This window comes from Mus caroli, unplaced genomic scaffold (assembly GCF_978045245.1).
Source record: "Mus caroli unplaced genomic scaffold, Mus_caroli_1 scaffold_6, whole genome shotgun sequence".
NCBI classification, from domain to species: domain Eukaryota; kingdom Metazoa; phylum Chordata; class Mammalia; order Rodentia; family Muridae; genus Mus; species Mus caroli.
Window position 1 is genome coordinate 76,177,593 of NW_028227261.1, and position 72,089 is coordinate 76,249,681.

Below are 72,089 nucleotides of genomic sequence, written 5' to 3' on the forward strand. Positions count from 1 at the left end.
TTGTGATTGGGTTATCTCACTCAGGATGATATCCTCTAGATACATCCATCTGACTAAGAATTTCATAAATCCATTGTCAGTACAAATATAATATAAATATACAGAAAATCGAGAAACATGTCCAAGAATTATAAAGGAAATTAAAATAAGATATTGTATAAATAATTCTAGTGACCACTTATTATAATCATATCATAATTTATTAAAATATTACTACCCACTATATACTATAATATTATATTATACAATAAAGTAAAATTTAATAATAGAAAACAGTAAAGTTTATTAATATCAAAGGTTCCTTGCTGGAGGCAGGTAAAGGATACCATATTGTATGACACAGGTCTAGGCCAAAGAATTAAAATACTTAGAAAAGTGATGTTTGGTAATAAAAATTGCCAAAAAAAGCAAAATAGGAAAGTAACTAATAGCTCAAACTATTATATTTTTATATAAATTTTATGAAGGTAACAAGAAGATGGTCTAGTAACCAAAAAAAAAAAAGTCATGCTTGAGAGAAGGTCAGAGCATCTGCAGCACCAGAGTTTGACAACAAGCCTATCACATATACCACTGATAATGTCAGTTTCTGAGTTTTATTCAGCCAACATGCACCTAAACATAATTTTTAAAATAAATTTTACATTAATCATGCAAATCACATTTTAGCATATTTGGTGAATATGGGCTGTTTCGATTACATATCCTTTCACAATAGAGATGCAGCACAGGTGTGAAAACGACTCAGAGTGTGCCACTTTGAAATCATATGTTAGATTTGTCACTATTTCATGATTTTTTCAATATTTCGGCCACAAAATAATTCAGGACAAAATTCCACTGTTCAGTTCAGCACTTTCTTTTCACTGATTAGATCAAACAAGTCATATTTTTTACTGTTAAAAATAATTTGATTTAAATGTTCATTTTTGTTTAAATATGTCTTTTCTCACTTTCCAAGGTTAAAAATAATTTAACACTCCCTTAGCAGGTGTTTAATAAAGTTAATATTTTACCTTGAATAGGTATGGTCTTTAAAATGAATTTTGTTTTAATTGATTGGTTGCAATTTCCTTTTTCATTTTATATAAAATAGAGTCATGTAACATGGAAAGATGCTTTCTAAGTTTTATTATCTGTCACCCATCATACTTTCAATTTTTCATCTAAACATCCTTTCACTACTTGATGTGCACATTTTTCTTTGATGATACATGATATTAAACAAGTATTTCTTCAAATTTTAGTTTATAGTATTGGAAATAATACATACATCACCTTTGCACTGCTTGAGTTCCTGAAAAAATGTGTAAGTATTTCTAATGCTAATCTCCATATACAATACCATTGTTCTGTTTCAGCAAATACTAATACATATTTTATCAGGATTGTTTAATCAAGTACAAATAAAAGAAGGTTTAATCAGACCACAATTACATATGCATTATAAAATTTTGCAACTATTATAGAGCTATTGATTTTCAAGTAAGTTTTATGAAAAAATGTGTCCCATTAGAACAATGTTTGATATATTTATCATATTTTCTTCCTTCTTGGTTAAATAAATAATACTTGATTTTTTTAATCTTATTGGCTAGAATTTTCTAGAGAGGGCAGACTTGTCAGAAATTAAATTTCATGTGATTTCTAATTATTTGGGTTTCAATGCTTACCCTGGAATACAATAATTTACCAGATGGTTACAAACTAGTAAACAGGAATAAGACTAGTTTTATTGCAGTGAAAGTTAAAGCATGAAGGTCAACAAAACATGCTACATTGGGAGAAATCCATGAAATTAGGTGTACACGTATGAGTTATGTACCCCTGCTTCTAAAGTTATCCACTCTCATTGGAAAGCAGTGATACATGGGACATCTCTGAAGAACTTGAGTAAATGAAGACGTTACAAAACCAATTGGTTATGTTATGTTGATAAGACACATTGTTGTTACATGATGAGCAGTAGTATACAAAGCAGAAGTCTCTATGATACAACAATATGATGAGAAAAATGGTAACAGTAATATAGCATTTCCTTCCTAGAGCTATGATATCAAAGCAATATTAACCAGCAATTTAAGAGACATCCTGATAATGTGTTTCAAATGTGATTTTATGGCACTAGTAGACTATGTAACCATATTATTGCCATAATTTTTTATATGCTCACTAATATATAATCTAAATTCCACCCCCAAATCATGATTAATTTGTGTCCAGTAACAAGTATACATTTTCTAGACAATTTCTAGCCTTGAAATATTACTATATTCAACTTTCTTGAGAAGTAGAGAATTTATAATATAATTACCACACCTTAAGTTTCAGGGCAATATTGGAGCAGTCATAGGTAGATATATACGAGTGTTCCTTGCATATTCCTCTAATATATTCTAATGATAGCCACATGTCCCTTAATCTTGTCCATCTTTCCCAATCTTTCCTAATATTATCATTGGAACAAGAGAGATATGAAATATATTTGTACCTCTCCTATAATATTTTGGATATATATAGGGGGCTCTCTGCATGGCAGAGTACATTATAATCTTCAAATTTTAAAACACATTTTGCTATATCTCTCATGAAATAAGTGTGTTTAACATGAACTAGTATATTTTTAACTTGTTATTGGGTATATTGTTTGTCTTTAATTGGATATTTTATTTATTTATATTTCAAATGTTATCCTTCTTCCCAATTCCCCCAGCCCAGTACCCACCCTATTGCATCCACCCTCCCCCTGCTTCTATGAGGGTGTAACTCTACCCACCCACAAACTCCCACCTCCCTGCCATCGCATTCCCCTACATTGGAGCATCAAGTCTTCTCAGGACCAAGGTCCTTTTCTCCCATTGCTTTCCAACAAGGCCAGCCTCTGCTATATATATGGCTAGAGTCATGGGTCCCTCCATGTCTTTAAAGTAGTTAAACCTTAGAAACTCTGGAAATTAAAGTTTATTCTGTAGCTTCTACAGTTAATCAAGTTTGAATTTTAGAGTACTTAATACTCCTTATAGGGCTGGTGGCTAGTTTCTCTGATTTTTCTGAAAGCAGCCCAGATTATCTAAAAGTGTAGATAGGGTGGTAGGGAGTCGTACAGTTGGTAGACACAGGGGGAGGGGAATGAAATCTGGAGTGAAAATAAGTAAATAAATAAAAGACAAAAAAGAAAAAGAAAAAAAGAAAATTAACAGTCAGGTTAGAATGAGATCCAAGGCTCAATATAATTTAATCTTTCACATCACTTATGTTCATATAACAGATCGTCCGAAGTCAATTTTCTTAAGTGGAAATCTGGCTTAAAAGTCAAAGAAAAACTTACCACAAAATAAACTTAAAAGAAAGTAATAATAAATTTAATTGATGAACAAGAACAATAAGACAGCGTGAACATCCAAGGAAATTTAATTGAGAGAGAGAGAGAAAGAGAGAGAGAGAGAGAGAGAGAGAGAGAGAGAGAGAGAGAGAGAGAGAGAGAGAGAGAGAGAGAGAGACTCGTTTATAGTTTTTAGGTTTCCCTTGAAGACTGAAATTTGTGGTTTGGTTCGAAAACATTTCATTAGTAATGCGGAAAACAGTGACTAGAGATAAAGATGTTGAACAAATTATTACTCCTTTAAAACAGGTCAATAACTCTCTTTTGTGTGAGTTTGTTATTCTGGTCAAAATCTATATTTCTCAACTTATATTTGAGTATATATAAAATCTATCTTTGAATGGAAGTGCGAAATTATGTTTTAAGAACATTAAATATTACAACCTGAAAGAGAAAGTAATAACTAATAAATAATAAGATGCATACTTGAATTTACTCTGCAATGGTAGAAAAAGCTATATCATTTATTTTACCAATAGCTAATATTTGTTAAAGTAAGTTTTAAAAAGTGCTAATTGGAGATGGATGAAGTCAACATAATGCTCAATGACCAAAAGCAACACAAGGGCCACATTCCCTCGTCCTTAGTTTTCATTTAACTACCAAGCTTTGGCAGTAATGCCTATGATTTTATAGCTTTGGGACATAGTGTTTTGGAGCACTTCTGTCTTCTCTCCACTCACACCTACAAACTGGTGACAAAATAATTTTTATTTCTTTAGCAGATTCCATCAACTTTCCATCTGAATTCTTAAATACATTTTCAAACTTAATATCTAAAATTTTATTATAAAATTTATCAAATTTTATTACACAAATTTCATTATAAAATTTCTAACTTGATTTTTTCTTTTGCTATGAATCAGAAGATTTTGAATAAATTCTCAAGATAAAACTAAAAAGTTTCTTCCTATGCAAAATTTACTTATCCATATACTGAAAATTTTATGACTATTTTTCTTCTTCATGCAGAGGTTTTGTCTGCCTTCAACTTGTACAGATCTTTTGTACGCTCTCACAATACATGTGAGTTCATATGTGTAACTAAGCTGTCTGGAAAACAATGTTGCTTTGTACCTGTTTATTTTCTCTGGCTCTTACAAACTTTCAACTATTAATCTGATATAGTCCCCGTTTTTTGGATTGAGAGGTTGGAAAATTAATGTTTCAGTTGAGTTTGAACATGATGTGATCTGTTCATTATTTGCTACAACCATGTGAGTCTTTGTGTTATTAATTATCTACTGCAATAAAGAAGCTTCTATAAAGTTCATTAGGTTTGATCATATAAGTCTGATGCTATATTCATTTATCAGAATGGTAGCAGTGAATTCTCCCCATGACCTGTGGCATGTTTAGGCATAGGAGTTTGCCTTTGATGATGTAGCCAAGTAAGAGTTTCAACAGGTAGAACAGGTCTCAAAAACAACCAGAATGTGACTGGTTACTCCTATTGCATCAGATGTACTATTGCAACAGTGAGTATATCTTTCTATTTACATTATTATTGTAGCTTGCAAAAATGGCTACTGGTTTTGATTCGTGATTACTTTTCTCCATTAATATCATGTGCAGCAACTCACAAAAAATTTGAAAGCAAGTTAATAGTGGTGAGTAGGTAGTTGATTTTTGCTTGTTCTATGACTCAAGACTGTGGTGTCTTCAACAGTGGATACTTACTGTCAAATTATGGTATCCAAGAACTTTATTAATATCCATTAAAGGCTGAAAGCCTGTAGTCCTTTCCTGTATAGCAACACAAAATGAAATAGTCTCCTTATGGTTATTTCAAATGATAATTATATATCTGAAGATTCAAAAGTAACATCCACAAATGAATAAAATATTTGACATTTTTATATCTGTGTTTGGTTACTTCATTTAGAATGATTGCTCCCAGGTCTTCACTTTTACCCATAAATTTCCTGATTCTATTTTGTTAAACAGCTGAATAATGTTACTCCATGTAAACACACAATTTTTATTATACTTTTGTCAGTAATTAGATATCTACACTATTCTTATTGCTTGGCCACTGGGACTGGGGTAAAAATAAACACTTTTGATCAGATATATCTGTAGTAGAGTTCTCTACATTAGAGTTCTTTGGGTAGTTTCCCAAGAGTGGTACATCTAGTTCCTGCTTGTCATAATTTGAGTTTTTATTGCTGTGAAATGGCAAGATTACCACATGACTATGGCAATACACACACACACACACACACACACACACACACATACACACACTCAAACATTTAATTGCAGCTGGCATAAACTTCAGAAGTTTAGTCCATTATCATCATGGCAGGAAACACGGTGGTTTTCAGGCAGACATGGTGCTGGTGAAGGAACTGAGGGTTATATGTCTTGATCAGCAGGTAGTGAATGTCACACTAGTCCTGGTTTGAGCATTTGAGACTGCAGATCCCATTCAATAGTGACATACTTCCTCCAATAAAATAAGATCTATTCCAAATGGCCATACCTCCTGATAGTGCCACTCCCTATGGCCAAGAATTCAAAGACATGAGTTTATGAGGTATATTCCTATTCAAACTACCACATTCTACTTCCTGGCTTCCATAGGCTTCTTGTAAAGGTAACTTCGATTCACCTGATTTGTCATCTGGGAGGCTTACTGCTGAACAAACTCAACCCTTTTAGCTCTTTCTGAACTCTGGCTGTCTCGTTCACTTAAGCTCTTCTGGCCCAAATTCCTCACAAACTGACAGGTTCACTAATGAAGAGGAACCATGACTCCACAATCATGACAATTCTTATAAAAATAATTGGGTCTGGATTAGAGTTCAGAGGTTTAGCACATTATCATCATAGCAGGAAGTATAGTGGCATGAAGGAAAACATGGTGCTGGAACCTGAGAGTTCGACACCTTGACCTGCAGATAGCAGGAAGTAAATGCCACACTAGATCTGTCTTAAGCATTTGAGATCTCAAAGCACAGCATCTTGAAATACTTCCTCCAATAAAGCCACCACACCTACTACTACAAGGTCATACCTCCTAATAGGACCACTTCCTGTGGTAAAAAATTGAAACACGTGAGTCTATAGGTTCCATTACTATTCAAACAACCACAATGTTGTACATGTATTTATAGTTTTTGAGGTCTATAATACTGAATTCCATTGTATCTACTCTGTTTTGGACTTGCAGTGGCAATAAATGAAATATATGTTCTCATTGCTACACATTTATTTATCTTGAACATCCTGGAAAATCTTGCAATACAGGGGACATATCTCAACATAATAATGGCACTATACAACACTACCACAGGTAGTTTCTTGTACAACAAAGAAAAATTAAATATTTCCAATAAAATAAGAAACAAAATACAAGGTTCCCTTCTCTTTTCTAATTTAATAGTTTTTGAGGACTTAGTGAAACATTGATTTTTATATTTTGAAGCTATCTTTTGTGAGGCTGTTCCAATGCCTGGCAAATACAGAAGTGGATGCTCACAGTCATCCATTGGCCAGAGCACAGGGCCCCCAATGGAGGAGCTAGACAAAGTACCCAAGGATCTAAAGGGTCTGCAACCCTATAGGAGGAACAACAATATGAACTAACAAGTACCCCCTAGAGCTATGTCTCTAGTTGCATATGTAGCAGAGGATGGCCTAGTCAGCCATCAATGGGAGGAGAGGTCCTTGGTCTTGTAAAGATCATATGCCCCAGTATAGAGGAATGCCAAGGCCAGGAAGCAGGAATGGGTGGATTGAGGATCAGGGCAGGGGGAGGGTGTAGGGGACTTTCTGGATAGCATTTGAAATGTTAATGAAGAAACTATCTAATAATAATAATAATAACAATAATAATAATAATAATAATAATAATAAAAGAATTTGGCTTCAAGCCTAATATCATTATTCCAACAAAAATTATTCAATTATTACACCAGCTTAACTTAGATCCAGATACGTCATCATTGAAGGTTACAGGGTTTGTAGCTCCGTTGCTGTTTACCTGTATCTTCTGATAGTGTTCACGGTAGTTTCCATTACAGTGGATCCTATTCAGTATATGTGAAGTTCTAGTTAGGCAACAGCTCAGGCAGGAATGTAAGTCTCAACAAAAAAGCATTATCATCAGTTTCTTGAGATCATCCAATACGTTTAGCAATAGCCTGAAATGTTTCAGTATTCTTGGTGTCCTTTTGGTCAACAAGTCAATTAGACAAAACCTCTTCTTACTATTTCATTTTACTTGGTGGCAAAAGATGTATACTTGGGGTTTTATTCTTCCATTATTTGTTTAGTCCATTTAGATTCCCTTCATACATGTATATATAGTTGATCAGCTTCTATTTTAGTAGGTTTTCTTATGCTACCATAAGTTGTAACCTTAGTTGTAGTAAGAGGAGCTGATACTGAAATCTGTTTCCTTAACTGTTTCTTGATTATGTCAATAATGACAGCCAAACCTAATTGATGGGTGTATTAGTCAGGGTTCTCTAGAGTCACAGAACTTCTGGATAGTCTCTACATAGTAAAGGAATTTATTGATGATTTACAGTCTGCAGCCTGATACCCAACAATGGTTCAGTAGTAGCTGTGAATGGAAGTCCAAGGATCTAGCAGTTACTCAGTCTCACATAGCAAGCAGGCAAAGGAGCAAGAGCAAGAGCAAGACTCCCTTCTTCCAATGTCCTTATATTGTCTACAGCAGAAGGTGTAGCCCAGATTAAAGGTGTGTTCCACCACACCCTTAATCCCAGATGAAAGGTGTAGCCCAGATTAAAGGTGTGTTCCACCACGTCTTTAATTCCGAATGACCTTGAACTCGGAGATTTAATCTTCTGGAATCCATAGCCACTATGCCTCAAGATCTCCATACCAAGATTCAGATCAGAAACTTCTATCTCCAAGCCTCCAGATAAGGGTCACTGGTGAGCCTTCCAATTCTGGATTGTAGTTCATTCCAAATATAGTCAAGTTGACAACCAGGAATGGCCACTACAATGGGCAAAGGTAATGAGGTGATATTTCTATGCCTTATAGGAAGAAAAGGGATGCAGAGAGGATTGGGGATTCAGGTGGCTCCAGAAACTAAGGAGGATGGAGCAAGAAATTCTTCCCTCAGCAGTTGTATGATCTGGCTGATTTTAAAATATTAAGGCTGTTTGGTGTTTTCCATCAGAGATAACTCATGTGGGCAGGAGAAATGACACAGCTGTGAGGTTGTTGTAAGATGTTTGGCAGAGCAAGCCTTTGGAGCTGGGTAAGACCACCATTGCTGGCACTGAACAAGGAACAAGTATGTATTTTAAAATTATGCACAACACTTAGTTGTCTCTCTCCTAATGTATTTTGTATTTACCCACACTTGGAAGATCTTTTACAGTCCTGTACCATATATCAGGGGTTATAGGGATTAGAGCATGTCTATGAAGGTTTAGAAGCATCCCTATTAAAGAAAATCCATATAATACTTGTCTTTTTGCATCTAAGTTACTTCAGTCAGAATTATTTTTTTCCAGATGCATCCATTTTTCTGGCAATGCCATGTTTCTTTAATAGCAGAATAATATTCTATTCTGCAAATGTATCATAAATTTGTACTACTTGTCTGTTGAAGGACATCTAAAAGGCTTCCAACACATATACAACAGAGGATTGTCAGGTCTGGATTCACCTGATACCTTACTATTGAGAAAATTGGGGCACCAAGGAATGGGCAGGTCTAGTGAGGCTGGGGGTGGGGACATCCTCTTGGAGATAGGGGGTGGGTGGGTGGGTGATGGATGGGGTATGGAACAGTTTGGCAGTGGTCTGGGAGGGGGATAAAGTCTGTACTAAAGAATAAATACATAAATAATAAAAATAAATAAAATAGCTATGAACAGAATAGCAATGTACATGGATAAGCAAGTGTTACTGTACTTCGATGTAGAGTCATGGGAGTATATAAACAAGTATAGTATGGTTGGGTACTGAGGTAGGTCCATCTCTAACTTTATAAGTAATTTAGTTTTGCCACTACTCCCAGCAGTCATTAGTTGGCTTTAGGTCCTTGTCTATGTGTATGAACTAGTGACATTTCCCCCCTTCAAAGTTCAGATCTATCTTTCTTCCTTTCTTTCTTTCTTTCTTTCTTTCTTTCTTTCTTTCTTTCTTTCTTTCTTTCTTTCTTTCTTTCTTTCTTTCTTTCTTTCTTTCTTTCTTCCTTCCTTCCTTCCTTCCTTCCTTCCTTCCTTCCTTCCTTCCTTCCTTCCTCCCTCCCTCCCTCCCTCCCTCCCTCCCTCCCTCCCTCCCTCCCTCTCTCTGTCTCTCTCTTTCTTCCTTCCTTCCTTTCTTTCTGTAGGTAGGTACCTTTCCAGTCATTTGTATAACAGACTCCTTAATGGCAGGCTTATAATCTCTTTGCCCCCTCTTTTGAAAATGTTCCCAGGAGCTTTCATATAAATATGACCTTTGGAGCTCAGGATGTCTACATTGTATCTAATTTTTTTTCTTTTTTCCCAGTGGCTTCTATTTTTATGTAATGATAGCTACATTTATCTGTGAATATAAGGGTTATATTTAGGACACCCTTAGGATGTATACTAGTCTAGCAAATTAATGGTAGGATTTTTTTTTCTCTAAAAATTGGATTCACTACTACTATAATTTGTCTAGGTGTCTAGTACCAGCTAGGTCTCCCAACTATTGAGTGTGCTTTAGTTCAATTAGAAAGTTGTTACTAAGCCGGGCATGGTGGCGCACGCCTTTAATCCCAGAACTCGGGAGGCAGAGGCAGGCGGATTTGTGAGTTCGAGGCCAGCCTGGTCTACAAAGTGAGCTCCAGGACAGCCAGAGCTATAAAGAGAAACCTTGTCTCGAAAAACCAAAAAAAAAAAAAAAAAAAAAAAAAAGTCGTTACTTACCACTGATATGTGAGTGGCACTTCCTGGATCTTTACGGGTATTTTACAGTGCTTTTCATTGTTGTGATTTGTAGAGGTCACAGCTGAATAAGACTATTGATTCCTTCCCTTTTTGGCAGCTTTCATAATGGTTTCTGTTACCATAGAAGCTAGACTGAAGGAGAGAGGCTTTATAGTATTTTTATCTTAAATAATCTATGTCCTGTGTCTTTAGTATGGAGCTTCTTCAGCAATAGTGACACTGGGTATGCCTTAGGGTTTTGAAACTTTAAAGCTCACCCCTCCAGTGATACACTTCTTCTAACAATTCACACCTTTTAATTCTTTTCAAATAGTGGCACTCCCTGAAGACTGAGCTTTCTAATGTAAGAGCCTATGGGAAATATTTTATTCAAACCACTATACTATCCTTAACAACTACTCTGAAGGAGAGGTGTCATGTATGATGCTAGGATTTTGTTTGTCTATGATTGTTTGTGGAACATTGTTAGTACTAGTAGACATGTTGCAAACATACAGAAACACGCATGTGTGTATGAAGGTGCATGTATATATTTGCATGCATTATTCATGATTTTAGTTATAAATAAAATAATAAACTTCATTGAATCTTTATCAAATAACTGTTACATTATTTCCCCTTCCTCCTTCTGTATTATTACCCTCTCATGTTCCAATGTGGAGGTCCTTTCCTTGTTTTGTTGTTCCCTCCTTCATGTCACAGGTATTAGTTTCCTCTTCAGTCTAGGCTCTTATTTCCCCTTTATACTCTCAAGACTTGGAGGAAAACTCCATGTTGAATACTCACATCTGAATACTAGAACTAAAAAAAGCAGAAAAGAGAACATGCATAATTTGCCTAAGGTAAATTACAGACTAATAAAAAGAGTAATTAGTTGTTTCTGTCTGTATATTGGGGTGGTCTGTGAATAAGAGTACCAATGCCTGTGGAGGCCAGAGGTTACAGGACTCTTGGAGATAGAATTACAAATGTTAGAAGACACTTCATTTTATTCTAGCACCTAACTGTAGGTTCCCTGCAAGAGCATCTGATGATCTTAATTCCTAAAACATAGGTCTATCCCCAATGTATTTTACTTAAATACTTATTTTAATATGTGATTTGCCTAGAAGATAGATAAGGAGTCAATTTTTTTACCCTTTTATTTCTATTTTACAAGGTTTACATTTTCTATACTATACAATATCTGACTTGGGTTTCTGAACACTAAGGAAGTTATTCATTTGATTGAACAGAATCTTAGTAATGTTTTTGTCTTGCTCTCACCTATTAAATTAGAGTGTGAGATGAAGTGAGAAATGGATATGTTGTGACCTGCATATATACATAGGCAGCTTGCACTAAAACAGTGCTCCATTTCTAAGAAATTTGCTAGGAAGCATAAGCACTTTTAGATTAATTTTCAACTTCAATCATGGGCTAAGTGGGGATATGTGCTTTCCAGTGCCCTCATCCATTTCCCATCTGTGGACTGAATGACCTCAGTACATTTTGTTTACCCAAATGTGGAGTATGATAGGTGTTTAGTTCTTTAGTCCCCAAACAGAAGAAAAATAACTAAAATGCTTCATGAATACAGTGGGAAAGAAATTCAGTATGAGTTGGACATTGTTCATGATAACAATCTGTTTAGAGATTTAAAAAAATCAAAAGGATTATCTTTAGGCCAGTATTCCTAGAAAACTATTGCTTTTAAAAAAGTTTTTAAAAGAAGTTTCCATTTATTTTTTGACATGTGCATTAGAGAAACAAGACACAAGAAGACAAGAACAAATTCAGCTAGTCACAAGCAGCTCGGCTTGATGTGTCATTCTAGATCCTGCAAGCGTACATTTAGATGGTATTCTAGAAAACACTCAAACCAAGTAAGTGGAAGAAAAATCCACCTACAGTGATTTTGAAATTAAATACTTGACTTCTGGGCTTGTGTGTCTAATGGAATAATTAGGGAAGCAAAACTTTTAGTAATCTCCTTTGGTTTCTATTAATTACATTTTGTAATATGCAACTGAGCTCTTATGTGCTCCCAAAGGAAATTACTAGCTCGGCAAACAGAAATGAAGCAGAGAAATAGGGTTCTGGAGTTACTGTGTTCAGATGCTGAATGAAGCACATATTTCTAGCTCCTTCGCAGAGATAGGATTAAAAAAAATCCTTTAGCTAGAGTTATTGAGTTTTTTTTCTGTTTATGTTGATTCACCATTTTGAGACATAACTGGTCAAATATGTAGATTCTCAGCACATTATTTTACCTGTAGCCAATAAATGGTGTTTTGTCTAGCCATTAAATATAGAGAGATACAAGTCAAAGAGTATGCTAAAACTTTCTCCTAATGTTCTTTAGATGAAATTGATGTCATAAGGATGTAAACTCATGATGACAGACCTTTTCCAGGTGACTTGTTTTTCCATAAAGCTTCATTCCCTTTAGGTAAGGTAACAGGAATCCATTCTTTCTTCATGAAAAGGTCCCTGACTACTCTCTTCATATATTAGAAAATGATTTTTCTTTAGCATAAGTTTCCATAGAGCACAGTGATAACTGAGCTTTACTATAAGTTTTGATATTGGAGATATACAGTTTTCTCTTTTCAATTCACTTTCATACAATGAAGAGATACGGCCAAATCTGATAAATTTTACACGTTACATAGGACAGTATCTTCTAACTCTATGTTATATATCTGTTTTCAGTCTATCTCCTATTATCCTAAATATTTTTCTAGAAAGGAAACTTTTGTCAGATGTAATTATCATATCAGAAGCTTACTGTTTAATAAATTTACCAATTTACCCTTTGCAGCTCTTGCCAACCTCTGCCTGGGTGGTTCAACTCACCTGTTGTGTCCCAAATCAGTCTAAAATGAGTAGTTCAAACTGACTTTTCTTGGATGCTTTATTGATTTCTCTGCATGGCCTCAAACTAACTCTGGCAATCTGTTTTAATCTTCTGAGTCCTTATCTTCTGGCTCATTCTATCCTTGTCTGCAACCTGTCTCTGTAAAACTGTCCCAGTAAAATTGCCTTACTCCTCTTGGTCTTGCATAGCCTCTCTATCCTGGCTGTTTTCATGAGAATTGGGCAAATACTATCTCTGACACATTCTGTTAAATCTTTCTCTGTTTCACCACTTTGTCTACCTTTCATTTAGATGTACAAAAAAAAAACAAAAACAAAAAATCTCTTGTGTATTGTAAGGAAGCATCCATTTCAATCAAAAGCTGACTGACCAATGAACTGAGGAGGAAATATGAGGTGGGAGTTCTGGTAAGGAAAGAGGAACTCTGGGATCTATGGAACTATGGAAAAAGATTCTCCCCAACTCTGAGGAGACAGACACATAAAACTGAGATGATGTAACCAGTCATGCTCTACCCACAGGATAGGAAATAAATGGATTAATTAAGTTATGAGCTAATTGGAGAACAAGTCCAAGATTGTGGTGTAGGCATTTATTCACATATAATTAGGCCAGAGCAGCCATGCTGCTGGATTAAAATTAATCTACACTTTTCCCCTTTCAGTTTAAGATGAAATTTGTACACAACTTTACTATTGCAAATTTAACAGTTTGAATGTCCCTATTAGGGTTTGTTGATGAGATGATCCTTCATAACTACAGTCCTGTTCATCTGTTCTTCAGCAACTGTTCATTTCAGTATCAGGATTTACCAGTCTGCCACTCTGATGAGTGATCTGCTCTATTTCAGCTAGTTTGTTGAGGTGTCCCCATGCAGGGGATATGGGGCCTGCTTCCTTTATCATCTGTATTACTGTCTCTCTGCATCTCTTCTTTCCTTGAGTCATGCCTTTCACATGAAGTATTCTCCCATTCAGATTGTACTTTTATCAGTTTTGATGGAACACACTGTCTTTCATCACCCATGGAAATATAGAACAAAATCTCTTCCCCATCACAACACTATCCTTTATTTCTGTTTTGATGCTAAAACATCTTTAAATCATACAGGCCTTTCAGCAGTTTTTGTACAGTTGAGTATCTTTCACCAAATCTTAATTTTGCCTACCAATATGTCTGATTACTAATGGGTGTATATCAAATTCAGAATTATACCTTTGTCAGTTTTTAAATGTCAACAAAGATAAAAATATACAGTTTACATATTTTAAAAATACAAATATATATTGTAAATTTCTTTTATACATGAACAAAGGACTTAAGAATTAGGATATAAATTGTAAAATATATATCTTTTGTAAAATATCCTTTCTTTTAGGTACTGTGTCCCTGTCCTGTGCTTTTGCCTGAATAAGTAATTCCTTGACCTTTTCCATTTCTTTTTCATTATCTTGTGAAATATCAGAAAGAAGTGTGGAACTATATTAACTCTCTGTTTCTTCATTTTTCATACACACATATATTGGGTGATTAACTTAGATTCCTCATAACTTTCAGGTCATACCTTTTAAAAAACATTTATTTTTCAAAACTACCTGCTGTGGTTATAGGAACCATGTAGAGTGCCTGAACTCAGATGCTAATTGCATACTGTAAACATATGTTTACTAAGTTAAGCATTTCTTAATCAGTTTTACAATGCTCACAGTCAGCTATTGGATGGATCACAGGGCCTCCAATGGAGGAGCTAGAGAAAGTATCCAAGGAGCTAAAGAGATCTGCAACCCTGTAGGTGCAACAACATTATGAACTAACCAGTACCCCGGAGCTCTTGACTCTAGCTGCATATGTATCAAAAGATGGCCTAGTCGGCCATCACTAGAAAGAGAGGCCCATTGGACATGCAAACTTTATATGCCCCAGTACAGAGGCATACCAGGGCCAAAAAATGGGAGTGGGTGGGTAGGGGAGTGGGGCGGAGGGTATGGGGGACTTTTGGGATAGCATTGGAAATGTAATTGAGAAAAATAAGTAATAAAAAATGCTTGTTATTATAATTAAAGGTTGTATATTTTCTATAGCACCAAGTGGTTTTTTTTTCTTTTTTTTCAGTAGGTATGGAAAAATCTAGTTTCATTACATTTTCTGATAGTAATTTCCTTGATTTTTATATAGGAGAAGAAATATGCTCAGAATGTCATTTGAAAATTGTACATTAACAATAAAAGAGAAGAGAAATCAAAATTAAAAGTAATATCTAAACAATATTTGGAAAACAAAACAAATGTTTCAATTTAAAAACAAAACACCACTGGAATAAATATATGAATTGGATTTATTTCAAATTCAACAGAACATATATCTACTTTCATATACATATTGACAATATTAAAAAAAAACAGGTAAATGAGGTTTTTTTTAGTATTAAGAGGTTATGTTCAGAGGTAGAGGTTACAAAATCAAATTTATTATTCTCTGGATGTTGACAGCTGATGATAATTTTATATTTTATATCAATTTACATTGGTAATATATATGCTAGACAAATTTCTTCATATTTACATATCTATCTGCATATATGTGGAATATTTATGATAATTATTCATACATAATTATCATGTCTGAAAATAATTCTATAATATACATTACAAAATTTTCTGAATTGAAATAATAACAACTCACTATTTAATGGAAGTTTAAGGAAAGTCTGGGAAAAGTAGCTTTACACTCTGATGTTTTAGTTACTTAAGTGAAAGGGTCCTTTTAAAATATTAGTGTATATATTCTCATATTCATTGGAGAAAAATCGTACAAGATTGATGAAAAATACAGTGATAATACCATCCTTACTCAAAAGCTCTAAAGATGAATACTTCCTTTAATAGTCTTTTTCATAGAATAAGTATAACTTGAAACTAAAGATCCTTACAAAACCTTTAAACTGAAATGATAAAAAGAGTTATCATAATTTGTAATTATGCAAAAATTAAAATAACCCAGCAGGAGAAGTTTAAAAGATTTCAGAATAAATCATATTATAGAGAGAAGTTTTGGTCATCCTAAAATAAATTACTCTGCCCCTCAGTACACAGACAATTTAACAAAATGAACATATGCAAATGAGAGGCCATATATTTATCTGGAAGAAGGTAAAGTTTTAAAATATAATCAAGCTGAAATATTATGAAATGAGTTCTGCAACAATATTTTAGGGTAATAGCATAGATGTCAGTTAAGCAATTTGCAAATCATATATTTCCCTGCTGTGTTTGCAAGATTACCTTGTGAATCACCAGGATCCATAATTCTAAAGGCTTTTGATTTACATTTGCCTGAAAAGCAAGGCCAAAAAGGACATTGCAGATAAGACAAACAACAGGATGATCTAGTAGCTACAAAACCAATAAAAAACAATTGAATAGCGCTCTTCCTCCAAAAGGATGGAGTTGACACTTAGACTTTCATTTTAGAGTCAATAATGTTCTCTAAATATGTGGAGTTTTATACAGATTACATTGGAGTAGGATTTTTACTGAGTTTTGTCCGTTTTTTCTATTTACAAGTGTTTTCTGACACTCAAGTTAAAAGAGAGTGTCTCTTTATCTGTGATATTGCTACAGTCCTCATAATTTTCCTCTCCTATATTTTATTTTATTCTTCTTTTTGCTCATGCTTCATAGTGCTTTTATTTTTCTTGCTCAAACTCATTTTAACTGCCACACCTTTATTATTTTGTTATAATTTCTTGTTCCTTTTGCTACATATTGAAAAACTCTCTATGAAGAGAAACAACAAATATTTAGGTACTGACTTCCTGTGTGCCTAAAATGTTTATAAGTATTTTTACATAAATCTATTTATTAAGCCTCATATGATTGGATTTTATTCAAAACGTGAAGACACTTAGTCAATAAATGCCTTCACTTTCTGAAAGTCGATTATTTTTAATTAATTATTCCAGAAATAAAATATAGTAAATTGTAATGTGAACCAATTTTGGGAGACTTTCTTTTATCCAGAATGTTTATAATTTTGTCTCTATGTATTGTGATTACACTTTATAATTCTAACCTCTATGGTTAAAGATGAAGATCTCTCTCTCTCTCTCTCTCTCTCTCTCTCTCTCTCTCTCTGTGTGTGTGTGTGTGTGTGTGTGTGTGTGTGTGTGTGTGTATAGTCAGGGTGTTTTGTTTATTTGGGAAGTATTCACCATGTTGATTCAAAACTACAATAGAGAATGGGTTTATATGGATGAAGGCCTATCCATGGGAGAAATAGGAATAATTGAAGACACAATGTTCACATCTTCCCCAATGGAAAGAGTATACTTTCCCATCCTGGTCAATGTCCCACTCCTAGTCATCCCTTCCCATAATACTTCCTTCTGTTCCCACTTTCCTTCTCACCTGACCTAGTCTCTAAACCTGGACATCCCCTATCATGGCACATCAAGTCTCTGCAGGGCTAGATGCATCCTCTCTCTCCCACTGAGGCCAGATAAGACAGCACAGCCTGAAGAAATTGTTCTGGACTCCCATGAATACAAAGGTACATGTCTGCTACATATGTGCAGGGAAGCCTAGGTCCAGGCCATGTATGTTCTTTAGTTGGTGGTTCAGTCTCTCAGAGCCTCAAGAATCCAGGTTAGTTGACTCTGTCTTCTTGTGGAGTTCGTATCCCCTTCAGGGCCCCCTCATTCATTAAACTTTTGTAAGAGTTAGCAAGCTCCATCCACTGTTTGGTTATGAGTGTTCGCATCTAAGTCAGTTGCTGGGTGGAGCCTCTCAGGGGACAGAGATGCTAGTCACTTCTCTGCATATACCAGTGTATCATTAATACTGTCAGGGATGGATTTGCTTGTGGATTGGCTCTCAAGTGTGGCTAGTTATTAGCTGGTCATTCCCTCAGAAAGTCAATTATTTCATATGATGTTTTGCTGAAACATAAAAGTGAATGGATGTTTTGTTATAGCAGACTTGTGAAACAATGTTTTCCTGAAGCAGATACAGATGATGAGGAGGTGTGGGATGTGTCACAGTTGGAGAGTAGATCAGGAGGGGGATAAAGTCTGTACTGTAAAAAAAAGGATTAAAAATAAATTTAGAACAAACAAATAAAAAACAAACAAAAACAAACAGAAACAAAAGAAACAGCTAACAAAAAAACAAAAAACTAGTTTTGTTTTCAGGGAATTATTTGCTGTGATGATGTAAGTAAAATGAATTTACAGGAATGATATTTGTATGTATCTATTTGTTCAGATAAATATAATGTCCAATTCTAAATGTCATCTAACAGAATTCTCATCATAGAACACCTCCTTTCAAATGTATCTAATATTAGGTTTCAAAATTTAAAATTTATGTTTGTGTAAACTATATTAACTAAATTTTGATGTTACTCTTAATTCATAAATGTTATCACATTTCTTCATAAATTATAATTCTATGAAAGATCATTGTAAGTCACAAATCAATTTCTATATAGCATATTTAACACATACTTTGAGTGCTGGTAGTTATGGTACATTCAATGCTTGGTCAGTTTTGGAAATTTGGATGTGTGTTAGCTTATGCATTTCCAAATGGCTCAGTTTCTTCAAGCAGATTAAAATATATGAGCTACATCATATTAAAAGCTAATATTAAATACTCTAAAATAGAAAATATAAAATAGTTACTTATGCCTATCAGATTAAGCACTTTAACTAATGGAGCTATAGAATCATTTAATAGTGACACTTAAATGCATTCTTTTGAAAGTTAGATGATATCCAAATTTATCCTCAATAACACTCCAGACTTTTTAATTCCATGAATGTTTGCTAGCTTCATTGTTTATAAATTGCTTTCATATGATAAGTTCTCTGGAATAAATCTTGTATACCCTCTGAATCCCCAAATGCTGTTGTTTAATATTAAAATGAGAATTATTAACATTGTAATCTTGAAAATTAAGATAATTTCAAACTATTTTATACTACAGATCCTGTGACCTACTCTTGTATGAGTTTATGTATGGACATGTGGGCAAAGCTTGCAGAACCAGATTTCTGATGTGTATTGTCTTAGTGTTGTTATTGCTTTGATGAGAAAACATAACCAATGCAACTTGGAGAGGACTGAGTATGGTAGGCTTTAGCTAACACATCTCTGTTCATCATTAAACGAAATTCAAGCAGAAACTCAAACTAGACAAGCTCCTGGAGTAGGAGTGATGTTTACTTGTGTACTTGATATGCATAACGTTGCTCAACCTGAATTCCTTAGAACCCAAGTCAGGGGTTACCCAGCTACAATAGACTGGGGTTTCACCCATCTACCATCAATCATTAAATAAAAAAAAGGCCCCACAGGCTTGCCTGCTCTCCAATCCTATAAAAGCCTTTCTTTTTTCTCCTAGTTGAGTATCTTTCTCTAAGGTGACATCAGCTTGTGCCAGGTTGACATAACATTTGTCAGCATTGTGCATCATCGTCAGTTACTTCCTACATTAGTTATTTTGTCAGGTTTGAGTTGAACACATAATTTACCTACTACTTTTGACATTTTTTTCATGGAGAAATGTAAACAAAAATCTACTCATCCAAGATAAGGAACTGATGAAAGATTTTAGTAAGGAAATGTTACCATGGTGCACCAGTGAGTTTGAGAAACTTACAGTTGTAGGAGTGGAAGGTTACATATAGGCATATAACTCAAAACAGCTGTTACTGAAAGTACACCCCTGCATTTGTAGCAGCAGCACAGTAAAGCTTGTATCTTGAAGGTCTCTGAACAGTTTGTAGACAGAGAAGTAAGAAATTCTCTTTTGCAATTATGACTTTTATATTTCAGAGATTTTTTTGAAACTTTTGAGGTGTTTTAAACAGACTACTTTTAGAACACATTGGGTAAAGAAACTCCCTTTTGAAATTTGTAAGTTATAAATTGCTTCTTTAGATTATAAAATGATTCAACTCAAATCAGCTGAAATGTTTATATAATTGACTCAATTATATGAGTTCCTCATGCTCCTAGAATCCTGTGGTCTCTAAATCCTCAGTGACTGGACTTTAGGTGCATGCTGATGCACCTGGGATTTATTTGTGTGCATGGCAAGAACATTTCCAACTGTACCATGTCTCCATCCAATTGTATATCTTTTGCTCTGACGTATAATCTTAAAATTTAGTTGACTCTTACTTCCCATAATGAAGAAATCTAATCTAAAGAATCCATTGCTATTAATGCAGAACACATACCTGACATGTCTTGAGGACTTAAAATGGCAAAAGGTGTGATTACAAATAAGTCATAAAAGAATTTTACCATAAAAACCCTTATTTTTTTTTCATTCCCACTTTTCAGATAAATGAACTATGATGTCAAGAGATGAGATAGCTTTCTCTAAGACTTACTGTTAGAAGGAGTTACTGTCAGCCATGCCATTGTGGCATAGCTATGTGTGAATGAATGATGTAGAGGTAGCCCATGCAGATAATCTTCCTTTAGATTGTAATTTATTTAGATGATTAGATTTGTTATAAATAAGATAAAGTCCAAAATCCAATTTTAAAATTTTCATAGAAACCCAAACAGGATGGGAGAGAAGGGAGACAGAGAGAAAAGGAGATTCATTTTAAGGGCTTCTCCTATATGTCTGAGAAGACTGATGAGTCTTCATGGAAAACTGGGCCAAAGATACATACAGCCTTTGAATGTTACATTACATCCAAAGGAAAATTTCATCAATGAATACAATATATTTTTATCATATTAATTTCCAAACACTGATTCAACTCCTCCCAGATCAACCCTCAAAACATCACATCTCTCTTTTTTATCTCCTCTTTCATTTTTTTAAGCTCACTGAGTTCAATTAATACTGTCAATGTGCACATGGACATAGGGCCATCCATTCTAGCATGGACAAACTACTGGGGCCATGTCCTTGGAGAAAAAAATATGGAGTGCTCACAAAAAGGAACCTTTTATGAACGTACTTCAGAAGACCTAACAAGCAGCTGAACGCATCAGATACAGATATTTCCACCCAACCAATGGACAGAAGCTACTGACTCTTGTGGTTGAATTAGGGAAAGGCTGGAAGAAGATGAGAAGGAGGGCAACCCTGTAGGAGGACAAAGAGTCTCATTTAACCTGTACCCCAGAGATCTCTCAAACACTGGACCACCAACCAGGCAGATAAACTAGCTGATATGAAGCTTCCAACACATATACAGCAGAGGACTGCTGGGTCTGGGTTCAGTCAGAGAAGATGCACCTAACCCTCAAAAGACTGGATTAGAGGTCTGTTTAGGTGGGTGGTGGGTCATGGGGACATCCTCATGGAGAAGGGGGTGGGGATGATGTATGGGATGTGGAACAGTCAGAGTGTGGAGGGTGTGTGGAGGGATAAAATCTGGAGTGTAAAAAAAAAATAAATAAAAGACAAAAAATAAAATTAAAAAATAAAAAATATTAAAAATATTAAAATTTAGTAAGAAATATATTAGCTTTTAATACAATCTCTTCCATTATTAAAAATCAATGAGTTTTCTAAATGAAAATGTTTGTCAAAACCTACTACAAAATTTTATGTATGCAACAAGTTGGATATTATTTAACTATTCTAGTTGGTACATTTATCAAAACCTGTATACAATGATATATTAACTAAACTTGGACTCAATGAGATTATTACACAGATTAGCACAGTCAAAATACTTGTGACCAAATTTGTAACACCATCTCATTACATGAGAAACTAAAGGGACATTGAAAAACATATACTTGTTTCAGTTTGCCTTCTAATATATATAATTTTAATATCTTTCTTATTATTTTAACAATATTCTAAAAACTGTCAATATATTTACTAGACCAAAGATAGACATAAAGATTCATTTCATTAAATAATCATGGCGTTGAGTAGCACTGTTCATGGGGAGATGTGAATAAAGTTATTCTTAGAGCAAGAAGTGATGAAAGACAGGTGCTTCAGCAAAACCCATCTCAGCATGTGTGACAGCTCACAAAGGCTACAAACCTGTAGCACTTTTTATAGCTTGAAGGCCACTGAAGAGCTTGGAGCGTGTTCTTTCCAAGTGACTCATTTTTTTTTCTGAGACTTATTAAAGGCATCTCAGCTGATCTCTTTTTCATATGGGATATTCAGTTGATTACTGATTTTTCAGGTCCTTGGTTTGGTTTCTGCTTCTTCCAGGTTCATTGGCTTTCCTAAGAGTCTTCCATCATCAGTATTTACTAAGTATGCACCCCTTGGGATGGGAAGGCTTGCTTAATCTGTCCAGTTACAGGTACTTTTTGAAGCTATTGTGAGTTATTTACTTTCTGTTTTATGGGACTGCCCTTCAGTATGGAGTGTTTCATCTAGCTGTAAACATCATGTATTGAAATATTCAGTTGTTCCAACTTTCCATTTATATTACACGTGAAAAGAGTTCCTGTCTATGATGGAAGATTTTAACCTTGGCAGGAACTGCTCTAAAATCCATAGAGACAGCAATAAGGTTCATATACCTCAGAATTGTACCAAAACATCCATCATTGCTATTTTTGTATAAGTAGAACATATGGACATAGTTTATTATGTATAATTAAATAAATACAAAATAAAATCTCATACTTGAATATGCTTTATATTAAAGTATGTATCATTTAACATAAACATATAGATATCTTGAATGAATATATGTATATGCAGTGATTAAGACAAATAAAATAACTTAAAAAAAATGCAACGAACTGCAAAAAAGTCTGAAAATCTGTTTCTTGAATGAGGATGCAACATACAGATTATGGCAGGATGTATCATAAGAATATCTAGATATTGATCTCTGCCCTTTCAATTATTTTTTTCAGTTAAAACAGGATATTATGATTATAACCTAGCAATTTATATAAAAAAAAACTACTAAAATTTTAATATAAATTTTAAGGCTAAAACTTATTTTCCCTATTTTCTCTCTTAATTTTCATGTATTTTTCCATTAATAGATTATTCTTATCCTATCTTTCTTTTTCATTCTGTGATTTAGTGTTATTTAAAAAAAATTTGTGAAATTTAAAAGGTCTTGTGCTCATTGTGCACTTCTCTGAGTTTCTAAACCCTTGTCTGTGTAATCTAATCTATATAAATACATCTTAGATCTGCCATATTATTTATTTCCATCTTTCCTTGACTTTTCTTTCTTTAAGCATGACAAGTGTTCAACAAATATTTGGTACTGGCCTTCATACTATGTCTTCACTTCCTCTCTGTTGTGATAAAATGCTATGTCCAAAGGTAGCTTGTAGAGGAAAGGGTTTGTTTCATTTTATATCTTGTACTCCAAAAATAGGGGAAGCCAGAGCAGATCTCAAGGAGGGAACTGAAACAGAGACACAAAGACATGCTGTTTCCTTCCTTGCTTCCTCTGGCTTATTCAAATATTTTTCCCCTACATTCCAGGGCTACCTGCTTAATGATGGCATGAGTCATGTACTCCCTCTCCATCCATTAATTAAGAACATGCTTTACAGACAGGACCCCAGGACAATGTGATGGAAGCAAGTGTTCAATGTAGGTTCACTCCTTGTAGATGTGTAAAGGTGACAAATAATACAAATTACAAATTTCAGAAAATTCTCTGCACTCTTCTTTCTGCATTTAATTTTACAATTGGCTTGATTTCGATATTGTAACTTTCCAAATTCTGCTTTGAATTTGAATATTATCACTCAAATATCATTCTCCAAAGAAATGACCCTGCTCATTTATATACTGCCTCTAAGCAAACTTCTATCTTATTCTTCCTAAAACACATACATTGATCTGTGATTTGCTTTTCTAATATTGGTCCTAGAATGAAATGCATGTTTTATGATCTCAGTGACTAAGCTTCTCAGTCATTTTTGTTTAAAACTATACACTATGTGGTTAAAGCAGTGCTTAACACATGGTAAATGATCTTTACTGATTCTCTTTAGAATAGCATATTATATAGTTAGCCGAACATACTATGTCTCATTCTGTTTCTCATTATCTACTAGTTGATCATATTTAATCAAGTTAACTAAGTTTACATATTAGTCTGTGGAACTATATAATAAATACACTCTTGCATCCTTTTATAGATTATGACAAAAGGAAATATATTATCATGCTTATTTTGTCCACTATTAATTTACATGTGAAAAAACTCAAAGCAGAATTTCCAGCATAGTTTCAAAAATTAGTGAGCATATTGAATTTGTAAATCATAAAGTTCTTAATCTGTTAGCATGTGATGAAATCTTGGAAACAATTTTATGTGATTTAACAGGGTCAAATATTTATTATACATGGGTCAAAGTCAGTTTAACATGATAAGAGAAATTATTAAGCCACCCATCAGACTGAGTTCAGGAAACCTGGTGAGAGAGTTGGTAGCAGGACTGGAGGAATGAAGATGGATTACAACAACATTGGAAAAACAATATAGGCTGGTCTGATCACCCAGTTGTCCCAGAGTCTAGACCACAAACCAGAGCATGTACCTGGAGATATCCTTGGCTCCAGATACATATGTGAGAGAGGATACACTTGGCCAAGAGCAATGAGAAGAGAGGCCCTTGGTTCCTGGGGAAGTCTGATGCCACAGCATAAAGGAAGGCTGGAGCAGTGGGGCGGGACAGTGTGGGTGGGTGGGAAGCCACATTTGGAAGTATTGGGACACCAACCCAGTCACAATGCCTTCTACATAGTTTGTCCTGCCTGCAGAGTGTTCTGGGACTGGAGTATAGTATAATTATCATCTGAGAGATGAGAGTGTACATCTAGCAAATGATGAGAGCAGATGTACAGTTTCACAGTCAAACAATAGAAGAAGCTCAGGGAGTCCTTCAGAGGACAGAAAGGAAGGATTGGAGAAACCAGAGAAGTCAGGAACACCACCACAGAACAAGTTCCACAGAATCAACTAACTGTGATTCATGAAGGCTCACTGTACTCAAGGAGCCTGCAGAAATCTCACCTAAGTCTTTTGCCTATATGTAATGGCTGAATAGCATGGAGTTCTTGTGAGGGTGGGGTGGAGGTGAGGCTTGGAGGATGACTCTATTTCACCTGCTTGTTGGACCCTTTTACTCCTACCTTGTGAAGCTTTGACCTGATGATTTTATGTATCTGGTCTTATGGTAGCTTTTTATATAGCTTTTATGTTGTATTTCATTGATTTCCTTGGGAAGGAAGACAGAGATGGTTTGATTTGGAGGGCTGATGATGTGGGTGGGAGGAAAATGGATGGTGAGAGAGAATACTGCAATGGAAATATATGAGAGAAAAATAAAAATTATATGTGTGTGTGTAAAATTTTAAAAATATGTTTTAAAATATATATAAATATATTTTTATTTATAAAATGATTTATATTCATTTACATACACACCCAGGGGAATATGTCTTTGAAAACAATATTCTGGAATTGCAAATGTTTATGTTTCAAGAATAACAAGTACAGCAACTTAGCCCTGGACGAAGCCTGAGCTCAGACCTCCTCCCACACTCACAGATAGTTTGACTCCCAGGAGATCCGATAAAACCAGGCTCAAATGTGAGACACCACCACCACCACCACCACAATAAAACCTAGCTTACCTAATGGGACCTCCACTGGACCCATCTGACACAGGCCCTGTCTGTTCCCCCCCCCCCCAGAGACACATCTTTCCAGTGGCCCACAACTCAGCCCAAGGCAGAACCAGCACACCAGACCCCCTCCTATCCCCAGAGATATCTTGCCATCCAGGAGGTCAATCACAACCAGGATCACAGGGTCACAGGAGGAACAGCTAGGCCATTTAACACCTAAGATTACCAGATGGCCAGAGGCAAGGACAGGATATATGCAACAGAAACCAATGCCACTTGACACCATCATAACCTAGTTCTCCAACCACACCAAGCACTGCCTATACCAACACATGTGAAAAGCAAGGCTCTGATTTAAAAATCACATTTCATGATGATGATAGAAGGCTTTAAGAACAACATAAAAGGACATAAATAACTCCCTTAAAGAAATACAAGAAGAACATGGGTAAACAGCAGCCCTTAAAGAGGAAACACAAAATTCTCTTAAAGAATTACAAGAAAATGCAATCAAACAAGAGATAGAATTGAACAAAGCCATCCAGGATCTAAAAATGGAAATAGAAACAATAAAGAAATCAAATAAGTAGGAAACACTGGAGATGGAAAACCTAGAAAAGAAATCAGGAGTTACAGATTCAAGCATTGCCAGCAGAATACAAGAGATAAAAGAGAAATTCCTGGGCATAGAAGATACTATAGAAGATATTGGTGCAACAGTCAAATTCAATACAAAGTGAATAAAGTTCCTAATTCAAAACATACAGGATATTAGGAACACAATGAAAAGACAAAGTCTGTGAATATTAGGAATAGAAGAGAATGAAGGTTCCCATTACAAAGGACCAGAAAACATCTTCAACACAATCATACAAAACACTTCCCTAACCTAAGGAAAGAGATGCCCATAAACAAACAAACATAAACATCTCCATAAAGAAGCCTGGAGAACACCAAATAGATTCTAAAAGAAAAGTAATTCCTCCCATTACATGATAATCAAAGCACTAAATACACAGAAGAAAGAAAGAATATTAAAAGTGGTAAGCGAAAATGGCCAAGAAAAATATAAAGGGAGACCTATCAGAATTATACCAGACTTTACAAAAGTGACTAGATAAGCCAGAAGATCTTGGGCAGATGTCATCCAGACCCTTAGAAAACACAAATGTTACTCCAGGATACTATACCCAGCAAAATTCCCAATCAGTACTGATGGAGAAATGAAGATATTCCATGACAAAATGAAATTTAAACAACATCTTTCCACTAAAAAACTCTTACAGAGGGTGATGAAAGGAAACCGTAAACACAAAGGGAAACTACACCCACTAAAACCCAAGATATTAATCATCTCAAAGGACCACACAAACATAATAGCACCACTATCAAAAATAACAGGAACCAACGATCATTGGTCTTTAATATCTCTCAATTTTTATGGACTCAATTCCCCAATAAAAACACATAGGCTACTGGACTGGATATATAAATAGGACCCAGCATTCTGTTGCATAGAAGAAACACACATCAGTGACAAAACCAGATACTACCTTAGACTAAAACGCTGGAAAAAACTTTCCATGCAAATAGTCCCAAGAAAGAAGCTAGAAAAGCCATTTTAATATCTAATAAAATAGACCTTCAAGAAAAAGTTATCAAAAGAGATGGGGAAGGACATGTCATACTCATTAAAGAAAAAAATCCACCAAGATGAACTCTTAATTCTAAACATCTATGCCCTAAATGCAAGGACACTCATTTGTAAAATGTCACTGAAGATCAAAACACACATCCATCTTCACACAATAATAGTGGGAGACTTCAACACCCCACTATCCAATTGGCATATAATGGGAACAGAAACTAAAGAAAGATGCAGTGACACTAACAGAAGTTATAATACAAATGGATTGAAAAGCTATCTATAGAACATTTCACCCTAAAACAAAAGAATATAGCTTCTATTCAGCACCTCATGGAATCATTTATGAAAATGATCATATACTTGGACCCAAAACAAAGCTTAACAGATACAAGAAGTTTGAAATAATCACTGAGGCTGGTTGGTGTTCAGTAACAACAAAAAGAAGAAAAAGAAGATAGACTCATGGAAACTAAATAACTCTCTATTAAATGATAACTTGGTTGGGGAAGAAATAAAGGAATAAAAGACTAGAATTTAATGAAAATGAGCAGGCAGCATGCACCTGCAGATATAAGGACCCAAACACATATAGGATAGAGGACCATTGGGTCTAGGTTCAGTCGGAGAAGGTGCATTTAACCCTCAAGAGACTGGAGTCCCAAGGGAGTTTATCGGTCTTTTGTGTTGGGGTGTGGGAGGGATGTCCTCATGGAGACAGGTGGGTGGAGAGGAGGTATGGGATGTGTAACAGTTGGAGGGTGAACAAGGAGGAGAATGAAAACTGGATTGTTAAAAAAAAAGTAAATAAATAAAAAATAAAAAATAAAAAAAAAGAGAACTTTTCCTAATTTGTTGGTTGCCATTTTGTCCTATTGAGAGTGTCCTTTGCCAGACAGAAGAATTGCAATTTTATGAGGTCTCATTTCTCAATTCCTGATCTTAGAGAATAAGCCAATAGTGGTTTGTTCAGGAAATTTTCCCCTGTGCCCATATCTTTAAGGCTCTTCCCCACTTTCTCTTGTATTAAATTCAGTGGTTCTGATTTTATGTGGAGTTAGTTGATCTACTGTGACTTGAGCTTTGTACAGGGAGATAAGAATGGACCACTTTCCATTCTTCTACATGTTGATCTCCAATTGAACCGGCACCATTTGTTGAAAATGCTTCCCCCTGCCCCCGTCCCCTTGTTGGATGGTTTTAGGTCCTTTTTCAAAGATCAAGTGACCATATGTGTGTGGGTTCATTTCTGGGTCTTCAATTCTATTTCATTGATCTATTTGCCTGTCTCTGTACCAATACCATGCAGGTTTTTGTTTGTTTGTTTGTTTGTTTGGTTTTTGGGTTTTTTTTGTTGTTGTTGTTTATAATTTTTATTAGATATTTTCTTCAATTACATTTCAAATGATACCCCAAAAGTCCCCTAAACCCACCTCCCATCCTGTTCCCCTACACTTTCTCTCCCATTTCGTGGCCCTGGTATTCCCCTGTACTGGGATCACTGCTAAACCCAGGGACCTCTCTTCCCAATGATAGCCGAGTAGGCCATCTTCTGCTACATATGCAGATAGAGACATGAGCTCTGGGGTTACTGATTAGTTCTTATAATTGTTCCACCTATATGGTTGCAGACCCCTTCAGCTCTTGGGTACTTTCTCTAGCTCCTACATTGGGGGCCCTGTGTTCCATCCAATAGCTGACTGTGAGCATCCACTTCTTATTTGCTAGGCACTGGCAAAGCCTCATAAGAGACAGCTGTATCAGGGTCCTTTCAGCAAAATCTTGCTGGCATATGCCATAGTGTCTGCGTTTGGTGGCTGATTTTGGGATGGACCCCCGGGTAGGGCAGTCTCTGGATGATCCATCCTTTCATCTTAGCTCCAAACTTTGTCTCTGCAACAAATAGGGATATTTTATTCCCTATTCTAGGGAGAAATGAAGTATCCATGCATTGGTCTTCATTCTTGATTTCCCTGTACTTTGGAAGTTTTATCTTGGGTATTCTAGGTTTTTGGGCTAATATTCACTTAATCAATGAGTGCACATCAAGTGACTTCCTTTATGATTTGGTTACCTCTCTCAGGAAGGTATTCTCCAGATACATCCATTTGACTAGGAATTTCATAAATTCATTGTTTTAATAGCTGAGTAGTACTCAATTGTGTAAATGTACCACATTTTCTGTATCCATTCTTTGTTGAGAGATATCTGGGTTCTTTTCATCTGGCTATTATAAATAAGGCTGCTAAGAACATAGTGGAGCATGTGTCCTTATTACCAGTTGGAAAATCTTCTGGGTATATGCTCAGGAGAGGTATTGCTAGATCTACTAGTAGTACTATGTCTTGTTTTCTGAGGAAACACCACACTGATTTCCAGAGTGTTTGTACCAGCGTGCAATCCCACCAGCAATGGAGGAGTATTCCTCTTTCTCCACATCCTCGCCAGCATCTTCTATCACCTGAATTTTTGATCCTAGCCATTCTGAGATTTTTTTTTAGCTCTGTATCCCATTTTTATTTTAATTTCTGGAGTTCAGCTTCTTGAGCTCTTTTCATATATTGAATATTAGTCCCCTAACAGATTTAGGATTCGTAAAAATTCTTTCCCAAACTGTTGGTGGCATTTTTGTGCTACTGACAGTATCTATTGCCCTACAGAAGCTTTGCAATTTCATGAGGTCCCACTTGTCAATTCTTGATCTTAGAGCACAGGCCATCTCTGTTCTGTTTAGGAATGAATCCTGTGTGCTCATAACTTCGAGGGTGTTCCCCACTTTCTCCTGTATAAATTTCAGTGTCTCTGCTTTTATGTGGAGTTTGTTGATCCACTTAGACTTAGGCTTTGTACAAGGAGATAAGAATGGATCAATCTGCATTCTTCTACATGATAATTGCCAGTTGTGCCAGCACCATTTGTTGAAAATTCTGTCTTTATTCCACTGGATGGTTTTAGCTCCCTTGTCAAAGATCAAGTGACCATAGATGTGTGGGTTCAATTCTGGGTCTTCAATTCTCTTCCCTTGATCTACCTGTCTGTTACTGTACCAGTACCATGCATTTTTTTTTTTAATCACAATTGCTCTGTAGTACAAATTGAGGTCAGGCATGGTGATTCCACCAGAGGTTCTATTATTATTGAGAATAGTTTATGCTATCCTTGTTTTTTTGTTATTCCAGATGAATTTGAAAATTGCCCTTTCTAATTCATTGAAGAATTGAGTTGGAATTTTGATGGGGATTGCATTGAATCTGTAGATTGCTTTTTGCAAGACAGCTATTTTTACTATATTGATCCTGCCAATCCATGAGCATGGGAGATCTTTCCATCTTCTGAGATCTTCTTTGATTTCTTTCTTCAGAGACTTGAAGTTCTTATCATACAGATCTTTCACTTCTTTAGTTAGAGTCACACTAAGGTATTTTATATTATTTGTGACTATTGTGAAGGGTGTTGTTTCCCTAATTTCTTTCTCAGTCTGTTTATCCTTCATGTAGAATAAGGCAACTGATTTGTTTGTGTCAATTTTATGATAAGGTACTGCGCTGAAGCTGTTTATCAGGTTTAGGAGTTCTCTGGTGGAATTTTTAGGTTCACTTATATAAACTATCATATCATCTGCAAAAAGTGATATTTTGACTTCTTTTCCAATATGTATCCCCTTGATCTCCCTTTTTTTGTTGAATTGCTCTGGCTAGGATTTAAAGTACTATATTGAATAGGTAGGGAGATAGTGGGTGGCCTTGTCTAGTCCCTGATTTTAGTGTGATTGCTTCCAGCTTCTCTCCATTTACTTTGATGTTGGCTACTGGTTTGCTGTATATTGCTTTTATTATATTTAGGTATGAGCCTTGAATTCCTGACCTTTCTATGACTTTTATCATGAAGGGGTGTTGGATTTTGTCAAATACTATCTCAGCATCTGAGATGATAATGTGATTTTTGTCTTTGAGTTTGTTTATATACTGGATTACATTGATGGATTTCTGTATATTAAACCATCCCTGCATCTCTGGGATGAAGCCTACTTGGTCATGGTAGATGATCATTTTGATATGTTCTTGGATTGGGTTTGTGAGGATTTTATTGAGTATTTTTGCATCGACATTCATAAGGGAAATTGGTCTGAAGTTTTCTTTCTTTGTTGGATCTTTGTTTGGTTTTGGTATCAGAAGAATTGTGGCATCATAGAATGAATTGGGTAGAGTACCTTCTGTTTCTGTTTTCTGGAATAGTTTTAGGAAAGTTAGAAATATACCTTCTTTGAAGGTCTGATAGAACTCTGCACTAAACCCATCTGGTCCTGGCCTTTTTTTGGTTTGGAGATTATTAATGGTTGCTTCTATTTCTTTAGGGGAAATGGGACTGTTAAGATCATTAATCTGATCCTGATTTAACTTTGGTATGTGGTATCTGTCTAGGAAGTTGTCCATTTCATCCAGGTTTTCCAGTTTTGTTGAGTATAGTCTTTTTCAGTAGGATTGGATGATGTTTTGAATTTCCTGAGGATCTGTTGTTATGTCTCCTTTTTCATTTCTGATTTTGTTAATTAGGATATTGTCCCTGTGCCCTCTAGTTAGTCTGGGCAAGAGTTTATCTATCTTGTTGATTTTCTCAAAGAACCAGCTCCTCCTTTGGTTAATTCTTTGAATAGTTCTTTTGTTTCCACTTGGTTGATTTCAGCCCTAAGTTTTATTATTTCTTGTAGTCTCCTCCTCTTGGGTGAATTTGCTTTCTTTCATTCTAGAGCTTCTAGGTGTGCTGTCAGACTGCTAGTGTATGCTCTCTCTAGTTTCTTTTGGAGGCACTTAGGGCTATGAGTTTTCCTCTTAAGAAGGCTTTCATTGTGTCCCATACGTTTTTGTATTTTGTGGCATCATTTTCACTAAACTCTAAAAAGCCTTTAATTTCTTTATTTCTTTTTTCCTTGATCAAGGTATCAATGAGTAGAGTGTTGTTCAGTTTCCACATGAATGTTGGCCTTCTATTATTTATGCTGTTTTTGAAGATGAGCATTAATCCACGGTGATCTGATAGGATGCATGAGATAATTTCAATAATTTTGTATCTGTTGAGACCTGTTTGTGACCAACTATATGGTCAAATTTGGAGGAGGTATCATGAGGTGCTAAGAAGAAGATAAATCCTTTTGTTTTAGGATAAAATGTTCTGTAGATATCTGTTAAATCCATTTCTTTCATAACTTCTGTTAGTGTACATGTGTCTCTGTTTAGTTTCTGTTTCCAGTATCTGTCCATTGGTGAGAGTGGGGTGTTGAAGTCTCCCACTATTATTGTGTGAGGTACAGTGTGTGCTTTGAGTTTCACTAAAATTTCTTTAATGAATGTGGCTGCCCGTGCATTTGGAGCATAGATATTTAGAATTCAGAGTTCATCTTGGTAGATTTTTACCTTTGATGTGTATGAAGTGCCCCTCCTTGTTTTTTTGATAAGTTTGGGTTGGGAGTCAATTTTTTTTTATATTAAAATGGCTACTCCAGCCTATTTCTTCAGGCCATTTGCTTGGAAAATTGTTTTCCAGCCTTTTACTCTGAAGCATTGTCTGTCTTTATCCCTGAGGTGGGTTTCCTGTAAGCAGCAAAATGTTGGGTCCTGTTTGTGTAGCCAATCTGTTGGTCTATGACTTTTTATTGGGGAATTGAGTCCTTTGATGTTAAGAGAAATCAAAGAAAAGTAATTGTTGCTTCTTGTCATTTTTGTTGTTAAAGTTGGGAATCTGTTCTTTTGGCTGTCTTCTTTTAATTTTTTTAAAGGTTTACTTTTTTGCTTTTTCTAGGGAGTAGTTTCCATCTTTGTGTTAGTGTTTTCCCTTTATTATTCTTTGAAGGGCTGGATTCATGGAAAGATATTGTGTGAATTTGGTTTTGTCATAGAATACTTAGGTTTCTCCATATATGGTAATTGAGAGTTTTGCTGGGTATAGTAGCCTGAGCTGGCATTTTTGTTCTCTAAGTGTCTGTATAACATCTGTACTGGATCTTCTGGCTTTCATAGTGTCTGGTGAGATGTCTGGAGTAATTCTAATAGGCCTACCTTTATTTGTTACTTGACCTTTTCCCCTTACTGCTTTTAATATTCTTTCTTTATTTAGCGCATTTGTTGTTCTGATTATTATTTGTCGGGAGGAATTTCTTTTCTGGTCCAGTCTCTTTTGAGTTCTGAAGGCTTCTTGTATGTTCATGAGCATATCTTTCTTTAGGTATGGGAAGTTTTCTTCTATAATTTTGTTGAAGATATTTGTTGGCCCTTTAAGTTGAAGGTTTGTTCTTGTCATTTTGTCCTGAGTTTTCTGGAAGTTTTGAGTTAGGATCTTTTTGCAATTTGTATTTTCTTTGATTGTTGTGTCCACGTTCCCTATGGAATCTTCTGCACCTGAGGTTCTCTCTTCCATCTCTTGTATTCTGTTGCTGATGCTCACATCTATTATTCCTGATTTCTTTCCTAGGGTTTCTATCTCCAGAGTTGTCTCCCTTTGGGTTTTCTTCATTGTTTCTACTTCCATTTTTAGATCTTGAATGATTTTGTTCAATTCCGTCACCTGTTTGTTTGTGTTTTCCTGATATTTTAAGGGATTTTTGGGTTTCTTCTACCTGTTTAGCAGTGTTTGCCTATAGTTCTTTAAGGACATCTACCTGTTTAGCAGTGTTCTCCTGTAATTCCTTGAGAGATTTTTGTGTTTCCTCTTTTAGGGCTTCTACTTGTTTAGCAGTACCGATGATACTAAAAAATACTTAAGTGATTACCCACAGCATGGAGGAGCTGGAAAAGGGACTGAAGGACCAGAGAGGGTTTGCAGCCCTATGGAGGATAAGTGGATATTAGCCAAAAAGTTCAGAATACCCAAGATTCAATTCAAAGACCATATGAAGCCCAAGAAGAAGAGAAAACAAAATACTCACAGGAGGAAATATGGAGACAAATTATGGAATCCAGCTCCACCTGAGGATCCATACTGTATACAGTCAACAAACTAGGATACAATTGTGGATGCTGGGAAGTGCTTGCTGACAGGAGCCTGATATGGGTATCTCCGGAGAAGCTCTGCCAGAGCCTGACAAATACAGAGACAGATGCTTGCAGCCAACCATTGTACTGAGTACAGGGTCCTGGATGGAGGAGTTGGAAAAGGGACTGAAGGACCTGAGAGGGTTTGCAGCCCTATGGAGGGAGCAACAGTGTCAACTGGCCAGACTCTCCAGACTTCCCTGGGACTTGATCACCAATCGAAGAGCGCAATGGAGGGACTCATAGCTCCAGCTGCATATGTGCAGAGGATGGCATTGTTGGACATTACTATGAAGAGAGAAGCCCTTGGGAAACCATGGGAATTCAAAAAAATCATTAGATCCTGCTACAGAACCCTATACTCAACAAAAGTGGAAAATCTAGATGAAATGTAACCAAATAAAATGATTAATTAAAAAAACAAACCAAAAAATAATAAAGTGTTCATAGACTAACCCTATTGCTCAGCAGACTTGCATGACTATTATTTTCAATGTTTTGTCATAATTTGAAGTCCAAATGGTAAGAAAAAAAAAGAAAACATTTTAACTAGTATAGTCAAGAAACAAAGTATTTTTTATTTAAATAATTTTCTAAATTTCAGTTTATCTAAAATGTATCCTAGTGAAGCCTTATGTTACACAGAATTTTTAGCACACTACTGTAATTCTACATCTCAAGGCACTGAAGCAGGAAGATCACAAGTTTGAGTTTAGCTGGTCTAAATATTGTGATTTGATCTCAAACCTTCCAAAATCAATCATGTAAAACTAAAATCAAGAATTTAAAATGTAAATAAACACATAAAATTGCATAATTTAAAAATATTTCCAGGATTAGAAATCACTATATTAATATTTCAAATTCATACTTACACTTATCAACTATTATATTAAAAAACAGATTTTACTTTAAGATAAAATGATTTGAACTTTGTGTGCTACTATTAATTCTTGGAAACTTTATCTTGGAAATATATATATAAAATATTTAACACAAGGTTTCCATTTGTAGCCATCATTCTCCTTGAATTTGGTTTGTAGGCCAGACTGGCTTCTAAATCAGAGAATAGATTTCCTTTGCTTCTGTAGTTCTGGAACTAAAGGCATGTGATAATACTGCCTGGTAAAAAAATAATTTAACATCATCATTATTCATTAGATTACATTTATTAACTAACAAAAATTTTTATTTATATGTTAAGTAATGTACATATTTCCTTCATCCAGTCTCTTTCTAATCCTCCTCAACATATCCACTTCCCATTTCTTTTTTTTTTTAATTTTTAATGTTTTTTTTATTACGTATTTTCCTCAATTACATTTCCAATGTTATCCCAAAAGTCCCCCATACCCCCCCGCCCACTTCCCTACCCACCCATTCCCATTCTTTTGGCCCTGGCATTCCCCTGTATTGCAGCATATAAAGTTTGCAAGCCCAATGGTCCTCTCATTCCAGTGATGGCCGAATAGGCCATCTTTTTATACATATGCAGCTAGAGACAAGAGCTCCGGGGTACTGGATAGTTCATCATGTTGTTCCCCCTATAGGGTTGCAGATCCCTTTAACTCCTTGGGTACTTTCTCTAGCTTCTCCATTGGGAGCCCTGTGATACATCCAATAGCTGACTGTGAGCATCCATTTCTCTGTTTGCTAGGCCCGGGCATTGTCTTACAAGAGACAGCTATACCTGGGTCCTTTCAGAAAAATCTTGCTAGTGTATGCAATGCAATGGTGTAAGCATTTGGAAGCAGATTATGGGATGGATCCCTGGATATGGCAGTCTCTAGATGGTCCATCCTTTCATCACAGCTCCAAACTTTGTCTCTGTAACTCCTTCCATGGGTGTTTTGTTCCCAATTCTAAGAAGTGGCATAGTGTCCACACTTTGGTCTTCATTCTTCTTGAGATTCATGCGTTTAGCAAATAGTACCTTATATCTTGGGTATCCTAAGTTTTGGGCTAATATCCACTTATCAGTGAATACATATTGAGTGAGTTCCTTTGTGATTGTGTTACCTCACTCAAGATGATGCCCTCCAGGTCCATCCATTTGGCTAGGAATTTCATAAATTCATTCTTTTTAATAGCTGAGTAGTACTCCATTGTGTAAATGTACCATAATTTCTGTATCCATTCCTCTGTTGAGGGGCATCTGGGTTCTTTTCAGCTTCTAGCTATTATAAATAAGGCTGCTATGAACATAGTGGAGCATGTGTCCTTCTTACCGGTTGGGACATCTTCTGGATATATGCCCAGGAGAGGTATTGCTGGATCCTCTTGTAGTACTATGTTCAATTTTCTGAGGAACCGCCAGACTGATTTCCAGAGTGGTTGTACAAGCTTGCAATCCCACCAACAATGGAGGAGTGTTCCTCTTTCTCCACATCCTCACCAGCATCTGCTGTCACCTGAATTTTTGATCTTAGCCATTCTGACTGGTGTGAGGTGGAATCTCAGGGTTGTTTTGATTTGCATTTCCCTGATGATTAAGGATGTTGAACATTTTTTCAGGTGCTTCTCAACCATTCGGTATTCCTCAGGTGAGAATTCTTTGTTCAGTTCTGAGCCCCATTTTTAATGGGGTTATTTGATTTTCTGGAATCCACCTTCTTGAGTTCTTTATATATATTGGATATTAGTCCCTAATCTGATTTAGGATAGGTAAAGATCCTTTCCCAATCTGTTGGTGGTTTTTTTTTTTTTTTTTTTTTTTTTTTTTTTTTTTTTTTTTTTTTGTCTTCTTGATGGTGTCTTTTGCCTTGCAGAAGCTTTGCAGTTTCATGAGGTCCCACTTGTCAATTCTCGATCTTACAGCACAAGCCATTGCTGTTCTATTCAAGAATTTTTCCCCTGTGCCATTTATCTTCAAGGCTTTTCCACACTTACTCCTCTATAAGTTTCAGTGTCTCTGGTTTTATGTGAAGTTCCTTGATCCACTTAGACTTGACCTTAGTACAAGGAGATAGGAATGGATCGATTAGCATTCTTCTACATGATAACAACCAGTTGTGCCAGCACCATTTGTTAAAAAGGCTGTCTTTCTTCCACTGGATGTTTTTAGCTCCCTTGTCAAAGATCAAGTGACCATAGATGTGTGGGTTCATTTCTGGGTCTTCAATTCTATTCCATTGGTCTACTTATCTGTCACTATACCAGTACCACGCAGTTTTTATCACAATTGCTCTGTAGTAAAGCTTTAGGTCCGGCATGGTGATTCCACCAGAGGTTCTTTTATCCTTGAGAAGAGTTGTTGCTATCCTAGGATTTTTGTTGCTCCAGATGAATTTGCAGATTGCACCTTCTAATTTATTGAAGAATTGAGTTGGAATTTTGATGGGGATTGCATTGAATCTGTAGATTGCTTTTGGCAAGATAGCCATTTTTACAATGTTGATCCTGCCAATCCCTGAGCATGGGAGATCTTTCCATCTTCTGAGGTCTTCTATACTTTCTTTCTTCAGGGACTTGAAGTTTTTATTATACAGATCTTTCACTTACTTAGTTAGATTCACGCGAAGAGATTTTATATTATTTGTGACTATTGAGAAGTGTGTTGTTTCCCTAATTTCTTTCTCAGCCTGTTTATTCTTTGTGTAGAGGAAGGCCATTGATTTCTTTGAGTTAATTGTATATCCAGGTACTTCACTGAAGCTGTTTATCAGGTTTATGAGTTCTGTGGTGGAATTTTTAGGGTTACTTATATATACTATCATATCATATGCAAAAAGTGATATTTTGACTTCATCTTTTCCAATTTGTATCCACTTGATCTCCTTTTGTTGTCGAATTGCTCTGGCTAGGACTTCAAGTACAATGTTCAATAGGTATGGAGAAAGTGGACAGCCTTGTCTAGTACCTGATTTTAGAGGGATTGCTTCAAGCTTCTCACCATTTACTTTGATGTTGGCTACTGGTTTGCTGTAGATTGCTTTTATCATGTTTAGGTTTGGGCCTTGAATTCCTGATCTTTCCAAGACTTTTATCATGAATGGGTGTTGGATCTTGTCAAATGCTTTTTCCACATCTAATGAGAAGATCATGTGGTTTTTGTCATTGAGTTTGTTTATATACTCGATTATGTTGATGGATTTCCATATATTGTACCATCCCTGCATCCCTGGGACGAAACCTACTTTGTCAGGATGGATGATTGTTTTGATGTGTTCTTGGTTTCAGTTAGCAAGAACTTTATTGAGAATTTTTGCATCAATATTCATAAGGGATATTGGTCTGAAGTATTCTATCTTTGTTGGGTCTTTTTGTGGTTCAGGTATCAGAGTAATTGTGGCTTCATAGAATGAGTTGGGTAGATTACCTTCTGTTTCTATTTTGTGGAATAGTTTGTGAAGAACTGGGATTAGATCTTCTTTGAAGGTCTGATAGAACTCTGCACTAAACCCATCTGGTCCTGGGCTTTTTTTGGTTGGGAAACTATTAATGACTACTTCTAATTCTTTGGGGGATATAGGGCTGTTTAGATCATTAACCTGATATTGATTCAACTTTGGTACCTGGTATCTGTCTAGAAACTTCTCCATTTCATCCAGGTTCTCCAGTTTTGTAGAGTATAGCTTTTTGTAGAAGGATCTGATGGTGATTTGGAAGACTTCAGGATCTGTTGTTATGTCTCCTTTTTCATTTCTGATTTTGTTAATTAGAATGCTTTCCCTGAGCCCTGTAGTGAGTCTGGCTAAGGGTTTATCTATCTTGTTGATTTTCTCAAAGAACCAGCTCCTTGATTGGTTGATTCTTTGAATAGTTCTTCTTGTTTCCACTTGGTTGATTTCGCCCCTGAGTTTGATTATTTCCTGTCGTCTACTCCTCTTGGGTGAATTTCCTTCCTTTTGTTCTAGTGCTTTTAGGTGTGTTGTCAAGCTGCTAATGTGTGCTCTCTCTAGTTTCTTTTTGGAGGCACTCAGAGCTATGAATTTTCCTCTTAGAAATGCTTTCATTGCGTCCCATAATATTGGGTATGTTGTGGCTTCATTTTCATTGAACTCTAAAAGGTCCTCAATTTTTTCTTTATTCCTTCCTCGACCAAGGTATCATTGAGAAGAGTGTTGTTCAGTTTCCACGTGAATGTTGGCTTTCTATTATTTATGTTGTTATTGAAGATCAGCCTTAGTCCATGGTGGTCCGATAGGATGCATGGGACAATTTCAATATTTTTGTATCTGTTGAGGCCTGTTTTGTGACTAATTATGTGGTCAATTTTGGAGAAGGTCCCCTGAGGTTCTGAAAAGAAGGTATACCCTTTTGTTTTAGGATAGAATGTTCTGTAGATATCTGCCAGATCCATTTGATTCATAACTTCTGTTAGTTTCACTGTGTCCCTGTTTAGTTTCTGTTTCCATGATCTGTCCATTGGTGAAAGTGGTGTGTTGAAGTCTCCCACTATTATTGTGTGAGGTGCAATGTGTCCTTTGAGCTTTACTAAAGTTTCTTTAATGAATGTGGCTGCCCTTGTATTTGGAGCATAGATATTCAGAATTTATAGTTCCTCTTGGAGGATTTTACCTTTGATGAGTATGAAGTGCCCCTCCCTGTCTTTTTTGATGACTTTGGGTTCGAAGTCAATCTTATCAGATATTAGAATCGCTACTCCAGCTTGTTTCTTCATACCATTTGCTTGGAAAATTGTTTTCCAGCCTTTCATTCTGAGGTAGTGTCTATCTTTTTCTCTGAGATGCATTTCCTGTAAGCAGCAAAATGTTGGGTCTTATTTATGTAGCCAGTTTGTGAGTCTATGTCTTTTTATTAGGGAGTTGAGTCCATTGATATTAAGAGATATTAAGGAAAAGTAATTGTTGCTTCCTGTTATTTTTGTTGTTAAAGTTGGAATTCTGTTCTTGTGGCTGTCTTCTTTTAGGTTTGTTGAGGGATTACCTTCTTGTTTTTTCTAGGGCGTGGTTCCCGTCCTTGTATTGGTTTTTTTCTGTTATTATCTTTTGAAGGGTTGGATTCGTGGAAAGATAATGTGTGAATTTGGTTTTGTCGTGGAATACTGTGGTTTCTCCATCTATGTTAATTGAGAGTTTGGCTGGGTATAGTAGCCTGGGCTGGAATTTGTGTACTTTTAGTGTCTGTATAACATCTCTCCAGGCTCGTCTGGCTTTCATAGTCTCTGGTGAAAAGTCTGGTGTAATTCTGATAGGCTTGCCTTTATATGTTACTTGGCCTTTTTCTCTTACTGCTTTTAGTATTCTATCTTTATTTAGTGCATTTGTTGTTCTGATTATTATGTGTTGGGAGGTATTTCTTTTCTGGTCCAGTCTATTTGGAGTTCTGAAGGCTTCTTGTATTGAAAGACTCCAAAACTCCCAAAGGGAGGCACTTACTCAAGCCTCGGGTCAGCCGCGCACCCAAGAAGACACTGAGACCGGTACTTAAGATGTATAGGGAGTAAGATTTAATACAGCAACGACAAGAAAGCAAACAAAACAAACAAAAAGCACATATACCAGATATCTGGGGTCGGACCTCATGCAGCCTGCAAGGTGCAGAGGAGATCCGGCAATTAGCCCAAACTTTTCACAAGCTTTTATAGGTAGGAGGCAAGGGGGGGAGCAGGGCAGGGAAAATACAGTTTTTACGTCACTAAGTGATTCAACCAAGGGTTTTTCCAAAGTGCTTTTGCAACCGCGTCCCACACTTTGGCCATGTACTTGATTCATTGGAACTGAGGTTTTTACTCACACCCTTATCTCAAAAATGTCCCTGGCACAGTCCTTAGTTGGGAGGGGTAGGACTGGGTTCGTTCCAGGAAACCCTTATCTCAGAAATGTCCCCGGAACAGTTTTCATTTGAGAGGGGGTCTGACTCTGGTGTGAGAGTTCAGAATGTACTCTGGGGTGAGAGTTCTGGTGGTCAGTAATTTTCCTCTTTCAGTATGTTCATGGGCATCTCTTTCTTTAGATTTGGGAAGTTTTCCTCTATAATTTTGTTGAAGATGTTTGCTGGTCCTTTGAGTTGAAAATCTTCATTCTCATCCACTCCTATTATCTGTAGGTTTGGTCTTCTCATTTTTTCCTGGATTTCCTGGATGTTTTGAGTTAGGATCTTTTTGCATTTTACATTTTCTTTGATTGTTGTGCCGATGTTTTCTATGGAGTCTTTTGCACCTGAGATTCTCTCTTCTATCTCTCTTTTTTTAAATTTTTAATATTTTTATTACATATTTTCCTCAATTACATTTCCAATGCTATCCCAAAAGTCCCCCATAGCGCCCCCCATTTCCCTACCCACCCATTCCCATTCTTTTGGCCCTGGCATTCCCCTATATTGGGGCATATAAAGTTTGCAAGTCCAATGGGCCTCTCTTTCCTTTGATGGCCGACTAGGTCATCTTTCGATACATATGCAGCTAGAGACAAGAGCTCTGGGGTTCTGGTTAGTACATCATGTTGTTCCATCATGTTGGGAAGTTTTCTTCTATAATTTTGTTGAAGATGTTTGCTGGTCCTTTGAGTTGAAAATCTTCATTCTCATCCACTCCTATTATCCGTAGGTTTGGTCTTCTCATTGTGTCCTGTATTTCTTGGATGTTTTGAGTTAGGATCTTTTTGCGTTTTACATTTTCCTTGATTGTTTTGCCGATGTTCTCTATGGAATCTTCTGCACCTGAGATTCTCTCTTCCATCTCTTGTATTCTGTTGCTGATGCTCATATCTATGGTTCCAGATTTCTTTCCTAGGGTTTCTATCTCCAGTGTTGCCTCATTTTGTGTTTTCTTTATTGTGTCTACTTCCCTTTTTAGGTCTAATATGGTTTTGTTCATTTCCATCACCTGTTTGGTTGTCTTTTCCTGTTTTTCTTTAAGGACTTCTACCTGTTTGATTGTCTTATCCTGTTTTTCTTTAAGGACTTGTGACTCTTTAGCAATGTTCTCCTATAATTCTTTAAGTGAGTAATTAAAGTCCTTCTTGATGTCCTCTACCATCATCATGAGATATGCTTTTAAATTCAGGTCTAGCTTTTCGGGTGTGTTGGGGTGCCCTGGACTGGCCAAAGTGGGAGTGCTGGGTTCTGATGATGGTGAGTGGTCTTGGTTTCTGTTAGTAAGATTCTTACATTTACCTTTCACCATCTGGTAATCTCTGGAGTTAGTTGTTATAGTTGTCTCTGTTTAGAGATTGTTCTTCTGGTGATTTTGATTAACGTCTATCAGCAGACCTGGTAGACAGGCTCTCTCCTCTGAGTTTCAGTGGTTAGAGCACTCTCTGCTGACAAGCTCTCCTCTTACAGGGAAGGTGCACTGATATCTGGTGTTTGGACCTCCTCCTGGCCGAAGAAGAAGGCCCAAAACAGGACCTTTCCCAGATGCTGTGTTGCTTTGGCAGGTCACAGCAGCTGTTAGCTTCTGTGGTGCACACTCTCACCTGTGCAGACTAAGTTCCTAAGTTCGGAGGAGTCCCGGATCTAAGATGGTGCTCCCTCCTCCTGAGGCAGAGGGCTCCCGTGTAGGGCAGACCACTGTCCTCCGGCTGGGAGGGTGCCGGATGTCTGCGGCCCCAAAAGGGTGCTGCCTCAGTGGCTCTGTGGCTCCCGCCTGTCCCAGAAACTCTCTGCCTCTGTGGTGCACACTCTCACCTGTCCAACTTCCCATTTCTTTTCTTGATTTTTTTACAACTTTTTATTCTCACTTATACACTAACTTCCCCTCCCTTCTTTCTTCCCAGTTACTTTCTTTCCTTTCTGTGAATCCATTTTTTTCTGACCTGACTCAGGATGATTTTTTTTTTCATTTCGTTCAATCCATTTCCCTGAAAATTATAATGTTATTTTTTAACAGCTAGGTTTTCTAATTTTTTATGTAAGCATTTAATACTATGACATTTCTTCTTAATACTGCTTTCATTGTGTCTGATTAGCTTGCATATGGTGTGAATTCGTTTTAATTGAATTCTAGGAAGTCTTTAATTTTTTTCTTCATTTCTGCCTTGACCCAGTAGTCACTTAGTAAATAATTGTTCAGTCTCCATGAGTTTGTAGGCTTTTGTTGTTTCTGTTGTTTTTGAACTACAGATCTCATCTATAGTGGTCTGCTTTGATAGAGGAGCATCCTTGAGTTACAGAGAAGGTGTATTCTTTTGTATTTGAAAACCTATTCTGAATATAACTGTTAGGTCACTTTAATTCATAAATCTGTTAATTCCAAATTGTTCTTGTTTAGTTTTTGTCTGGATCACCTGTCCATTGGTGAAAATCGGGTGTTGAAGTCCTTCAGGATTAATGTATGGAGCTCAATGTGCTTTGGTAATGTTTGTTTTACAATTATGGATGCCCTATTGTGTGGGTGGGGCATCGATGTTCAGATTTGAGATTCCATTTTGTTAGACTTTTTTTCTTTGTCAAATATGAAATGTCCTTTCCCATCTCTTTGAATTAATTTTCATTGAAAGTCTACATTTTTATAATAATATAATATTGCCTCTACCAACTTGCTTTTGGGGTCTATTTGCTTTAAAGGAATTTTCCAATTCTTTACTCTGAGATAAATCCTATCTTTGATGTTGAGGTATGTTTCTTTTGTGCACCAGAAGGATCGATTTTTTTTTTTTAATCCATTCTCTTTACCTGTGTCTTGGTTATTGACAGACGTTAATGACCAATGAATGACTGTTACTTCCTACTACTTTGTTGGTGTTGTAGTGGCTGTTTGTGAGTTTATGTGTTTATGTAGGAGTATATACTTCCCTTCCTTTGGTTTTGGTCTTCTGAGATTATTTAATTCCTGTGTTGTCATGACTGTAGCCTCAATGGGATAGAGTTTTCCTTCTAGTACTTTCTGTACTCAGATATTGTTTAACTGGACTTTTATATAAAATATCTTATTTTTTCCATTTATAATGATTGAAAGTTGGGCTGCGTATAGTAGTCTAGGCTGGGAACAGTGGTCTTTCAAATATGCAAGACAACTGTCCAGGCCCATCTACCTTTTAGAGTATCTGTTGAGTACTTGGGTATCATTCTAATAGATGCGCCTCTATAAGTATATTGGCCTTTTTTCTTTTCAGGTTTTAATACTCTTTCTTTGTTCTGTATATTTACCGTTTCATTTAATATGCAGCAGGTAGACTTTTGTTCTGGTTCAATCTATTTTGTGTTTTATAAGCTTCATATATTTTTATAAACATAGCCTTATGTTTCAGAAAATTATCCTGCATAATTTTGTGAAAAATATATACTGGGTCTTTGAGCTGGGATTCTTCTACTTTTTCTTTCTATTGTTCTTAGGTTTGTTTTTTTTCATAGTGTCTCAGATTTCCTGGTTGTTTTTTGTCAGATTTTTTTTTAGATTTAACATTTCTTTAACCACTATATATTCAATGCCTAAAGTTTACTCTTCCACCTCTTGATTTCTGTTGATAATGTTTCTATCAATCATTGCAGTTTGCTTATCTAGATTTTCCATCTCCTTGATATCTTCAGCTTATATATTCTTTATTGTTTCTATTTTATTTCCAGCACTCGAACAATTTCATTTACTTTCTTCACTTTTTCATCTTGAGTTTCTTTAAGGGATTTATTAATTTCCTTTTCTTTTTCTCTTTGTGTTTTCTTAGATTACTTTAAGGGATTTGTTCACTTCCTCCAATTTCTTGTTTTTTATTTCCTGTATTGCACTCCAGAATTTATTCCTCTTGAAGGACTTCTATCATCCTCATAAAATTGTTTTTAAGGTCCTTTCTTATGCTTCAGCTATGTTAAAATATTCAGGGTTTGCCATAGAAGGATAGCTGAGCTCTCTGGTGATGTCATATTGCCTTAGCTTTTGCTAATTCTGTTCTTTTACTGGTTTCTAGGCTTCTGAGTTTGTGGAAATTATAGGTTTAGGTGTTGACTTTTGACTTTAACTTTGTTGGATTGATTGTTATGCCTTGGTCAGCTACATGTAAAACTTACAGCAGAGCTTGGCAATGTAAGACTAGTTCATGTGGCACTAGATTTTAAGGAATGAAGGGGTCATAGAGAGTAGCTGAGGCCAGGAACTATATGGTAGTATTGGAGTCCCTATGGAAAGTTCTTTAGAAGTCATTATTTAAATTGAATACTATGTTGAATTGAGGATATTGGAGATGCCAGGACTACAGGTATGCAATTGAACTAGGATAAGAAAGAAACTGTGTATACCACATATAGAAAAGCTGGAGATGTGTGGCTGTGCAAGCCTGTCAGGAGACTGAAGACATTATTAGTGAGTGAGTTCCAGGCACACTTGGGAAGAGATACTCAATAACAGATTATGTATATTGGGTTAGCCTATGGGTATATTTCTTAGATGATTTTGGAAAGCTAAACCCTGCTTGTGCCACACAATTCCCTAGGGATTCTGAAATAGTATAAGAATAGAGAAGTCAAGTTGGATATAGGTGAACAAGTGAGTATGTATGCATTCTTCCTTTCTGCCCTCTGTTTTAGATATCATTTGATTAGTTACTTGAAGTACCTTTCTTTTTTTTGGGGGGGGGTGGTTTTTTGAGACAGGGTTTCTCTTTATAGCCCTAGCTTTCCTGGAACTCACTTTGTAGACCAGGCTGGCCTCGAACTCAGAAATCAGCCTGCCTCTGCCTCCTGAGTGCTGGGATTAAAGGCGTGTGCCACCACGCCCAGCACTGAAGTACCTTTCTTAAATTATAAAGTTAAATAAACTCATTTTCCTTAGGTTGTTTGATGTCATGGTATTTTATCATACTATAAGAAGTGAAACTCAGACACATGTCACACAAGAAATTTTGCTGTGATAATCTTGTGCAGGTAACCACAACTTCTGATGATGGTGACCATACACCATGTCACCATACACCATGTCACCATACACCATGTCAAAAAGAGTATCTCAAGTGATCCTTCAGCTAGCACATTCATTCTATCTCTCCTTCTATTACATTCCGTATGAGTTAGATACATGTCTGATAAAGACGTCCCACTTAGGGTTCAGTACTCAAAGCATGATATTCTTAGCACATTAACCAACTAAGAGACCCTGGAGAGACTCCATTGTACTTCAAACAGACATTTATGATCAAAGTTGAGAAAAAGTCCAGATCTATGAATATAAACATAAATAGCAAAAAAGAAAGATTGAAAACATAAAAACTAAGCAAACATATAATAGTTATTACCTCACTAAGGTCTTTGGTCTAATCAGCCATGAATCTTTGAATATGTTTGTAGCACCAAAATGAATATTCCTTGTGTAAATAAGTGAAAATCCAATTAGAAAGCTATTTGTTAAATACTAGAAGTCAGTTCACAATTCATGTGTGGCCATATCTTTCCTGGCAGATGGGATTTTTTTTCAGGCACAGTCCAGTGTTGGGTAACATTGTTGATATAGTTTGTCTTTTTCTAGTCTGTGTAGCATCTTTGAACACTATGATAGATAGATAGCAATGAGAAAGTTTCCCAGTCAATTTGAGATTCATTTCTATATGTCCTGTAGTCAAAGTGTGAGGTGCCTTCAGAAATATGACTTACTTTACATAAAGATTTTTCTGTGACAGAGGCTTAAAACCAGAACACCCATAACAGTGTTAGTTTGTTTCTTCTTCTTGCTATGATAAAACATTGGGCAAATCAGCTCAGGAAAGGAAAGAGTTCATTAATGAAGCTTATACTTCCACATCCTAGTCCTTCATTAAAGCAGGACAAGTCAGGAACTAAGAAAAATTAAAGAGAAAGGCTACTTACTGACATGTGCTTTATTACTTGTTCAGCTTGTTTTCCTAAACAATCCAGGAGTAAGGACTTGGAAGTGGTACCACCCACAGTGGGCTAGACCCCCACAGAGCAATCATAAATGAAGAAAATGAATCCTAGACATACACACATTCCAGTTTAATGGGGGAAATAACCATACTTGTTATTAGCACTCTCTATCTAACTCTGATTTGTATCAAGTTGACAAAAACTTGCTAGGAAAGTTTCATGGCTAAAATTTTATAAGATAAAGCCTCCAAAGTGTTTGTGGGTTTTGATATTTGTTCTAGGACAAATGATATTATATACTGTAAAATTTGCTATTGTGGTTTCTGATTCATTGAAATTATGCTATTTCTCTCCAGTTGAGTTTCTTAGTGCATGTGGTAGTGATGTGTTTTACAATTACTCTGGCCCTCTAGATATAATGTTTCTTTGAAAATTTAATAAAAAAATCATTTTGTAATGCTACTGCAATGTAAGTTTTTAAAATTAACTTACTACTTTCCAGGTTTTAAGTAAATTTACAGCAGATAATATATTCTTCTATAAATAAAAAGTACATTAGTGTAAGACAAGTAGCTAAGTGATTATAAAAATATTCAAATAGTGAATTAGAGAAGCAGTGGTTACAAAATTAAGTAAAATATTTTTATTCTAGAACTTTAGTCAATAAATCATTAAGAAGGAAATACTTAACAAATCTAAATAAACCAATTTTTTCCATTAGTAGTAGGACTTCTTTTTATTTGTTTATTTAAGCACTAGTTTCCATAATTTGTATGCAATTTGAAGAAATGAAAATAAACCGCATTTTTGTGTGGAATAAAATACTCCTCGAAAAATAAATACTACAATTCACAAAAGAGCAATTATGAATATAATAATTTGAAGATTGAGAACAACTGTAGGCAAATTTATTTTATTAGTTTTCCATGAACACATATAGTTCAATCACAATGATATCAGCATGTGTATTTTTGGACACACATTCTAATTTTGTACATACACACACACAAACACAGGCACACACACAAGTATATACCTTAAAACATAATTTCATTAGACCATCTTAATTTAGTGTATGTGTGCTCTGCGTGTGTGGAATATTTTATAGTCTTAACTGAGGGTGAATTACTCTCAAACCTCTGTTGGTTAATGTGCCAAACCTGGTGTGGCTCTGGTGGGGACAGAGTGACATAGTTCCTCCCCCTGGGACAGGGTCCTGGTGTGAGCTGATATAAGTGTAGATGGCTGTTTTGAGCATAAGGTTTGTTTGTGTAATAAACTCAGCTTGGCTTTAAGAGATATTTTAGTGAGCCTTGAACAATGCTTTCTCTATCTAGCTTTTTGTGTCTTTTTTGTAGGTTGCCAGCACTTCTTATTCAATCTTGCAGCATGCTCTTCTTTGGAAGTGATGTGACCCTCCCCCCTCACAAACACACACACACACACACACACACACACACACACAATTTAGGTGTTTCAATAGTCATGAGGTGTTCATTACATTATTGCATTATTTGGCGAGGCCACAGAACCTTTAAAGGACAGGATTTTGCTGGAGGAAGTGAGTCATAATGAGGCAGGCTTCAGTGTTAGAACCTGGCTTCATATACTTTCATAGGATTCTATGCTGTTTAAGACACTAAGATGTAGCTTGAGCAAAACTGCCTTGAGATATGCCTGTGCTCTTCCTCCAGCTGTAGTTCCACCTTCCAGGTGCTGGTGCGGATATGTGTATCAGGGGCCAGCTGTGGCTCCATGTCCTCTCTCCAGGTTCCACTGCATAACAGACTGAGTTTGGAACATGTAGGGTCTTCAGGCTCACTTTCTGGCTTGTATTGAGTGCTAATGGTGAAAGAGAGCCTTCTCTGAGGATAAGTGTTACTGCTATTTTAGTCAAAGGTCTTCTCTAATAATCTTCAGTGAAACAGCTTTCTTAGACAATCTTAGCTTGAACATATACTTTTATACTGACTGGGCTGGTGCTTGTACATAAATACTTTTTTTTTCAGCATGGATAGGGGCTATATATGAACATTACACACACACACACACACACACATATATATATGTATATATGTATATATGTGTGTGTGTCTGTGTGTGTCTGTGTGTCTGTGTCTGTCTGTGTGTCTGTCTGTCCATGTGTGTGTCTGTATGTGTCTGTAAAGGGGTTTTCTGGGTGACTAAAACCATTAGCTAGATTGTAAAGTACTGTGAACACCTCATTTGTATGAAGAGGCATTCCAGAAATTCCAGGTTCTTATCTGGAAAGAGTAAGTTGAACCTGTAGATTTGTGAAGGGCTATGTGATCTTTTTCAGGTCAAGAAGGGTGATCAGGCTTTCCACACAAAGTCAGAGAAGGAGAAGCACTGTTTGTAGTGGAAGTCTTCCATATTGCGTTGAGAACAGAGGAACTATCAGGACATGAAGGCTGTAATCATACATAGTAGTTTCTCCACAGCATCTCATTAGCCCAAGCCAAATTGCTCCAGCTGCCCTGCCATTCTCTGTGTCGTTGTCTTGGTAGACTGTTTTTATAAACTGTCAACAAAAATCAGTCTTTTTTCTCATAAGTTGCTTCTGTCATGAATTAGAGTTTTCATAGTAATGAGAATTTTTAAAAACTTTATATATATATGTATATATATACTATAAATAATTATATATAATTAACATGTAATTATATATACACAGAGACACACAAAGCAGAATATATCTAAATAACTTCTGCTTCCAAAACACTTTAAAGGTAAATAGTGTGCTACCAAAGCACATAGAAACTGGAGGGAAGAAAATTACACATCTCAAATATGACTAAGAATTACGATTGCTAGGAAAAGAACATCTCTATAAATTTAGGTTCATCCAGATTGACTGGTCATTAGACTTATTCTCATATCAAAAAAAAAAAAGATGCCTCCAACAGACAGGTCAAGAAGTACAGGCTGATACTGTTCATTATGTCCTGGGCTGTTATTAAGTCTTGGTTCTCTTATCAGAGAAAGCATAATTCTCCTAAGTGGCGAATATGACTCCAGCTATGAGCTATTCAAAAACAAACAAACAAACAAAAAAAAAACCCAATAGTGGGGTGTTGCTGGAAATATTAACTTAAAAATAAAAATAAAAAATAAAGAAATAAAAAATAAAAGACCAGCAAGCTTCCTGCACTACTGCTGGGCACTAGCAGGTCACATGTCTCCAGTTGGGTGATCTTAACTTGGTGGTCTCTCTGAGCCGGAGCTCCCCAAGTTTCTTGGCAGATCATTGATACACCAGCCCCACACAATGACCATCCATCCCCACGTCAGCAGCTATAGCACACAGTATTCCAATAGAAACACAACTCATGATGACCAGCAGGCTTCCTGCTCTACTGCCAGCAACACTCTGCCCCTTGGGGCTGGCGAGCCATGCACTGATAGACAATCGCTGACCTGTTTTATCTTGTGGAGACTCTGACTCAGAACACCGAAATCTCTCTACCCAGCTTGCTAGGTTCCCACTGGTGAGTCTGCATCAGGCAAACCCACACTTTTCTGCCATACCTTTCTCTCTGGAACCCTGTCCAGTCTCTGTGAGAAGAAAAACACCACAAAAAGCTACAAACGTAGCTCAGAACAATGGTAACTCAATCTCTGGGCACAACAACTAAAACCTAATCTTGTAAGCTTTATTAAATTCGATTCCTCCAGTGGCGAAGTCTGGCAGATCCGCCATGATACCAGGAAACTCTAGCAGCTCCATCTTGCCCTTATGCCATCCCTATTCCAAAAAGCCTCCAACTCTCTCTTCTTTATTTTCTTCCTCCATCCAACCCTGATGTCCTGCCTACTTGTCCAGTGATTGACTCCTTTATTCATTAGGGGATTGGTTCAAAAGAAGTCACTGAGTATCTGACTCACTCCTTGTCCACACCCCCTCCCAGGATAACAGAATTAGCATCAAAATACAGACAGCACCAGGCCCATTCACAAGAGTGGTGTACATAAGAAATAGTTCTGGTAATATTTTCACGATGGGAATCTGCCCAGGTGGCCACAATTACAGGCTCCCGTCTCTGTATTTATTGTTCAAAGTGTAACATGGAACTAGGACCTGAAAGATATTTTAGAATAATGACATGTTTGAAATGTATAAGCCTCTATAAATACGTTAACTTTTCTACTAAATGATAGTTCCCTTTTGTGCATTAGGGTAAATTAATCTCACACTATTATTAAAGAGTTTTTTCTTTATTAGTCTCTAAGTGCTCATGATAATTTCTCACTAGAAATTCGTATGAATTCAACAACAAAAGAACTCCATGTCTTACCATAGAGATAACTGCTTATTGCCACATTTTCAGAATAAACAGGAAATTTAAATAGCCTAGTGTCCATCAATTGTTTGATGACAAATTGATGAAATATTATTTCTTAATATAAACATTAAGACAAAAAATAATTATCTAACCCACAGGGATCTAGGTAGAGCTGAAATCAAATATTCTGATTAAGTAATAGAACAATAATAGAAACATCACAAATTTGTTTACATTAGCTGAGACATTACACATATATGTATTTAACTTGGAATATGCAGGTCAGGAAGTTATCATGGGGCCATAGTAAGGGGCTTTCAAGTGAATGAGGATATCATATCCTGGTAAAAGAGGTAGAAGGTAATAAAGTTTAATTTTGGGTGAGGAGGTTAAGAATGGGGTAGAAGAAAACTATGTGGAGAGGTATATAACATTAATGAAATTTTGAAAAATAACATGTAGAAAATATGATATAGAGGCTTGCACACACACACACACACACACACACACACACACACACACACACACACACATACACACAAAGCAGTCACTGGAAAGAGTTATATCTTTTGAGTTGTTAGTCAGTGAGTCCCAAAGACCCCAAACCATTACTGGATATGGCCACCATACTTGGTTACCATCTAGAATTGACAGTAAGAACTTTGATGCTATTTAATACAATTCATTTTATTAGACATAGAGATGAAATTCATACCTTAACAATCATGTATAAATTTAGAGTTATATTACATGCATTCTTATTTTCTTAATTTTTTTAATCTAAACTAAAAAAATATTGAAGCAGGTTATTTTCTTTCATTTCTTTTCATTAATTTATTTATTCAATTTACATCACATCACAGCCCTCTCTCCCTCCTCTTGAGTCAGTAGGACAGGAACAAATTCCCCCACACATTATCCCCTCCCCTCTCTTAAAAGAAATGGAAGCTTCCTCCCTCCCTTGGGTGCCACCCTATCCTGGAACATCTAGTTACAGAAAGACTAGGCACATTCTCTTCTACTGAGGGCCAACCAGGCAGTCTAATTAAGGGAAGGGGAATCCACTGACAGGCAACAAAGTCAGCCTCCAATCCAATTGTTAGCAAACTCACGTGAAGACCAAGCTGCACATCAGCTACAAATATGTAGTGCGGGCATAGCTCCAGCCACTGCATGCTTTTTGATTGGTATGTTAACCTGTGTTAGTCACCATGGGCTCATGTTAGTTGTCTCTATAGATCTTCTTGAGATCTCCTTAACCTCTCCAGCTCTTTCAATTCTATCCCTCAACCTTCTACATAGCTCCCATAGCAGATGAGTTCTAAATTATTTTCTTAATTATTTTTATGTACATCTGTGTTTTGCAGGTTTGTGCTATTTCTAGTCATGCCTCCATGACCAAATATCTTTGCCATTCATCTGTCAGTTATTGATTTTGCATTTTGACAACCATTACACGCATACCATGAAGTGGAGAAGAGAGAGATTTCCCTTTTTCTTTTCTAGATGTTCATCTTATAATCAGTAGTGTTATGCTGATTTTGTGTTTCCTTCCACACTGTTGGACATTCCATCTCCTCAACTTTAGGTTGCTACTTTCCATTAGTTTTGGTTCCATCAGTGGTTGATAAGTTATCCGTAAACCATGAGTAATTCCAAACACTGTAACCATTCCATTGGGTTGCATGGTACAATACCTGTCTCTTTTGGGAGAGGTGAGTAGATTAAGGAAGAGAATTTTAGGCAATTGAGCTATTTTCTCAATACAGGAGGTCTCAGATACCTTTGCTACCACATCCTAATCTTGAAGGAATTCAGATGTGTGTCAGTTCCACAATAATATTTTTTTCCCCACAGTTGAGCATAAGAAAAATTCTGCCTTCAAACAGATTTAATCCATTATAGTCAAGGTTACCCTTATAACCATAAGTTGGCTGGCAATGACTGAGTATAAGGGTCTCCCTGACTCCTAAAATGTCCAGATTTGTTTCTCAGAAAAATAATATTTATTCACCATAATTCTAGAATTTAGAAAACAATTAACTCATATAGAGCTTTCTAACTCTGTTCAAGTTAAATGCATGGGCTACCAGCAGCCTGCTCAAATATTTTATCTTAGCTTCCTGTAACTCCAACTCATACATATTGAAAAGACAGCTTTGAAATGTAATATCCCTTTGATTTTACTTAAAACATTATGGATGTCTTAACTGTGTTCTTAATTTAAAAATATTAGCCTTTTATTTTAAGAAGAAAACTCAAAAGCTGATGTCCAAGATGGTGTGGGCCATGTGACATTTCATTCTACAGTTTAACATTCTAAAAAGAAATTAAGACACATAGTTTAAGAAATTCCGGCTTTTGATTCCTTATCAATAAGACTGTTGGGGTCCACATGAACACAAATCTCAATTAAACAGGAATGGTTTATAAAATTCAAACCCAAAGATTGTGCACTGGACATTTCTCAGGCCCAGCTTATAAAGGTTAAACTGCAAAAACCTCTGTGAGGTCATACAAACTTGCTGAAAGCATTGCCTTGTTGGTCACCCAGACTCAAGCCATTTTAGACACAACAGTTCATAACGATCTTTAATGTGATGAATCATACATGAATCTTATAGTTGTGGAAATTCTTAAGATTAATAAAACTCACAACCTACAGAACATATCAGGGTATATGGGAAGCATCACCCTGATTTGAGTCAAATTATTATTCTGGGTCAACGCCGTCCAAGCATATTACAGCAACATTATAAAATAGTTATCAGCATAGAAAAAATGGATATAGTTATGCTGTGGGAGGGCAGACTTTAACCATCCCCTCTTTTGAGTAGTTCCTGTGATTTAAAACATTGTCTCAACATTTTCCTTTGAGGTCAGGGGTACCAGTTAAATAAATTTTTTTTTTAAATAAATTTTTATACCAACATTTTTTCACAATTTATTCTCTCTCTCTCTCTCTCTCTCTCTCTCTCTCTCCACACACACACACACACACACACACACACACACAGAGAAACACACACACACATACACACATTCTTTATTTGACTAAGTTTATGCTTTTTGAAATTATGTCTGAATGATTCTTTTTGCATGAAGAGAGGGTAGCCCTCTTCTGTTGTATTTTATGACTTCAGGTAATAAATCATGAGAAGTTAAATGTCTAACTTTTTTCGTTTAAATTCTGACAGGCCTTGATCATTAGCTTAAGTATTTAAATTTTTGTTCTTTCTTAATAAATGCTGTTGCTCACACACCGACAGACTCTGCTATGCACATGCCTACTAGAGAAATGGTACTGGATCTTCCCTGGCACTCTTGTTTTGGTGTACAAGTTCTAGGTATATTTAGAAGACAGCCAAAGAGAATTTTAAATCTTGAGATTTTGACTAAATTGTAAGCAGCCAGTCCTCCATTAGCTTATCAAAACTCCACTGATCAATATGAAACTTAAGAACTTTGAAATACTCTTATGACAATAGAATGGGATGTGTGTAGAAATATGAAACTTTTTCATTTCACTATGCATGAAATTATTTTCTCATACCTCTATAACTTGCATTTATACACCTTAAACACTTTCTTAGGTCCTTTATTCTTACACATCTTTTTAAAGTCTCCAACATTTACAACCTGTGTATACCAACTTTAAACATTTTTTCTTCTGGATTTTCTGCACAGGACTATAAAAACCAGTGGCTAAAATTGTAAGACTGTAATGGGTGAGAGGGATGCACATGAGTGATGGAAAAGCACTTCCAGTTTGATGGTAAATGTAGGAAAATATGGGTAAAATCTGAGATGAACACCAGAAGATCCTTCTGATAATTTAGAAATCTTCTGTTTGCAGTGAGATTTATCTCTGGGCCTTGCCCAAATGAGGCTAAGTTCTACTGCTGATTTAATGAAAATTGAAATGTCTTGATATTGAACATGGAGGCTACAGGTGTGACCCTGTGTGCTGTACGAGCAGTCACAGCAGTCATCAGCCACTCCATTTAACATTTTCTAATGTCATTGAAAGTAACCACTTTTGCAAAAATTAAATGCTTTAAAAGTTTGTTTCAGTCTCAGTGTTTCTCATGTGTCTGTGATTACCATAGTGTGGTCTTCCTAGCGATAGGTGTATCTATTTCATATAAGCTAATTCTTTTTCTGTACTTACATAGAAGGAGAAAACAAATATTTGGATTAAATTTTGCTATTTGGCTTGCAGAACCCCAGATATTAATTTTCTGGCCCTTTGTCAAAAAGATTTCTAAAGCCTGATATGGTACATACTTGTAATTTCAGCACTATAGAGGATGAGACAGCAGGATCCTATCTAAACTAGCTGTACAACTGATCTCAAGAAACAAACAAACAAATAAAATATCCACTTCCTGCTATAGACATTTAAATGGCTACTTGATAGGTTAGTGTGTCCAGTGTCACTGTGATACTCAATCATTCCATGTCAGTCACTTTTGTTAAAGCTGGTATTAGACCTTTAGAATTCTTCATGTTTCAGTATTCTTTCTGTAGTGTTTACTCATGGGTTATTAAGGGGAATGTGTCAATATTTTTATAAAATATATATTGTTTTATAGATGTTGTATATAACAATTATAATTGACTTAAGAATTTGAGACTTCACAGGTTGGTAGATATAGTTATTTCTGTTCTTGTATAAAATCATATAAATAAACTAGACTTAATGACATCTTTTAGACATATTTTTCTCTCTGAAGGAACTTTCTTTATCTTCTTAAATTATTTTCCTCTTACCATCCAAGTTTTTTTTACATATTCTATTTTTTATCACTTGCATTTATCAATCTCAAACATTTTCTTAACCCCACAAATATATTTTTAGATCCTCAGACCTTAAATTAATTTTATATTTTAACTTTTTATCTATTTATTGTGAGACACGGGTATGTGATTATTGAAATCAGTCATGTAAATGAAGGAATTATAAAAAGTTATATCCTTTTACATGATATCTATCAGTCAGACAAACTTGTTGACCTTCTTAATGACAGACCTAGAAGTTTTAACTAAGGAATTGACTAATGAACTAACACAATGGTGGATTACCTTGACGTAAGGAGCTAGTTGCTTGATTTTTTTCTAGCTATTAACCTACAATTCACTTAGCTGTCAATGTTATCAGAGACCTGAGAAGGATAAATTGTAATCTAGATGACTACATATAAGATAAAATGTCAGAGTGTACAGAGATTAGTCCGTATATTATTATCTAGACAGCTATCCCATGCTTCAGTGTTTCTATAGCACTGATGGCATACACAGTCTTTGGACATCATGTCCAGAAGTAAGGGCATTTTTTTGAGGAATATGGTAGAGATTGACCTCACCTTGTCTTAAATAATGTGTGGCAATCAATTCTCAAGTAATCCTTTCTCTGTCCATAATTCAGGCTGGTTCCTGGCAGCAGGAGAGGCATTAGGGCAATTATGCCCAGTGGCTGTCATACCAGTCTCACTGGTGTTCATTTTCATTGAACCCATATCTTCTTAGAGACTTGGGTGGGGTGTCACCTTTAGGATTTAGAGTCTCTGTCTGTCGTGGTTAGTTTAAACATCTCTAACTAGAGTGTTAGTACTACTTACCATATCATAGTGAAACAACCTTTGTCTGTTTCTAGTCATTTACTCTAAACTGTACCTTATAAACATAAAACAAGAGACTAAGCTTAATCTTATAAGTAACTGCATCATTACTTAGCATTACTTGAAATGTATTTCTGAACATATTAAATGATTTGATCACATTCAAGATTACTGAGTATCATTTTGTTAGTATTGAACCTTAAAAATCATAGTTTTGAATTGAAGATCTTCTAGTATCAAAATAAATTTTAAACACATAAACAGAATCCATAAAGAGAATAGGAACTTTTCTGATCTTTATATGATATATCATTATAGAAGAAAACAGGTTGCTGTATGATTAGGTATAAGCTGTAGGCAGTATCAGGCCAAGAAAAGGTAAATAACTTGGGAAAAATGGCTAGGACCTTGGCTAAGGAAGCTGCTGTTATCTTCTCAGCTTATTGGTCTGAAAGAAGGGGGTTCCTAGAGCCTTGCTAGAGCTTAGACAAACTGGAATGAAGGTGGGTGACTTTTAAGAGCCAGTGATTCTTAATCTTTTTAATACTGTAAACCTCTATACATTTTAAATGAAAAATTCCTTAGTTTTTTTTCTTGGTATCATTGCCCTAATTTACAGAGCAATATACTTGAAATAATGAAGAAAAAAGAAAAGAAAAAAAGGGAAACAACAAAGCTACAACAGATAAAAATCTTAGGAATATATATCTAATTGACATCGCACTACATTAATCAATGGCTGCATTTTTCAAAATGAAAATCTCCTGTTATCATGTTCATTATTTCTATCATCAGAACCATTACTATTGTAATAGGGATTGCTTAATTTTTTCATCATAATTGTCTCCACTTCATGAGTCCATAATTTGATTTCTGTTGTCTATTGTAATTTCTAAAGTCAACTCTACTTTCCATCATTATAGATATTTTCATTAAAATTTCCTCCTTTATTTTACCCATTATATATTAATAAAAGAGTTAATAAAATTTTAAATGTGTCATACCTTTATATATTCAAATAATATTAAAAGGTGGTTTTGCAATATCAAAATCATTTTAAAGAGTGAAGTCATGAAGTATAACCATAAAGTTTAGAAGACAAAAATCAATTTTCAAATAGTCTAAACAATCTAGTGTCTATAAAATCAATACAAAGTTCATTATTTTTAAGTAACAAAGATTGGCTGCCAGCAAGAAAAGGTCTTGCATATTGTCTTAGGGTTTTACTGCTGTGAACAGACACAATGACCAAGGCAACAAGGACAACATTTGTTGGGAGACAGAGGCAGGTGGATTTCTGAGTCGAGGCCAGCCTGATCTACAGAGTGCGTTCCAGAACAGCCAGGGCTATACAGAGAAATCCTGTCTTTCGTGGTGGTGCACTCCTTTAATCCCAGCACTCGGGAGGCAGAGGCAGGCAGATTTCTGAGTTTGAGGCCAGCCTGGTCTACAAAGTGAGTTCCAGGACAGCCAGGGCTATACAGAGAAACCCTGTCTCGAAAAACCAAAAAAAAAAAAAAATAATAAAAATAAAAATAAAATAAATAAATAAATAAATAAAATAAAAAATAAAAACAACAGCAGCAACAAAAACATTTAGTTGGCACTGGCTTACACATTCAGAGATTCAGTCCATTATCCCCAAGGAAGGAGCAGGGCAGCATTCAAGGTGGCATGGTGCAGGAGGAGCTGAGAGTTCTACATCTTCATAGGAAGGCTGTTAGCATAATACTTGGTTCCAGGAAGGTAGGAGTAGGGTCTTAAAGCCCATTCCCACAGTAACACACCTAATCCAACAAAGCGACACCTCCAAATATTGCCACTCCCTGAGCCAAACATATATAAACATCACATATATGAATAAATGAAGGTGCATCTTTAATACCTAATTAAAAATGTTTCAAATCTTAACTTTTATAAGGCTGACTTTTAAGACAGGAATAGCATAAAAATTTTATAACAATTGAAAAATTCTTTGGAGACCTGTTTCTTTGATTGGTTCATGTTGTATGCTGTTGCCCAGAATGGCTCTATCCCTCGGAATTTTAAGCTAACTTTTTGTTACAGATGTTACAGATTTCTAATCATACCCAATAATTTATAGGCCAATTATATATAATGCAAAACATGGTAAAAGTATGTATTTAAGACCATATGTGTCCTGTTTGAGTCTATTTTTCATTAATTTTATTAATTTTTATTAATTTCCTCTCTGCTGAAAACAAAGAAAAATCCTTATACATCTTTAAAATATACAGGATGATTTAATTCAGCAACTTTTTCTGTCATCCAATGTCTCTCATTCTTTTTTTTTTAATTTTTTTATTACATATTTTCCTCAGTTACATTTCCAATGCTATCCCAAAAGTCCCCCATAGCGCCCCCCACTTCCCTACCCACCCATTCCCATTCTTTTGGCCCTGGCATTCCCCTATATTGGGGCATATAAAGTTTGCAAGTCCAATGGGCCTCTCTTTCCAGTGATGGCCGACTAGGTCATCTTTCAATACATATGCAGCTAGAGACAAGAGCTCCAGGGTTCTGGTTAGTACATCATGTTGTTCCAACAATAGGGTTGCAGATACCTTTAGCTCCTTGGGTACTTTCTCTAGCTTCTCCATTGGGAGCCCTGTGATACATCCAATAGCTGACTGTGAACATCCACTCCAGTGTTTCCTAGGCCCCGGCATTGTCTCACAAGAGACAGCTATATTTGGGTCCTTTCAGCAAAATCTTGCTAGTGTATGCAATGTTGTCAGCGTTTAGAAGCTGCTTATGGGATGGATCCCTGGATACGGCAGTCTCTAAATGGTCCATCCTTTCATCACAGCTACGAACTTTGTCTCTGTAACTCCTTCCCTGGGTGTTTTGTTCCCAATTCTAAGAAGGGGCACAGTGTCCACACTTCGGTCTTCATTCTTCTTGAGTTTCATGCGTTTAGCAAATTGTATCTTATATCTTGGGTATCCTAAGTTTTGGGCTAATATCCACTTATCAGTGAATACATATTGTGTGAGTTCTTTTGTGATTGTGTTACTTCACTCAAGATGATGACCTCAAGGTCCATCCATTTGGCTAGGAATTTCATAAATTCATTCTTTTTAATAGCTGAGTAGTACTCCATTGTGTAAATGTACCATAATTTCTGTATCCATTCCTCTGTTGAGGGACATCTGGGTTCTTTCCAGCTTCTAGCTATTATAAATAGGGCTGCTATGAACATAGTGGAGCATGTGTCCTTCTTACCGGTTGGGACATCTTCTGGATATATGCCTAGAAGAGGTATTGCTGGATCCTCCGGTAGTACTATGTCCAATTTTCTAAGGAACCGCCAGACTGATTTCCAGAGTGGTAGTACAAGCTTGCAATCCCACCAACAATGGAGGAGTGTTCCTCTTTCTCCACATCCTCGCCAGCATCTGCTGTCACCTGAATTTTTGATCTTAGCCATTCTGACTGGTGTGAGGTGGAATCTCAGGGTTGTTTTGATTTGCATTTCCCTGATGATTAAGGATGTTGAACATTTTTTCAGGTGCTTCTCAACCATTCGGTATTCCTCAGGTGAGAATTCTTGGTTCAGTTCTGAGCCCCATTTTTTAATGGGGTTATTTGACATTCTGGAGTCCACCTTCTTGAGTTCTTTATATATATTGGATATTAGTCCCTTATCTGATTTAGGATAGGTGAAGATCCTTTCCCAATCTGTTGGTGGTTTTTTTGTCTAATTGATGGTGTCTTTAGCCTTGCAGAAGCTTTGCAGTTTCATGAGGTCCCACTTGTCAATTCTCGATCTTACAGCACAAGCCATTACTGTTCTATTCAGGAATTTTTCCCCTGTGCCCATACTTCAAGGCTTTTCCCCACTTTCTCCTCTATAAGTTTCAGTGTCTCTGGTTTTATGTGAAGTTCCTTGATCCACTTAGACTTGACCTTAGTACAAGGAGATAGGAATGGATCGATTTGCATTCTTCTACATGTTAACAACCAGTTGTGCCAGCACCATTTGTTGAAAATGCTGTCATTCTTCCACTGGATGTTTTTCGCTCCCTTGTCAGAGATCAAGTGACCATAGGTGTGTGGGTTCATTTCTGGGTCTTCAATTCTATTCCATTGGTCTATTTGTCTGACACTATACCAGTACCATGCAGTTTTTATCACAATTGCTCTGTAGTAGAGCTTTAGGTCCGGCATGGTGATTCCACCAGAGTTTCTTTTATCCTTGAGAAGAGTTTTTGCTATCCTAGGTTTTTTGTTATTCCAGATGAATTTGCAGATTGCACTTTCTATTTCGTTGAAGAATTGATTTGGAATTTTGATGGGGATTGCATTGAATCTGTAGATTGCTTTTGGCAAGATAGCCATTTTTACAATGTTGATCCTGCCAATCCATGAGCATGGGAGATCTTTCCATCTTCTGAGATCTTCTAGAATTTCTTTCTTCAGAGACTTGAAGTTTTTATTATACAGATCTTTCACTTCCTTAGTTAGAGTCACGACAAGATATTTTATATTATTTGTGACTATTGAGAAGGGTGTTGTTTCCCTAATTTCTTTCTCAGCCTGTTTATTCTTTGTGTAGAGAAAGGCCATTGATTTGTTTGAGTTAATTTTATATCCAGCTACTTCACTGAAGCTGTTTATCAGGCTTAGGAGTTCTCTGGTGGAATTTTTAGGGTCACTTATATATACTATCATATCATCTGCAAAGAGTGATATTTTGACTTCATCTTTTCCAATTTGTATCCCTTTGATCTCCTTTTGTTGTCGAATTGCTCTGGCTAGGACTTCAAGTACAATGTTGAATAGGTATGGAGAAAGTGGACAGCCTTGTCTATTCCCTGATTTTAGAGGGATTGCTTCAAGCTTCTCACCATTTACTTTGATGTTGGCTACTGGTTTGCTGTAGATTGCTTTTATAATGTTTAGGTATGGGCCTTGAATTCCTGATCTTTCCAAGACTTTTATCATGAATGGGTGTTGGATCTTGTCAAATGCTTTTTCTGCATCTAACGAGATGACCATGTGGTTTTTGTCTTTGAGTTTGTTTATATACTGGATTACGTTGATGGATTTCCGTATATTGAACCATCCCTGCATCCCTGGGATGAAACCTACTTGGTCAGGGTGGATGATTGTTTTGATGTGTTCTTGGATTCGGTTAGCAAGAACTTTATTGAGGATTTTTGCATCAATATTCATAAGGGATATTGGTCTGAAGTTTTCTATCTTTGTTGGGTCTTTTTGCGGTTTAGGTATCAGAGTAATTGTGGCTTCATAGAATGAGTTGGGTAGAGTACCTTCTGTTTCTATTTTGTGGAATAGTTTGTGAAGAACTGGGATTAGATCTTCTTTGAAGGTCTGATAGAACTCTGCACTAAACCCATCTGGTCCTGGGCTTTTTTTAGTTGGGAGACTATTAATGACTGCTTCTATTTCTTTGGGGGATATAGGGCTGTTTAGATCATTAACATTGATCTTGATTCAACTTTGGTACCTGGTATCTGTCTAGGAACTTCTCCATTTCATCCAGTTTCTCCAGTTTTGTTGAGTATAGCCTTTGGTAGAAGGATCTGATGGTGTTTTGGATGTCTTCAGGATCTGTTGTTATGTCTCCTTTTTCATTTCTGATTTTGTTAATTAGGATGCTTTCCCTTTGCCCTCTAGTGAGTCTGGCTAAGGGTTTATCTATCTTGTTGATTTTCTCAAAGAACCAGCTCCTTGATTGGTTGATTCTTTGTGTCTACTTCCCTTTTTAGGTCTAGTATGGTTTTGTTCATTACCATCATCTGTTTTGATGTGTTTTCCTGTTTTTCTGTAAGGACTTCTACCTGTTTGATTATGTTATCCTGTTTTTCTTTAAGGATTTGTAACTCTTTAGCAGTGTTCTCCTGCAATTCTTTAAGGGATTTTTGTGCTTCCTCTTTACTGTCTTCTACCTGTTTACCAGTGTTCCTTTGTATTTCTTTAAGTGTGTTATTAAAGTCCTTCTTGAAGTCCTCTACCATCATCATGAGATATGCTTTTAGATCCGTGTCTAGCTTTTCCGGTGTGTTGGGGTGCCCTGGACTGGGCGAAGTGGGAGTGTTGGGTTCTAATGATGGTGAGTGGTCTTGGTTTCTGTTAGTAAGATTATTAAGTTTACCTTTCGCCATCTGGTAATCTCTATGGTTAGTTGTTGTCGTTGTCACTGTTTAAAGATTGGAGCAGAAGCTGTGTTCCACTCACCAGCAGTCTCAAAATCCTGTGGGGGTGGGGTCGTGGGTAGCTGGCGGGTGTCAGCAGACCCTGTGCTCTAGCTACCCAGGTGCTGGTCCGGCCGGAAGAGGCCTGTGGTCCTACTCAGGCCGGTTTTCTGCTTCCCTAACTAATTCAGTCTCAGGTCCCTCTCGCAATTGGATTGGAGCAGAAGCTGTGTTCCACTCACCAGAAGTCTTAAGATCCTGTGGGTAGCTGGCGAGTGTCAGCTGACCCTGTGCCCTAGCTACCCCGGAGCTTTTCTGACAGGAGAGGCTTGTGGCCCTATTCAGGCCAGATTTCTGCCTCCCCAACCAAAGCAGTCTCAGGTCCCGCGTGATTGGACTGGAGCAGAAGCTGTGTTCCACTCACCAGCTGTCTCAAAATCCTGTGGTGGGGGTCGTGGGTAGCTGGCGGGTGTCAGCAGACCCTGCGCTCTAGCTACCCAGGTGCTGTTCCGGCCGGAAGAGCATGTCTCTCTTTCTTAATCCAATGTCTTTCTTTCTTAATAACATTTGAAAATTTGAAGTTAATAAAACATTATGTAATCTTTCTCTGGGGGGCCATAATTACTCCGTTTTGTTTATTAGACATATCTTTTATAGCACAATTAGGATTTCTATAACCACTTGCCCTGTAGGATTGTGTGGTCTACCTGTAATATGTTTTATGCTGTAATATACAAGAAACTCTTTCATTTAACTAGAACCAAATGATGGAGTACTGTTAATCTTAATTTGTACTGATATTCCTATAAAATCCATAACATCCAATAAATGTAAATTACAGAATCAGGCTTTTCAAAACTTAAAGCAGATACACATTGAAATACTGAATATGCATTGTACACATACATTAATTTTCAAAGTTCTCCAAAATGAAAAACATATTTTTTTTTTAATTTCATTTCTATGAGTACCTTTTGGGTTACTTCCTATAGGAAATGGATTTTGTTTATACAAAGAACAAGTATGCTAGTTCCTCATAATTTCCTAGGCTTGATGCCAAGTGGTAGAAAAATCTTCAAACTATTGATGTTAATGTGGTATTTCTTATGAAATTCTGAGGCTTCTAGGACATTCCCTATTAACAGCTAATCAATTCAATTATTGTGGCAGAATAAGCAAAAAGCATAATAACTAAAATACAACCCAGCTTTGAATACAAATGTTCATTTGTGCATCCTATAATTTATTTTCTAGCTACTTCAATTTGCTCAACTTCAGCTTATACATTTCTTGGACTGTTTAAGTGATTATAAACTTGTATAGTTTAAACTAAATTACTTAGTTCTTGAGTAGTTAACATAATCATGGACTGTGGTCAGTTAATATCTCCTAGAAATTATTGAAAATCATTATACAAGTTTGTAATTGATCTCTCTGTGTTGTTATTTCTATGGTACAATTCTCTGTAGTCTTATATCTTAGGTTATGAACAGAAACTCTTCTTTGTGATTATTTTTTTCAGGAGTAGTTTGAACTCTCATGCAAGGCAACATTCTCTTTACTTCATCAGATTTTTTTTTTTTTTTTTAGAATATATGCTCATGAAGAAGCATAAGAAGAAGTAAGAAATCATCCATATAATAGAAAATTTTAGACATTGTAAACTGTTTATGAATTATTTATTTTTTAATTTCTTTTTTATTTTTTTAATTTTTTTTAATTAGGTGTTTTCTTCATTTACATTTCAAATGCTATCCCAAAAGTCCCCCAGACCCTCTCCCCCACTCCCCTCCCCTCCAATTCCCACTTCTTGGCCCTGGCATTCCCCTGTACTGAGCCATATAAAGTTTGCAAAACCAAACTTGGGGCCTCTCTTCCTAATGCTGGCCGACTAGGCCATCTTCTGATACATATGCAGCTAGAGACATGAGCTCTGGGGGTACTGGTTAGTTCATATTGTTGTTCCACCTATAGGGTTGCCGACCCCTTAAGCTCCTTGGGTATTTTCTCTAGTTCCTCCATTGGGGGCCCTGTGTTCCATCCAATAGCTGACCGTGAGCATCCACTTCTGTGTTTTCCAAGCCCCAGCATAGCCTCATAAGAGACAGCTATATCAGGGTCCTATCAGCAAAATCTTGCTGGTGTATGCAATGGTGTCAGTGTTTGGAGGCTGATTATGGGATGGATCCCCTGGTATGGGTGTCTCTAGATGGTACTCACTGATAAGTGGATATTCGCCCAGAAATTTAGAATACCCAAGATACAAGATACAATTTGCAAAACACATGAAACTCAAAAAGAACTAAGACAAACTGTGGACATTTGGTCCCTTCTTAGAATTGGGAACAAAACTCCCATGGAAGGAGTTACAGAGACAAAGTTTGGAGCTGAGACAAAATGATGAATTATTTCTAATAACTGTTCTAAAAAATATTGTCACAGTATAGTACTGTTTAACATAACTTGAGGTAAGACTTTTTAAAGATATCTTTTTTATTGGATAACTAATATACATAGGTACTCAAAAGCAAATTTTTACCTGTCATGCTCATGAAAAGAAAAAGGGATCTTTTAAATAAATTACTAGCAAAGTCAATGACTTAGGTAATAAATAATTTAATAGGATTCTAGGATGTAAAAAGCCCATTGGCTGAATCATCTTATATATGACTCTAATGTCTGTTAACATCCTTCATTTTCTGGATTTGTGTTTTATAACAAACACAGAGAAATTGCATGAGCTGGTAGATTGTTCAATGTGTTGAGAATTTAGCTGGCCCTGTTCTAGTACCTCTGATTTTTATGATGTTAAAGGCTATTGTTCTACTCATACAGGCTTGTCAGTTAACTAACTTAAAGGTAGGTTAGTTGGTAATTTTAAAGACCATTACATGTTTGTCTCATTTATAGACAACTGGGAAGTCTGTAAATGTTTTTGATAATAGTTTTAAATATTTTTTCTCAAATGAATTCTTTATTTTATCATTTATTTCTGAGATTGGAGAAATGTTAGTGTGTGTTTTCCATTGTGATAACAAACCACGTCCCCCAAATTTCATGTCTATTAGCCATATATGGCTTTATTTTTTTGATTTGTCTTCTGGCCCTATACACTGGAGCCATCTTGTACTTTATTTTACGTGAGTTAATGTTCCAACCCCTAGTAGTTGAGTATTAACCTGCTGAAGAGGCAAATTTAGACTCCAACATTTTAGCAAAAATATTTTTACATATTTTTCTTTTTCTTCTTTTTGTATTATCTTTAGGAGAAAAAAAAAACTAAAAAACAAACAAACAAATACCCAATACTTCCAGGAATTCACAGGAATGCCTTGCCTATGGACCCTTCTCAAATGACTTAATACAGATACAACATCTCACATTTTGATATTTTATTGGATATTTTATGTATTTACATTTCAAATTTTATCCCCTTTCCTGGTTTCTCCACTGGAATCCCCCTATCCCATCCTCCCTCCCCTGCTTCTATAAGGGTGCTCTTCTACCCACCCACTCCCACCTAAGTGCCTTGGCATTCCTTTACACCACTGGAGAATCAAGACTTCACAGAACCAAGGGCCTCTCTTTCTATTGATTCCAGACAATGCCATCCTCTGCTACATATGCAGTTGAAGCCATGGGTCCCTCTGTGTGCACTCTTTGATTTGGTTTAGTCCCTGGGAGCTCTGGGGGATATGGTTGGTTGATATTGTTCTTCTTCATATGGGGTTGCAAACCACTTCAGCTCCTTCAGTCCTTTCAGAGTACAACATAGTCGTATACTAGGGCTTAACCACATCACCACTATAAACATTTTCTTGCAGTAAAGAAAAACGTTTCAGGGTTCATAGTGTGATCAAATATCCAGCAACAAATAATTTCAACAGTTTTATAATGCTATCAAATTGTTATTTGTATGGACATTTACAAATTAGTTTTTAATATTAAACATACCCAATTTGTATCCATGCAAAATGAAAAGCATTTCATTACAATATTTCTCATTTCATGTTATATAATAATTGGTTATATAGTAATAATCATGTAGAAATTATATATAAATATATTTTATTCATTTTGATTGGGTTATACTAATATGAATCACATAAATAATATTAAAAACTATATTTTTAGAGAATATAAGTTTGGACATTTGTAATAGAAGCTCTAGAGTAAATTAAGATATTTTCATATTTGTCCCATATTAAAATATTCAAAATACAATATCATCCTAGTATTAATAGCTATATTTCCACTAGATGTATGAATAGAGTATGTAAGGATATATGTACACAACTTTTGCTAGTGTGTTCAAGGCAAAAATAGACATATTACATAATTATTTATTTAATAAGGTATATAGCTCACTGGATTTTAGTTTCCTCTTTAGTGTATTTTTAAAAATTATTCATATGTTGTATAAGTAAATAATGTATTAGTAAATACTAAGTATGGTAAAAAGAGGAAAATCTGGATCCTAAGCAATATAACATTTCTAACATTCTAACCCAGTTTAATGGATATATATTTTCTTTGTATTTTCTTTCCTATTTGCTTCTTGTTTTATGCTTTTGAAGTTGACCATTTTATTTTTCTGTTGTTTTGTTTTGTTTTGTTTTTGTATAAAGCATAATATTGTGTTGGTATAGAATTCTTCACATAAATTTGTGAAATGTTTCTGAAATGAAACAATCAGCTTTTTGGATGACAAATAATATATTTGGCTAAAATGATACTGTACTAGTTCGCTTTAATTTAGATAGTCACACTTGTCATGAATGCACTAAACAAATACATATCTCCATTGTGGGAAAGCAATTAAGGCTAGAGACATGAGAATATGTTTTAAGTACCTATAACATAACATCAGTTATATTTCTATCCAGATAAAAAAATTCATAGTATACAACTTGAACAATGTCAGAATTACTTAGTGCAAAAGATTTTATTAGTGTCTAAATAGTTTTTTCCTTTTACAATAAAATATATTCTGAACACAATGGTCAAGCAAGTGCTTAAATTTAATCTTTTTAAGTTTCATAGCCCAGGACATGTACACACACACACACACACACACACATGCACACACACAAACATACACACACACACAAACATATACACACACACAATTTATATGTATTTAATTTGGTTTTATTGAATTATAATTTCTCTAATAATCATAATGGTGACACTAAAAACTTCATGTATTTTGTTTATATTATATAAGTTATAATTCATATTGAGCTGAAAAATTACATTTGAACATAGAGTTGAAGTTTTATCAAAGAACTATGACAAATATCCCATTGAAATTTTAAATAAAAAATTACATATTAACCAAAATGTTTGATGTGTCCATATTTGATTATATTATTTTAAAAGAAGGTAGTTTTACCTGTTACTTTATTTATATACAGAATTTCAAGAGCAGTCTCTTAAGTTACAAAAAGTGTTTGATATATTATATCAGGCTCTAAGTATTCTTGAGAGATTTGTGAAGAAGACAGGTAGTGTTTAACATGCTATTGCTGTCTCTTATGGTTCTTGATTTTGAAGTGTTTGAAAAATCATTTTATGTGGATGCTAGGAGAGAGACATACCATTAGATGAATATATGAAAGTCAGAGGATAATTGGAGAAGTTGATTCTCTCCATTTATGTCAGAATTTAAACTCTTACCTCAAGATGTGTGTACCAATCAACTTCTCCTGCTAAGTCATGTCAGCAACCTAGATAAGATTTCAAGATCTCCATGAGACATGCCCAGCAAAGATATACCTGAAAAGAAAAGTAAAAAAATCTTCAAACTCAAATTTAACATTCAGGCATAAAATAGATCTTTCAAATTTTCTTTCTAAACTGTATTAAAAAATGATTTTACACAGATATGAAAAAATATAGAGCTCAGTAGAATGTTTGCTTAGAATTTATCAGGCCCTGGTTATAGCTCAATAATCAGGAATACATTTTTAATGATTTCTTAAGAATAAAATAAATTAGAAATATTTGTAATTATGTGTAAGTAGGAAACATTAATTTGAAGTAACTAAAATGAGATTTAAAATGTATTTATTTTACACAGTCCAAAGGAATAATAATCAGTCATATTCATCTGTACACCAAACAGGTTATGAATTCATAGCACCAATTAAACAAACCATTTGCAGAGTAGTGTGATACATTCTCATACAATAAGTTCTCTTCTTACTTTTTATTAAGCCAACCAAAATATCTAATGTATTTGCCTTAAAATTAAGATTTGTTTGCACTAGAAAAATATAACTTTTAGTTGTCCTGAATGACTTTCAAGACATAATTAATGACAGCAGGCATGTGATTGTTACAGATGTTTAATATGCATCATTCACATGGCTAGTTATAAGAAGAAATCTTCTCCAGAAGATTAAATTCATAAAATTATTAGATGCATAGGAGAAATGCCTAGAAATCAACTGAGAAAACACACACACATATGCACAGACACATATACACATACATACCTGTACACACAATTACTATCATTGTACACGTGTTCATAATTTTATGTAAAATATAAGAACTAAAAACAATGTAAGACACCCTAAGTTAATTTTCATTAACTGTTTACAGAGGACTCAAGTTGCAATAACTATTTCTTTAAAAGTGACTAATAACTATGCTCTCTTATAGCAAACTTTTCAAACTAAAATGCCTTTCTCCTGGTGGAGATCTGCTTCCAGGTATTTAATGAATGGATGCATCCATCAGCAGCAATGTAGGTGACAGGTGATTGTATTGGCAGCAGAAGCTGATGACGTTACATGATCTGAAAGCTGACCCATCCAATATGGCTTTCCACGTCAGCAATAATCAGATGTTACAGTTCAATGAAATCCAGCATTGTCTAATTCCCTGATGTATTTCTACCTAAAAAGAATAACCAGTTGGCTATCTGATATGTGCATTTGGTATTTGCTGCTGTAAAGAGACAAACTCCTCTAGGCAAACAGACAGAATGCTAAATCCACAGTGGAAAACCTAGTTCCTTCTTTGCATCCGTTTTATCCAATATCAAATTTTGATTTAACATCTTCTAATATATCCAACTTCATTTTAGATCAAAAGAATGTTTATACATATTTATGAAGTATGTAGAATGATTTTTTGTATGTATGTATACACACACACAAACACACACACACACACACACACACATATATATAAATCATGTGAATTGATAATGATATTGCTACTCATTATCAGGTGTTTTTCTTTATATCTGGAGCAGTGCATGTCCAACTTCTTAATGCTTTGACCCTTATACAGCCTTCATGTTATCATGACCACCAAACATAAAACTACTTCTTTGCTACTTTAGAAGTGCAATTTTACTACTGTTATGAATCAAATGATATGCAGTTTATGTGATATACAACCATATGAAAGTGTCATTTGTCCACCCAAAGGTTTAGAACCACTGATCTGGAAAGTAATTAACTGAAATTTTAATTTTATCTTCCTTAGATAGCATACAATTTGTAGCTGAGAGTGGTTAAATATAGTAGAAGTGAATAGAAGGAGACACACAGAGATCCTTGGGAGGTGAAAATAGAATAGATTTTTTTTGAGGGTCTGAGGGAAGGTGAGCATAGAAATGGGCCAATCCACTGGAGAGAAGGAGGGGAAATAAGGTAAAGGGAGGGAATGCAGGTAAAGACAGCTAGAACTGAAGGGAAGTTGAGGAATGAAATAGAAACATAGTGTAATAGAAATTTCCCACAGAATATGAACATGTGACACAAAGTCTTGCCTGGCCATGTGCTATTATGACAAAATATGGCTTCCAGTGTCAAGACTGGGTTGCATTCAATTGAGTTGTTGACTAAGTGGGTCCAATGGAAATACTGAAACAGGCTGTTGCTAGACAATAGATTGCTATTGCTATTCTCCAATTAACATCAGGGCCTCATTTTAGAGGACGACAGCTAGACAATTCATGGATTATAGAGAAGTCAAGCGTGTGCATATGTGGAGCCTTCACTATTACATTCTAATGCCTTTCGTTCTGGGGAAAGTACTCTGCATGCTACCAAAATAAGAAAATAAAGACTGACCTAGCCACAAAATTTTTGTCCAACAATCTGTCCTGCCTACAAGACATACTACAGTAATGGGAGCAGAGAAATTGTGCAAGTATTTAACCAGTTTAATTTGACTTATGGCCCACTCCACAAGATCGAACACATAGTTAACACTGCTGGTGTGAACAAGAACCAGAGAGTAGATAAAGTAGAAAGTTAGGGTAAAGCCACACACTACTTATTAAAAAAAAAATCTATAAAATACACCTAATGATATTCTGCTATATTCATAAATCATTTCCTTATGCAGTCACCATCAGAAAAAACTTCATCATTCAACATACAGGAACATAAGCAGAGACACATAGCCAGACAATTGTCAAAGAGACAATCATTGGAAGACTCAGCCCTAAATGGTATGCCTCTATCAAATCCTTCCTTTCAGAGTTCAGGGAACTCATCAGAAAGAGAAGCAGAAACAGAGTGAGATCCAGAGAAGATGTAGAACACCAGGAAAACAGAGCCCTAAATCAAATAAGCAAGGCTCATATGAAGTCACAGAGGTTTAATCAACAAATTGGGGCCTACATGGGACAGGACCAGGTCCTCTGCATATGTATATAGTATAGCTTTCAGTTTTATACCTTATCAGACTTTGGAGTATGTGAATAACTGGGTCTCTGATTCTTGGACCTCTTTTCTTTTGTTGGGTTGCCTTGTCTAGCCTTGGATGTGATGGTTTTTCTTATATCTTATTTGGTCATGTTTGATTG